We start from the raw sequence: 72,089 nt of genomic DNA on the forward strand, positions 1-72,089 counted from the left end.
CTCAAATAATATGCTTATGGTTGAGAATAAGCAGGAATGATTAGAACTTCAAATCAGAAAACTTCAGAGAGCCAGAAGCTATCAAAATGTGAAGCTTTTATGAACAATTTCTCACTCATTTCTGTATAGCAATCACCACTGATACACTCTCTAGGTTTTTTTCAAAGCATATATAATTGGGCAAATCAGCTAAACCCCCACAAGCAGGCAATTATTCAACTACATTGATGCAGAATCACTAGGTCCAGTACATCATTAGAATATACCATAATCCCTTGTTCTTGTCTTCACCTTCACCGTGAAAAATCTAATTCATCCAAAACTGACACAGTGTCCTGTTGGTTATGCAAATAGTAGCAATGCAGGAGACAGAGTTTCAAGCCACTCTTCTATCTCCAGTCCCACGTGTAGGGCTCTTATCCAAATCTTTAAATAGAGCATATGAGTTCTTATAATTATTCAACTAACACATATAAGCTCCCTTTGTGTACTCCTTTTTGAAAATGTGCTTATCTTTTTCTCTTACAGAAGAAAGAGACATTGACAGCGAGATTGAATGGCACTCCCAACACCAGAGGAATAGCTGGAAAAGAAAGCAGAGGGCACTTGGGTACAGGGAAAATGATAAGAAAAGTATAAAGCTGTCAGGGGGAAGATGTTACCTCCGCCTTTCTCCTCCTGTTTGTTCTTGTAGACTAGTTGTCTTTCTCTTGACCCTGTCTTTGCATTGCATGGGAAGGATACAATTTTGAGTCGTCCCCACCTGGGCTCCGATGTCCTATCTGACATTGACTAGAGGTCCCTAGAGTCTGGGACAATTAGAACAATGCCAGGAATGTAGGTGTAGCCATATAGAACATGTAATTTGAAGAAGGATATGCCTCTACCAAAATGCACTGAACATTTTTGAATGCCTTCTATTTCTAAGAGGCTATGATTTTAGAGCCATGATAAGAAGATGTGATGCAAATTTGATTGTGGCATGGAGCCTGGGATAACAGACTTCTGGAAAAGCATATGTCTTTTATCCTGAGTCATGATTTCAATTGATTTTTCCTAAGATGGAAGCCAGTGATACAAAGTCAAATAAAGTTTTATAACATGAATTAAAAATTGCTCCTTTATCCCTTTACTCCAGTCTTATGTGACCTCGGAGGCAAGATTAGAGGACCATATGACAAACTGTTCCCCTACTTTCTTAATAATAACAATAAGCATAACCATGATTATATACTTTAATCAGTGTATACTTAAGTTAATTGATAAATGTTAAATATTTCATTTACTCCTCACCACACATTTGTGATCTCATTACTATTTTTATACTCACTTTACAAAAAGAGGGATTGAATCTTACAGACATTGAGTAACTTGACCAAGGGTACACAGTTATTAAATGGCTGAGGGAAGAGTCAAACTCAGGTACTCTAAATTTTCCTTAATCAACCTTCAAGCACAGGTACTCTATCAGCTCCTTCTTGCTCTTAGATGGTCAACTCTGATCTTGCCCTTGGTTCTACTGAGAAAACTGGCTGCTATAAGGTAAATCGGTGTCTTCCAGGAAGCAGTGAGAGCTCTTGACTTGCTTGTTGTAGACATTAAAGTTCTACTAGCTGTTTGTAAAACAGTGGATTCTCGACCTGAGCTGCAGAGTAGAAGAACCTAGGGATCTTTAATATTGGTTTCCAAGCCCCACCTCCAGGGTTCTGATTTACTTGGTCTAACCAGGGCATCAAAATTTTTTGAAGCCCTTCCAGTGATTCTATTTGGAAAATATTGCTCTACAGCTTTGGGCCTCACTCACTCTCCTTTCTGACTCAGAAGACAAGTGGAATCCTGCTAGTCCTGGTCCTGAATTGCAGGTATGTGATATTTGAGTAGTATAAAAATTCTGGATTTGGAAAGGAAGAGAAAGTGATGATGATAATGATGATATAACATTTACTGAATTTTGCTCAATGGTAATTATTTACATATATTTATAGATATTATTAATTAAGTTGTATTACCATTTTTATTGATTCAGAATCAAAGACATAGAGAACTGAAGTTATTTGACCTAAACACAAGCCACGTGTATCAGCTATTGTGGCCAATTTAAAACATCTGCTTTTAATTGCAAGAGTAAGGCCATGAAGTAGGAAAGGATAGGTAGGTTTGGAGGCTGATAATGACTGTTACAGGACTTAGGGACAATTTTATGCAGGGGGTTACTATACTTATAATCTAATGAGTTAGTAGGTGACAGCGAAGTAAAGTAGGAAATGTAAATTTTCATTCCAATCAACTCTCCATTGGAGTAAAGCCAGTTATGAAAAAGAAATCTGCTCTTGGGTGCTATAAGCCAAATGTATCAGAGCTGGCAGAATTATTCCCAGGAGAAGAGCCAAGATCTTAGCCACAGGACAGAGATCAGAGTGAGGATGGAGGGCTGATGTGGCAGTGCTGGGCAGGTTAGCGGGTCAGCTTGGACAAAATAGGGCCTGCAGACATTGAAGACTAAGGAGAAGAATTTGTTTTAAGAATAAAAGGGTGGCAAGGAGACCAATGAGCTGTCAAGGAGTGAATAAGCTCAGGCACTGTTTATGAACATCCTCTGAGTATCGTCTCTCTGCACTTGGGTTTGCTCCTATATTAAAATCAGACAAGAACAAAACATTAATATCAGATGAAAGTAGAAGCTTTGAAATTTAAGGGAATGCAGAAATTTATTCATGAATTCCAGGATATGACAATGATATTTGAGGGAAAACACAAATCTAGAGCCAAGGTTTTGGGCTCTAGAATAATAATAGGAAATCATTTCTGGAAAATTAACAGTGGAATTCCAGCTATATGAAAGTACATTAGTGGAATTCCAGAGATACTTATTTCATCATAGGGTCCCAAATGATCATCTCTAGGTGGCTTTTTGTAAAAAGGCAGATGTTAAAGATAAGACATTTGAAATATATTAATAATAGTTATTTTTTCAAAGGTATTTTGTAAATCCACATATTGTCCTTTCATGGTGATTTTCATTTGTATTATTTTATTATAAACTTTCAAAATACCCTGAGGTAGATTGAACAGACACCTATTTTATAGATTTTTAAAAAGCAAGTCAAATAGTAAAGACAAGTGCCAATATACACTAGAGATTGAAATTAGCATTGTTGGCATTTTTTTGAAGAATTGTCTTTGGCCATGTTTCACCTTCAAGCACTGATTTGACCTACACAATCCTTAAGAACCAGGGTTGGCAATCACAGTAGATTAATCCCTCGTAAACTTGGTACTACTGGTGCTTATTCAAAAGATTTTTCCAAGTCTCTGCATCTTTCTCAGTGCCTAAAATTCTTTTTTTTTAAATATTCATAATAAATTTTATTTAAAATAATAAACTGTACCATTAACTACATATGTCAGGGATCTTCACAAATGTTAAATTGTTAAATATCAAACTTGTGCTATATAAATCCGTCTTTAAGCTTACGTTGAAGCTCTGACTGGGGGAGCAGGGGCGGGAAGGGCAACATACATAACCTAAACATTTGTACCTCCATAATATACAGAAATAAAAAAAACGGATTGACATGTGAATGAGCAAGAGGAAAATTTTTAGCCAAAGGGGAGAGAAGGAAGTAAGCTAAAATTCTTTCAGTGTGCAGCCTCTCAGGGTCAGAATGTAAGATATGAAGCAACAATTTAAAGGTTGAATTTTTGGGCTATATATGAGTCCGTGTGTAATGTGTCCATTTAAGAGTTTTTAAAGCCTCATATTTATAAGTAAATCTTGTATAAAAAATATTAGAGGAAAAAATAAGACAAGGTAATAAACATATAATCTGAGCAAAGTGCAAGTAAAATATCAGTCTGGATAGGTTAATCTTGATCCAATCTCATTACTTCTCTTAACGCTTCACGATTTTATTTATGGCATGACCACCTTCTTGGCTTCTACTTAGAGTATAAAGTCCTATGTGTTGGCAGAGGGACAATTATGCATCCACAAATACTATTGCTATAAGTGATTAAGAACCCAGCATTAAGTCTGGTGTGATCAACTTTAAAGCTTAACTGACAATCTCTCTTTCTTTCTTCACTCCCTTCACCAGACTCAGCAGAAGAAATAGTCACCACAATCTGAATTAGTTCAGTCCAAATGGGTTTATATTTTTTTTTTTCAGATTTTTCCCATGGTCTTCATTAAATTCTTGATCTTTGTCACCAAGAAATGGGGCTACAAAATGTCAGTAAAGGTCTCTTTCAGATTTTGCATCATAGATCTTTATAAGCAGAGAATTGACTACTAAATTTATTTATATGCTAAGTAATGGAAATATTGATACAGAGTTAAGATATACAAAATGTGCACTCATCATATATTTTAGATTTTGTGAATAAAGAGGGTTTCATTCTCTTTGAATTCACAAGTTGTGAAAAGTTTTTAATAACCAAAATAAGACATTTTGTTGAAGTACCTGACCAAAGGACACCTTTAAAAGTAAAATGGATGCTACTTCTTACCTGATATGAGGTCATAAAATTTCATAGAATTGTATGTGCTGATAGTGACCTGAAGGAACAATGACTCAGACCCCTTTTTCTGGGTTTACCAACTAGGGACAAGAGAGGTTTAATAACTTGTCCAAGAAAACATAGCTAGTAAGTGACAAATACATACCTACACCACATGTCTCCTGATTCATAGTCACATGTATGGTCAAAATAGAAAACCATCGTCTGCAGGAAAATAGCATTTACTTATGAAACACCTTCTTCCATATTCTAGGCCCCATGCTGGAAACTCTCCATGCATTATGTTACCAGATAATGACTATAACCCTAGGAGTGAAGGACTATTAATATCCACACTTTACAGATAGAATCTAAGCCTCACTGCTCCCTTATGCACCATTGGGGGGCAGGGAGGGTTAAGTACAGTCCTGCCCCAACTGGAGCTGCCTCCTGCCTACACCCATGTGTGTCATCTGGGGGCCTGTGATCAACCCACCCTGCCTACCACTGCCAGTGCATGTGCATGCCTTCCAGGGGCCTGAGAAGACCCACCCAGAATTCCAATAACTGCAAACATCATCTGGGGACCTAGGGGTTGGCCCACCCTACCCACCACTGCTGGTGTCTGCACCCTCCTCCCAGAGACCTAAGGAAGAAAACAACCAGCCTTTTCCACTACCACTGCTGACACCCACCCATACATGCCACCTGGGGATCTGGGGACTATCCCAGCACTGCCACCACCACTGGTGCATGGGGCCTGAGGATTGGCCCGTTGCTGCTAGTACCATCACCAATGCCACAAATGGCTGCAGGGGCCTGGGGACCTACTTGCCACCTAGCTGACTATGGCCAGTGGTGCCACCTGAGCAAGCCACCTGGAGGCCCAACTCATACACTGTTGGTGAGAATGTAAATTAGTACAAGCATTATGAAAAATAGTGTGGCATTTCCTCAAAAGCTAAAATTAGGACTACCATATAACCCAGCAAGGCTACTACTGAATATTTATCCAAAAGAATGGAAATCGGTATATCAAAGGGATACCTGCACCCCGGTGTTTATTGCAGCACTATTCACAAAAGCCAAGATATGGAATCAACCTAAGTGTCCATCAAGGGATAAATGGATAAAGAAAATGTGGCATATATAAACAACTGAATTCTATTCGGCCATGAAAAGAAAAAAATTCTGTCAATTGAAGCAACATGCATAACTAGAGATCATTGTGTTAAGCAAAATAAGCCAGGTACAGAAAGACAAATACTGCATGTTCTCACTCATATGTGGAAGCTAAAATATTTGATCTCATGGAGGTAAAGGGTAGAACAATCAGAGCTGGGTAAGTGTGTACTATGTGGGGGAAATGAGAAGTTGGTTAATGCATACAGACCTCCAGTTAGATAGGAGTAAGTTTTAGTGTTCAATAGCACAGTAGAGTGACTATAGTTAACAACGATGTATTGTATATTTCAAAAATAGTATAGTACAGTGACTACAGTTAACAATAATGTATTGTATATTTCAAAATAACTAGAAGAAAAGATATGAAATATTCCCAATACAAAGAAATGATAAATATTCATACAAAATATTGTTAACTATAGCCTCTGATATTCTCTGAAGAATAGGAAATGAAAAACAATGAAATTCTCTGAAGATTTCCAATAATATCTGAACATAATATAATTCGGAAACATACAAAGAGGTGTGTATAAATACGATTTTACTCTATTTTTTCCCTTCTTGACAGGTTAATTTTTAAGATAAACATTAATTTAAATCTATTCAGCTAGAAATTTCCTCAGTTCTATCATAAACATACTAGCGAGCTACTTCAGTTCTTTGAGCCTCAGTTTCCCCATCAGTAAAATAGGCAATTGGGCTAGGTAAGAAGCTTTCTCATTGTGATGTACGGACATCTGGCATCCCTGGAAGGTGCTCGAGAAGCCAGTGCAAGGGAAGGGGTGGCTCAATAATTTGGGTTCTTCGTTCACCTCTATAGATTTGAACACGCCACTTCCTTTATGTAGTGAAGTTCCATGTAATACATTATTTATAAAAGTTTCGCTATTACAAAAACAGTTCGAAAGCCACATGAATAGATGATTCTAAGCATAAATTCAGCTTGAACATATTATATTTTCCAATATATTAGACACACAATAGAAAGAGTCCCCAGAGTCTGAATTTGTATGGAACAGAAATATAGGTTGGAACTTTAATGTTCTGCTCTGGCAGCCTTTGCTTGGTGACCCAAAGATCTTGAGAACTGAAACCTAAAACATCTGTACTTCTCATGGCATAAGTAAGCCTAGAAGCTGCTTTCCTATTTTTCCTGGATGCTCACTGTATCTATCGTTCTATGTCTGAGCAGGAAAAAGAACCAGAGTGTTGACCTGGTGCTGGTGGTATCTTCCTAAGGAATAGTTGTTATCTTCAATCTCTTTTGAGAATGACCCTGCTCGAAATATTTATGTACAGGCACACACACACACACACACACACACACACACACACACACACGCATATGCATGCTTGTCCAGGTTACTTAAGGTCCTCCATTTTGGTCCTATATGACTTTTCTGTATCATCTTTCAAGCCACACTAAGTACGTTCCGTACCAAATACTTGCAATCCTTTAAACTAGAGATGTATTTCTGATATAATTTGGATATTTGTCCCTCGAAATCTCGTGTTGAAATTTTATCCCCAGTACTGGAGGTTGGCTCTCGTGGGAGGTGCTTGGGTTATGGGAAGGATGTCTCACGAATGACTTGATGCCATCCTTGCAGTAATGAGTGAGTGTTTTCTCTATTACTTACTGCAAGATCTGATTGTTAAAAAGAGCCTGACATCTCCTTTCTCTCTTGCTCCTTCTCTAATCATGTGACACGCCTGCTCCCCCTTTTCCATGATTGGAAGCTTCCTGAAGCCCTCACTGGAAGCAGATGTTGGTACCTTGCTTCTTGTGCAGCCTGTAGAATTATGAGCCAAATAAACTTCTTTTCTTTATAAATTATATGGCCTCAAGTATTCCTTTATAGTAACACAAAAATGGACTAAGGCAGATTTTTGATCAGTGCCTGTGCTCTTAGGGATATACTATTTTTTTATTTCTTTGCAAGAAACTACTTACTTTGTTAGGAAAACACTAACTTTCGTATATATGTTTTAGCACATCCACAATCTGCCTTGGATTATGGAAATTAGTGGAAAAAGTTCTTTCCCATGAGATTAAATCATGTTTTCATCTGGTGTTAGATCATGATTCTATCCTTTACCAGCTGTGAACATCTATGCCAGTCGCCTAATCTCTCAGAGCTATGGTTTCCTTGTTTGTAAGATGGAAAAAGTACAAATGATTGCATATATCATCATAGAAATTAAATTAAATAATATATCTAAAGAACTCTATATAATGTGTGATTCATAGTAGACCAACAAGATTTTTTAATGTTAGCTGTTTTTTTTTTCAAGAGCAAGCCATATCCTAATCATCAAAAAAAAAAAATGTTTGATAGAAAAAGCAAAATATAGGCAATAAAATATTAAAGATTTTTTGTTGGTAGGTACTTCATTCATTAAACTAGAAAAGTAACAGAGGCACACACTATTGGGAAACAATTTTCTATGTGTCTCTTTTGTTTCTCCATATCTTGTGATACAGTCCTTAAATTCCCTTTTGTTCCAGAGTATCTTTATAAGGATATTGTATAGCAAACAACCTTAGAAGATACAAATAGTGTCTCCAGAGCAAAGGGCAGGTTTGTTTACTATCCAGTGTAACAGAGGTAATGTCTCCTTCCTGACCAGTGTTTGGGAAGGCTTCCTTACAGCTTATTATATAATAAAATATTTACATTTCCTGAGCTTGAGGCTCTTTAGCCAGGATGCAAATCCACTCTTTGCATAGCTTAATGTGGGCCCTGCAGTGTTGCCTCATGGGACTTCTAGGACAAGGAGAACTGGTGCAAAAAAGTGATTCTCATGCTGATTTCTGTGCCATGAGCAATTACGTCCTGTATCTCTGTTCCAGAAGTCTCATGTATTCTGCCAGCATTCATAAAACTGTGGTAGGCTAAATTGTTAATTGGTAAATAAGGTGAAATCTCAGACCTTTTACTGTTTTGGGGATACCCCCATCTGTTTATGTTATTAAAAGTGAATTAGAGAAAATAACCTAAATGTCCATCAACTGATAAATGGATAAACCAAATGTGGTATATCCCTACAATGGAATATTATTCAGCTATATAAAGCAATCAATCACTGTTGTATGCTACAAGATGGGTGAACCTTGAAAACATTATGCTAAGTGAAAGAAATCAGAAACATATTGCATAATTCCATTTATATGAAATATCCTAAATAAGCAAATCTATAGAGACTGAAAATTGATTAGTGGTTGTCAGGGTATGGGGAGCGAGGGTAATTGAGACTAACTTATAGTAGGTATTTGGTTTCTTTTGAGGGTGATGGAAATGTTCTATAATTACATAGTGGTGATGGTTTTATAACATAGTAAATATATAAAGAAGAAAGAGTGAGACGGAGAGAGAGAAACTCTTTTGTATTGCAGAAAAAACATAGATTTGTGGCCAGGAAATGTGGGTTTGAATCCCAGTTCTTTTTTTTTTTTTTTTACCATTAATGCCAACTACATCACCTCTCTATGCTTTTGTCTTCATATTGACAAGTGATTAACATAATACCCACTCACATGTCCATTATGTAGATGAAATGTAAAAATGCCTTCATGGCTGTTTCAGAGTTGATGTTTGTTAATTGACAACTATAAAGGTGACAATGAGAACAATTTATTTATGAAATAAATTAATTAAAAAAATAAGAAGAGGAAGCAGCTACATCTCTAAAATGTGCCAGCGCATGTTTACAAATGCATACACAGGGTTATAGTGAGTCTACTATGGTTTTGTAGAAATATTTCTCTTACCAACATTTAAATAAATGCATTTAAAAATAGTATTATTTATGTTTCTCCAAGTAATTGGAAGTATCCTTTTTCATGCACAGTTTCTGTAGTAAGAATAATACACTGTCAACAGAATTTACATGCAAATAACTTTTTAGTGTGCTCTAGTGGGGAGATGTTGGATAATTAAATCATACTGAGAATACATTTCTAATATCTTCTCTGGTTCTGGACTATGCTCATTTTAAGAAGTGGTATATCATTTTGTCATCAAGGTGGCAATGTCAGAAAGTCTTGTTTTATGACAGCAATTTTCATTATGTTTCCCTAAAACAATAAAATTCTTTCATTGATAAGACTGAGATATGCTGATGGAATGTATTTTGTGAAGGTTAAATATTACTGGATGGAAATGACAGCAAATAGGAGAGCAGCTGGGTGTTTGGTGGTGCGGCACTTTAGTAACGAATACCTGAAGACATTAAGATGCTGATACTGCATACACTTTCCTACTTACTTGCCGTTAAGCCAACTTCACGCATCTTCACTCTAAATGAAGCACGTTTTTACATAGCCATGGAAATCCCAAATGGGCTTTAGCCAATCAATACTTTTGAAATATTTAAGTATTATTTGAGAGTCTCAGAAATAGAGCTAGTAGATGAGAGTTCACTCCTCATCTACTAGATAACACTAGAGAGTAGAGCAAGGCAGGGAGAAAGCAACACAGAGATAAGGACCTGTCATGTCTGGCTGGCAGAGGGTGACACAAAGGGCATCCATGTACTTCAAATGGTGCAGAGGCCAAGAGAGATCAGCATGTGAAAGAGAGGTTGTGGGAAAACAATCAACCTTTTTCAAAGGTAGAGAATATATATTTCCCTCTATTCTCATTCAAATTGCATTTTTCAAGATGCCCCTGTCTATTCATCTTCTGTCCTTTACCAATGTGGTGTTTTCTCCTCTCGATGCCACCTGCTGTCCTTGTTTTTCAACATATCATTTTTCACCATCCAGTCTCTTCTTTCTTTTCCGCAGTTATTGCTGCAAGCCAATTTCTCAAATTGGATGGAGGGGCCCAGGTTCTCAACATCTCACTTGGGAGTGTCCAGGCAGGGGCCCAAGCTGGAGGCAGCCAGGAGTGAGGGGCGTGGGCAGGGACTCTATGCCTGCTTCTGCTCAATGCTTTTGGATGCAAGCAGCCCCAGGGGCTGGACGAAGGGTCCTTGGAGAGAGTGTCACGGTGCCAGTTATAAACACTGCCTACGTCCTCATGTTTCAGTCCTTCATACAATGACTGCAGACCCTGACACAGTTCCAAATATGCTGAGTTGAATGAGTGCAATGTCAAAACAAGAAGCATCTGCTTGGGAAAGGCATTGTGGCCTTGATGCATGTCTCAGCTGTGTGGGAACACTTATTTTCTTAGATGATGTTCCAAAGCCCGGTCCATACTGTCTGAAATGTGAGACTATTTTTTTGAAAAGCCTCTCAAGGTATTGTTTCCAATGTTACTAGATTTATATTTATTTTCGATAATTATTTTTTATATTGCAAGTAGAAATAATTTTGTAATTATGGTACTGTATGAGTTTGCTAGGGCTGTCGTAGCAAAGTACCACAGACTGAATGGTTTAAACAACAGAAATTTCTTTTCTCTAAATAAATTTAGAGGCGAGAAGTACAGGATCAAATGTTAACAGAGTTAGTTCCTTCTGAGGTCATGAGGGAAGGATCCAACTCAGGCCTCTCTCCTTTGCTATAAATGTTTTCTTTTTTTTTTTTTTCTCTGTGTCTTTACTCCAACCACCCTTTTGTGTCTGTGTCCAAATTTCTTCTTAGGATCTCAGTAATACTGGATTAGGGGTCACCTTAATGTCCTCATTTTAACTCGATTAGTTCTATAAAGACCCTATCTCCAAATAAGATCACATTCTGAGGAACTGGGTGTTAGGACTTCAACATATGAATTTTTTAAGCAAGACAAAATTCATTCCATAACAGGTAGCAATATAAAGTTCCACTTTAAATGCATGTAAATAAACATTATAGTTAAAAATTATTAAGTAAAGATTAAGTATATATAAAGCAATTTTCTTCTTGTCTGTCACAAAAGCACTAAATAAGGATTAGCTCTTCCCTCTAATATTTCAAAAATCATATCAGGAATACAGCAGAACATAAGTAATGAAAGTTTGGGACATGCTGATCTCATGAAATCTCATATTTAAAATGAAACCAATACCTAAAACAGTGTCTGGCACCCAGTAGGCACTCAATAAATATCTGTTGAATAAATAAAGAGATGTCTTGGGGGTGAGGGGGTGAGAAAAAAACAGTAAGAAGCATAGTGAAATTAGGAAAAAAGTCTTTCTAAAAATTAATATAGAAAAGGTCAACTTCAAAGTTTCTCAACTCAAGTTGTAGAGGAGAAACATCATGTGCTCATTTGCTGTGAATCTCCTTCCTAGGACAGGTGTTAGCAATAAAAATGAGGAAGAAGAAGGAGAAGAAGGAGAAGAAGGAGGAGGAGGGGGAGGGGGAGGAGGAAGAGGAGGAGGAAGAGAAGAAGAAGAAGAAGGAGAAGGAGAAGGAGAAGGAGAAGAAGGATGTTTTTCTTGTCCTTGAAAGCTTTCTAAATTAATGGAGGAGAAATAGGCTCCAATAGAGGTCTACACAGGGCCATTTAGCGGGGACAAGCATGAAGTTCACATATGATCAATGATGAGTGACACCAAGGGCATTTGTTCTCAGGGTCCCAGCTCTCCTTTACCTGCCTTGGTGAACTACACCCTTATCCTACATTGTTTCTTACGCTTTTTCCTTATGTATCTAGATTCTAATGCACATCTGCCTTTTTATCCCTCCCTCTCTAAATTTGAACCCTATAAAAACATATTTCTTATTGCTCCTGTATAATTAATGCTTAGCTAATATGCTTTCTCAGATATATAACACATATGATATTACATACTATATTACATATACATGATTTTGTCATATGAAGTATATATATTATTCACAGGTAAGCTTAAGAGAAGCATTTCTCAGCTTTATGTCAGTATCTATAAATTTATGACCAATTTTTAATCTCTCAATTTAAATTTCCAAATAATCTGAATGATCAGCAATTCAGTGAAAGAGATATTTAATAGTTTAATAATGCAGTGGGTAAATATATTAATATCTAAAGACAATAAAAGCTATGACTCATGGATCTAACTCTATTAGTTGTTTATGTATAAACAATGGAATTTAATAGCTAAAGAGACAAGCGAACTAGGTTTCCAGCATAAAATAAAACTTAAAGGAAACTGTACTGTTACAACAACAAAAGTGATGATGCAAAGTAGATGTACCAGATTTTTCACGTTTCCTGACTTAAATTACACTGCATCCTGTTAAACTATTCATATTTTTCTGTTATGTTGAACAGGAACTCTCATATTTTTCCGGTACAATTGTAGATGAGGATCTCTCTTTTGAATAGCATGCACATAATGTACATTAAAATCATACTAAAATGGCATACTGCTCAGTGATCAGTCAGTCAATAAGGAAAGAAGTACTGATGCACAAATTAACATTAATGATTTTCAAATGCATTATGCTAAGTGAAAGAAGAGGACTCTAAAGACAATCTCAACTGTATGATTCCATTTATGTGACCTTCTTGTAAGGGCAAAACTGTATGGACAACAAACGAATTTGTGTTTGCATGAGTTAGAGATAGAAGGAGGGGTTGATTAAAAAGGGACATATGAGATTTTCTGAAATGATAATAAAACTAATCTATATTTTGATTGTGGTAGTTTTTGAGCAATGTATGAGTCTGTCAAAACTCATTGAACGGTAAACTAAATAGAGTGAATTTTACTGTGTGTAATTACACCTCAAATAATCTGACTTAAAACAATTAAAGAGCAAAAATATCTGGCGTATTAAGTAAAAAAAAGATTAGCAATTCACATGTCAAAGGACATAAACAGGCATTTCACAAAAGAATAAATTAAAAGAGCAAATGACAGTTATTCAACCTCATTAGTAACTGGATAAACTGAAATATTAAAATGATAGTCTGATTTAGCTTACCATAATATCTGGTTTGTGTTCCAGAAAATATACATTTTCATAATTTATAACGAACATGAAATTTGTTAAAACATTTAAATGGGACAATACGGCAATATGAATCATAATTCTAAGTTATGTTTAGACCCAGCAAAGCCACTGGGGAAAAAGACTTTAAATGTTCAAAAATGTGTTAATAAAGACAGTCATTCTAATAGGAACAATAGAAAACACATTGAAATCCCAAAGACAGGAAATGGGCAAAGTTAATTGAAGGCATTTATAAAGTAAAGTATGGACAAATAAGAGTATAGATATAAACTTTTTATTGACATGGAAATATGTTCTTCAGGACATATTATTAGTAAAATTTCAAAGAATAAAATACATAACGATATGATCATTTTCAAGTCTTATATTTTAATTGTATGGAAAGATCTATCTTGATATAAATATGGATATATAATGATTCATTATTTATACCACCATCTATATCTTCCCAGATACTTCCAAAATACATTCCCAAAAAATGGCTCAAATGGCACTCATTGTGTTATTTTCTTAATTTGACTTGCAATGTATTCTTGAGTTGGTGGTGGTGACTAGTGGTGGCAGCAGTAGTGGTCTTTTTACTAATAGCTGTATTGTAGCACTAATTATTACGTGAGGGAGTGGGGAGAAGGGAGAGAAGTCACAAATGCCCTTTTTGAAAAAGGAGGGAAGGAGCTCAGGAAATCATATGTGACCTGGCAAAAGAATAACTCATTAGAGTTTCTAGTTCTGTGGTTGAGAAATGACTAAACTAAGTCTTTTTATTTTATTTTTTACATATTGTATGTGTTAAAAAAAAAAAAAACTGGGCAAGCACTTGTGCAATTGGAAGTATATGCTTGTGGGATGTGAGATTTCTCAATCTAGTCTTAAATACATGGCACTGTGCTTCTATGGCAGGGTGAAGATAGCAGTTTGGTTATTATTAAGAAAAAAAAAATTCAGTAATACCAAGAGGACTTCTTAAATATCTTGCACATACAAAACCAGCCAATTTTGAGGATAAGTCTTCCTCAAGATCTGTGTTAGATTCTACACTTCATTCTACCAAATCAGAATCTACAAATCTGAATATTTTCACGCGCTCCCCAAGTTGTTTTTTAAGCAGCAGAATTTTAAAATCACGGGAAGGGTGGAGATAGACACAAAATGTGTAATTTAATTATTTTAATGTGTGGATTGTGATATGCCAAGGTTTCAGCATGTTTTGAATGGGTGAAGTGTTGTGATAGGGATATGATCAGAGTGGCCCCGGCTTACTTAGGAAAAAAAAATGACTATATGGTCCAGGAATCAAAGAAACTAAAGGAACAGTGAGGAAGAAGAAGAGATGATAGTTGCGTTGACACTGGATGGATGAATAGCAGTTAGTTTGATGGAGAAATGTCAAAGACTTCCAGGGAGATGGAATAACATTTTAGACGTAGAGAAAGTAAGATAATTTGTCATGTTGGTGATGAAGAATTGACCAACTGGAACACAGGTGAGAATTGGGGAACCCTGAAAAATGACTCTAGAGAGAGACAGCAATGAGATCAAACCTCGTAAGTTTGAGGACTCAACCAAAAATGAATTAAGGAATTGTCTTCACTTTTTCAACTCTTAGGTATCAAGTGCTCAGTACTGTTCTAGATCATGGCACAAGGGCAAGATATCACCCCCATCCTCATGGGAAGACACTATTGTTAAAGGAAACAAAACGAATAAGACTCAGATAATTATAATGCTATGAATGAAACAAACAATGCCAATGATAGAAAATATAAAGCACTATATGCCAGACCAAGACTAAACACCAGCCCAAAGGTCTATGGAGTGACGAGGTTTGCTATATTCTAAGTCTTGAATGGAGGACATCAAGCATGGAGCAACTGAGAAAGGGGAGGAGAGGCACACAATACTGCCCAAGAGATGGGAGGAAACAGACAAGGCAGGTCCTTGTTGTTATGGGACATATTCTGGCTAAATCTCTTCATGCAACCCATGAAGAATAAAATAGAATAAAAACAGTTTATTAAATCAGAAGAACATTTGCCTGAGCTAAAGCACCCTTGAGAATCATTTGTTCCCTTTCCACATGGTGTCAGGATTGTTGTAGATGATACTCTTGAGAGATGTCAAATCCTAGTCTTCCATATGGGAAAAAGCTCCATAAAAATAAATTGCTGTTTGTTTTAAGAGACCTCATCCTCATTTTTTTCTCCATATCTCTGAAGGGCAATATGTTACATGTCTTGCAGGGATGGCTATGGTAAATACACATTTTTCAGTGAGTACAAGATTAAACCAATGCTTCTAGCATCAGTAAGTGTTATTAAGGTGGAGGAGTATTGTTTTGTCTTTTTTTATTATTAACTTCGTTCTTACAGAGTCAGATATTACTGACTCCAGACTTCTAATTATTTTTCCCTCTTATCACTTGTGCACATTAATGTTTTGAGTGGGCTCCTTTCTCTCTGTGTTTAACATAAAAAAGTTCTTAAGGTGAGATCTTTGTAACTCAAATTAACAATGTTGAGAGTAATTGGGGCTTGATGGTTAGATGAGATTTCACGGGGGAAAACTTACTAAATCTGGAGAGAAAATTTTTGCTTTGTTTTGTTCTCAGTCATAAGCACCTTCTGCAAAGTATAAGTTGAAATTTTTGAGTACTGTCTGTTCATATTTTGAAGAAAAAAGTCTGGGAAAAGTCCATACAAAACATGTAAGTTCAGATAATTCCCACCTGATTGGGTTATACCCATATTTGGCTATTTAGTTTAAAATGAATAATCTGTGTCTTTCAAGTTAGCTGTTATGTACTGAAAAGGATCTACATTCACAAGGCTGTGTTAGGCACTTTGGTTGATACAAGCACAAGTTGGTTTCCATCCTTTTTTTTTGAAATTTACATCTTCCTCCCTCTCTGTTTTCCTCTCTTTCTTTTTTCCTTCCTTTCTTCCTTCTGCCTTCCTTCCCTCCCTCCCTTCCTCTCTCTCCCTCTCTCGCTCTCTCTGCCCCTCTCTGAACTAGCACTCGTTCTCTCTATTTCCCTCTCTTTTTTCAATAGTGAAAGAAGCATGTGGATTTAGTTAGAAGAATAAAAAGACTAAGAATAAATTTGCTGTTTCATGTGTGTGTGTGTCTTCATAGTTTTTATCTCTTTGGGAATACACACATATACATATAGGCACACACACAAATGGATATACCTGGAAGACATCAGTGAAATAAGCCAGGCACAGAAAGACAAATACCACATAATCTCACCTTTAGATTCATATGTGGAATCTCAAAGAATTGAACTTACAGAAACAGACAATAAAACGAGGGTTACCAGAGATTGGGGTGGGATGGGGAAGGAGGGCACGGGGAGTTGCTGATCAAAGGGTATAAAGTTTCAGACACACAGGAGGAACAAGATTTGAGATCTGAGTTACACAGCAAAGTGACTATGGTCAATAATAATGTATTGTATATTTCAATATAAGAGGAAATTTCAGTGTCTCACCATAAAAAATGATAGGTAAGTAAGGTGATAGTAATGTTAATTATATTGATGATTTAATCATTCCACATTCTATACACGTATGAAAACGTCACATTGTATCCCTTAAATATATAAAATTATGATTTGTCAATTAAAAACAATATTCATAAAAAAGATCTATGAGTTTTGCAAAAGGAGGATCAGGCAATATAATTTGGGGAACTTCATGATCAGGGAAGGTTTTACTAATTATGTCATTTGAGATGATCTTTTAGTAAAAATAAAGACAAGGCTTTCCAGTGAGCAGGCAGCATATGGACAGGGTATAGTGATCAAGTTCACAGGCTTTAGAGTTACAGGCCCCCTAGGAGCTCTAGTTCTGCCACTGTCTTTCAGAATTTATATTATGTGTCTGTGTTTTCTCATTTGAAAATAAAAATAAAGAATTGATACAATATATACTACACAAGTTATGAGAATTCTATTACCCGATTAACAATCATTTAACATGAGCACTCAGCTGAAACATTTATTCAAACAAATCTCTTTCGACTAGGCAAATCTTGGTTGGGGTGTCCTATTTTGTGTTCTCTATAAACATTTCTGCCATGAAATTCTCATGCTACTGGTTATGCATTTATTGTTTCCTCTCCTGATTAAACAGTGAAGAGCTATCAAGGAAGGTTCATATCTGTCTTCATAGAGGATGCTGAACCTAGCATTGTACTTTTGTTGTTAACTGGCTAGTCTCAGAGACCATTTGGTAGGCATGCCACATTGTCAGAAGGGGAGAATAACTCCCTTTCAGGCAATGCTGCCCTGAAGTCCAGGATAAATTAGTTTGAAATATGAATCTATCTGAATTTTTCAGTGGAACAGCAATAAAACATCATCTTATGGAAATTTCTAAGTGACATCAAACAGCTGCAAAAGAAAGTCAAGTCAAGAATTGCACAGGAACTGTGAAAAAAGATCCTCATCAAGCTCCTCAAATAGCCCTTGAGAATTAAAAGTAACAAATCAGTGTGCAACACTATTGGCAGAAAAACTTGTATCCCCATAAAGATAAATACATTACAAATCACACTGTCTATAAACTGGATTCCATTCTACGAAGAACATGCCTAACACACATCGAATTAGTGAGAAAAAAAGAAAGGAGAAGAAGAAATGCAATGTGCATCCTTTTCAGGTGTTCTGTATGATGTATAGCAGGGAGACAGTCATATCTCTCTAAACATATCAGAGACTGGAGCTTGGTGACATTTTTCTGTGGAAGGCAATTAATTACTACCTCCCTGCAATAAGAAATCAAGGTGCAACTGGCATTTCAAATGTTTTAGGGACTTGAGAGATTGATTTATGACGAGATATTGAAGCAATTAAATATATGCTATGAAGAATAACTAACGTATGTAACTGTCTAGTATCTGAAGGTTACTAAGATACCTAAATACTAAGAAATAGGAAATTTTTTGAGATGATTAAAAGTATGTAAAAAAGAATAATGGGATAGAATTGAGAGATTGGAGACACTTTTGCCTGGGAACATATCCCAGCAGCTTTCTTCCTGGATGTATTAGTGTCCTAGGGTTGCTGTATCAAAGTGTTATAAAACAAACTCGTTGGCTTAAAACAACAGAAAATTATTGTCTCACAGTTCTGGAGCTTAGAAGTTCAAAATCAAGGTGTCAGGAGGGCCATGCTCTCTAAGGTAAGGCTCTAGGGGACAATCTGTCCCATGCCTTTCTCTTAGCTTCAGGTGTCACCAGCAATTCTTGACATTCCTTAGCATGTGGCTGCATAACACCAATCTTTGCCTCTGTTCTCATGACATTTTTCTCTGCATGTGTCTTCACATAATCTTCTTATAAGGACAACACTGGTCATGTGTGTTAAAGGCTTATCCTGCTCTAATATGACTTTATTTGAACAATTATATCAGTGACAATCTTGTTTCCAAATAAAGTCATATTCTGAAGTGCTGGGGGTTAAAACTTCAACATATTGAGGGTGGTGGGGCACAATTCAACCTATAGCATAAGTAGAGAAGGGAAGAGGAAGGGAGTTGATATCTACTGAGTACCTTCTAAGAAATAAGTTAACCCATTCCATGAAATCCTTATGAAAAATCCTGCAAGAATATACAAATGAGAAAACTACAGCTTGTAGTAACTAAGCCACTTTAAAAAGTGGAATAACTGGAATTCAAACCCTGACTTGACTCTATTCTTGGCACTTTCTCATTCTCTCGCTGGTAGAGTGGTTCTCTTGAATCCCATGGTATACTACATATGTTTCCAATTAGATTTCTTATTTTATTGATACAAGTTACTGAGAAAATATTTTTATTGGCCTTGTAAAAACATATCAGAAATACTAATGCAAAAACAGGTATTTTTTACTGTTTTATTTGGAATTGGATTACAGGTCTTACTGGAAAGTTGTTTGGGGCTCAGAAAGTCCATAGAACGTGGGTTGTCATCATATCCACAGGGCCCATAGCCAAGTTAAGAACCATTGTATCCACTTACATTCTGTTCTAAATGGGTAAATGGTAAGTCTCTTCTAAGTGTTGCTATCTCAACTGACATTACTTCATCTATTCATTCATAAATTCATTATGTCCATTTTGAGTTATATCTAGGACAATTCTAGGCACTGGTGGTAAAACAAACAAACAAATAAAAAACTCAAAAAAGGTACCAGTGCTTTGGAATACACATTCTAGTTAAGGAGTCAAACAATTAAAAAATAATCAAACAAATAAACATGATGATTCAATGATGCCATGATACTATGAAGAATAAATCAAGGTGATGTATTAAGAAGACATACTACTGTAAAAAGACTGACTCTAAGGAAATAACATTTCAACTGACAACAGAATGATGACAAGGAGTCAGCTATGAAGGGGAAATGCTTTTCAGGAAAATAAAAACCATGTGCAAAAGCTAGGAGCTGTGTATGTGCAGCAAAAAGAGATGAAAGATGAGTCAAAGATGACCCTATTTCTCTTTCTTTAGATTTTTCTGTATTTGTATTTCATACACTTGACCCTAGTGTCAGTGTAAAGGATAGACTCAATGAGACCAATACTAATGAAAACAAAAATTATTTAATTTCTAATGCAAATGTCCTAGGGTGAGATGCAAACCTAGACGAGGACCAGACATTTGTGTTGAGAGAAGTGAACTGCCATAATAAGAAAACGAGACCATGAGAAAAACAGAGTCTAAACAGGAATCATTATTACTGTGATTAATCGGTGGGTGGACCTGAGTTACAGAAAGCTGCCAATACCAGACTAATGTTACTTGTATTTTGAGACACATCCTCTTTAAGTTTATGAGCCAAGACTTATAGGAAATTAACATAGACCATGGGGAAAAGAGGAGTAGAAAAATCTAAAAGAATTTTTTTATTATGGCTTTACCAACCAAGGAAAATTGGGACATGTCATGGTGGATGGCAGAGGTCAAATTTTCTACGTTTCTTCTCCCAGATGATAATTACATGTCATAATAAATATTGTAATGTGGAAGTGCCAAGCCTGATGACCTAACAGATATTTTCAATTTGTAATTTCTTTGCAGCAAAATTAAAGTGTTAATCAAACTAAAAGCCTGTTAGACTGGTTAAAGGTTGACTCTGCATCAAATGGCCAGAAGTAATAGGGCTGCCTTTTTCTCCTATTTATTAGTGCCCTCCACACATTCTTCGAAAAGGGTCTATGACAATGTCAGCTCAGCCAACCCATTTTCCATTCCCCTTCTTGTGGTGGTGATGGGTTTTCACAGGGACATTGCATTGATGTGTAGGATAGTGAGAATCTACATAAAAGGACAGTTGAAGGTAAAAGTTTTTAATCGAAACAAACAGAACCTTAAAGAAACAGAAATAAAATAGCTATCACTTCCCTGGAATCCAAAACTATCAGTCCTAGCATACTTGTGGCTCATTATTAAAGCATTTTGAAATGCAAAGAATAAAAAATCTTGAATCTAAGCAGAATTATTGTGAAATGTCACAGTTAGGTATGCATTGCATACTGTAACATGGTATACTATCACCGTGTACAGAAAAATGAGATGTGTTTTTTTCTTTAGCATTATCAAATAATGTTTTCAAAAGTATGTTATAAATAAATATGTTTCAGCTTATTATATCTAAAATGCATCAGGTGGTTTGTACCCTTCAGCAAGTTGGGACTGATGTGTTAAATCAATTGATTTTCTAAGTCCAGGGATAAATATGCAATAAGGAAATAGAAAGTTCAATAAAAAAAAGAAACATTAATTTATTCATAAAGTTATCAATTCTTAGTTATATATGATTGGAAATTACTAGTAAGGTAAAAAGCTATCTAAATAAGAATATTCTTTAAAATACTCAACACCATTTACAGAACACTTTTAGATTATATTCTAGAAAACATCTCAAGCACTTTATGTAAAGGATCTCATTAAAATCTCATTTTAAAGATGAAGAAACTGAGATTCAGCAGTTAGTAGCATTCCTACTAACGGCAACATGTTTTGTTATTATTTATATATTATTTTTATAGATGTCCTCAAAAGATGGCAGCTATCAATACCTGCCTCTTCCCTATTTATATTTGCTTCTCATACCCAGATATAAACTCAAATTCTCCTCCCTTTGAATATGGACTGGCTTCAATAACTTGCTTCTCCAGTGGAATGCAGCATATAGGATGCTTTGGGAATTCTAAGGCTAGGTTTTTAAAATACATATAAGTACCTTCTGTCAGGGTCAAAATTGTGATTTTCCCTCCTGGAACCCAGATACTATGCAATGAGAAGTCCAAGATACATAGAAAGGCCAGGCATGTGCACTCTGGTTGACAGCATGGGCTGATCTCTGAGCTGATGGCCGCCATAAACTACTCAGCATGCAAGGGAGGAAGTCTCTTAAAGGTGTAGCTTAGTCAAGCTCTGGTATTCCATCCAGAGCTGCCATCCAACTGCAATTGCAAGAGACTCCTAGAAAGCACTCCTGAGTGCAAAGATTCATTAGAACTCTTAGAAATGAAAACAAATTGTCGTATTATGCCAACAAATATGTTGTATATGTATTTGAGATTGTTTACTTTAGGTAGTAGATAACAAAAGAATAAATAGACTTTATTGTGGCACAGAGCTAAAATATTTACATGAATTATATGATTTGATTTTAATAATAGTGCTCTGGTTACATACAGCTATTTTCATTATGTAGACGGAATAACAGAGGGTCACGAAAATTAGTGCTTATCTAAAAGTTACACAGATAGTAAGTCTAGGCAATGGTGTTGGCTGCTATAAAATATCATCTTACTTATAGAGCAGAGATTTCCTTCACTCCCACCTCTGATTGTCACCGAAATTGTCACTCCAAACATGGAGCACGACTTTTCCCCAATTACAAGGAAACTCTCCAATTCCTATTCTTTACTGAGGAGTCCGTGCCTAGCTGCTGGTGAGGCTTTATAGTTATTGGAGTGCTACACAGGTAACCACGTAGCCTGCATTGCTGAAAATCTAGTAGCAAGCAGATCTCAATGGGCCAGATAATGAAGTGAGACTTGTTTTGCTGAAATTAAGAATGTCAGAATAAGATAGAAACAAATGAGTCCAATTATAAACCTGCAAATCTTAAGGACTGAGACGTGAGAACATGAAACTGAAAAGTAGTCAGTCACCTGGAGGTGGATCCTAGTCAACCTTCTAAAATGAGACTTTTTGTTTTGTCCCAAATGTGATGAGAAGCTGCATTTAAATGTCAGGAAAGATAATACTAGTCCTTCCCAAATTTTTAAGAGAGCGTCATGCCCACCTCCTTTAAGACACCCTCCACTTCAATTTAAATAAACTCATTTGACTCTCCATAAGGTCTTTGCTATCTCCTGCCATGCGGTAGCACATGCAACATAAATCAAATCCTTATTTGCAAAAAGATGATCAATTTCCTTGGTGCCAGAAGGAAATTCATGTTTCTGAATTTCTTGTAATCTCAGAGGATAAGCTTAGATAAACTTTTACTTCCTACCAGTATAGTTTTTCATCAAGAACTCACTATGGCCCTATCAGACTATCCTATAAAACAGAATATCCTATAAGCACATCTTCCACCAAGAGGCTTAGCAAGAATCTCCCTCCAAACTCATTATACCATTTACGGGGAGGAAAACATATAATGTAACAAACAAACAAAAACAAAACTGACATAAGTTAATTTGGTAAAAAGCACAAAAAGAAGAGGCAAATTTCTTTCTTACCTTTGCCTGGGAGAATATATGTATCTTTGCATTTCATGCATTAGGTTAGCGGCAAAATAGCTTATTGCTTTGTGCACACAGTCATGAACACGAGCGATGAGCTCTCCACAGCCAGCATTAATCCTTCTATCTCTTCTACATGTATTAGGAAAGCTCTGCACAGTTCCCCACCCCACATCTGACCACACACAAATGCCCATGGATGTTGTCAGCGAGGTTTTTTATAAAAGAAAATTATTTGAAGCCAAATTTAGGAATATATGTCAATTCCCTGTGTGAGAAAGAATTTGCTTCTGTACAGTTTGTCACCTCTTGTGCTAAGAGCACAGTAAGCAGATTTCCCTTAGGGGAATTATAAATTATGCCTATTTATAAGTAAACAAAGAAGGGTACTGGGAAATGGAGAAGTCTCCACAACCCTGAGACTCCTCATAGTTTCCTTGCAGATAATACACCTAACCTTTTGTACCATGTTTTGGAATTTCTAATGTAATTGTCCTCAAAATTGAATTCACGAATTGTGGATTTTATGATTCACAGTTTCTTGCATAAATGTAGTCCCCACCATGATGGCCTATGAAGAATTGGCTTCTTTTATTTATTTTTTCTTATTTTTATTAATGAGTGAAATGTTCATAGCCGGTAATGTCAACTTCGTGCTGATGCAAATTCTTCAATAATAAAGGTCCTGACAAAAAAATGTGTGTTGTTCTCCACTCCGGTGTCCAGCCCATAGTGACCACTGACAAATGTTAACGACTGAGCACTCAGTATGTTCACATTGTGATAGGCAACAATCTTTCTTTGGGTATGTCAAAATGCTATTATTTGCTTTCCATTCTTAAACCACATGCATTCCTTCTTTATAGATTCACAAATGCCTCTGTCTGCCAACACATGTCTACAGCTATCTCTTTTTTCAATCGCTTACTAAAGATCTGCAATTAAGAAAGTTCTGTCTGCTTCACAATTGTACAGAAGCAGATGACCATTTGGTGAATAAGCGGTACCTTTTTTCATAGAAGGAATACTCTCCACTAAGGTTTCTCTTCCATCAATTATTAGAAACCAGACTTAGAGAATTGAATTTATATATCACACTGTTATGTTATGAGACGAGTTGGGGATGAGTTCATCATTTCATGTACAATGTTGTATGTGAAATCACCTGCCATGCAAATCTAGGTTTTCATTTTGCCTAACCTAGGATCCATCTGAAAACAGAGCAGTCATCCACACATGGATGGAAAGAAGGCTTTCTATGGGTGATTGTTGGATGAAATAATACAGACAAATAGAGACACCCCTGCCAACAATCACCCATGACATTGGTATTCAAATATGTTATCATAATGTAAGTCAAATGTTGCTTAAATGATGCCTTTGCAATAACATCTCATTGTATCCAAACATTTGCAGAACCTGTCTCATGGATCACTGGTTCTCAACAACTCATAACGTTTCAAAATTCCTTAATGTCACAATAGCACAATCGACCCTTTCCAGTATAGGCTTATATGTAACTGAACTGAAGCTCAAAAAAATGTTCCGAGATTTAATGTATAGTTTATGCCTTTTTTCATTGTTGTTTTGCCAGAAAAACCCTTAAATATACAGAAACTTTTTTCAAAATTTGAGAATTAAGTAGAGAGGAAAAGCATTAGTGTGACTTTGTGGCAAAAGCCAAGAACTGAATAAGAGAAGAAAAAATGAAATATTTAACTGGTTGTGTGATGAATCATCAGTCTCTCTATATCAAACCAAAATTCAACTGGAAAAGTAATTTGATTGTGATCTTGCATCTGAGATCCCAATTTTTTTCTACCATATATGTTTCCAGTGTGGTTATCCCTAATCTTAGGACCCTGATTCTCTAAAGCACTCTATAAAAATTTACACATCCAAAATATGCTTATGCCAGGAAGAGGACTCATAGTTTTCACCAGATTTTACAAAGTTCTCTTTTGCAAAAAAGGCTAATGATCCTGGCAAGACGACATGTGTCAGGGCTGCTTTTGGTAAGGGCTGTTTAGGGTAGTGAAGTATGTGACCTGTGGTGTCAGACTTCATGGGTCAATATCCCACTTGTGATATTCATAAAATATGATTTTTAGCAAGATGCTTCATTGTTTCTTTACCTCTCACTCCTTATCCAAGGTGAGGATACCAACAGTACTTATCTTTTGTTATTATTTTGAAGAATAAATGTATTAAAGTAGGCAAAGCTTTTAGATCTTTGGCTGGTACATAGTGTCATGTGTATGTTAGCTATCAGTAATAAACACCTTATTTTCATCTAGTTTATCTTTTGGGAACATCAAGTATTCTTTTTTATATTATTGACATTCATTTCCCCTATTTATACGAGATGGGGAAGGTTCAGTTATCACTTTCAAGAATCCGGAGGAAGCTCAAATAACTAAAACAACAATGTTAAGAGAATTATTTAGAAGATTATTTGACAGTTAAAGAAATTAGAAATGTTTCATGGCCTCAGATCTTAGCATATCAAATGAACTGATTTGGATTTTCAGTTTATTTCATATAGCTATGTGGCCTAAACTAGTAATTCACCTGAATAAATTTCCATTTTCTAATCAATAAACTCATCATAGTACTCATCATAGTAACTACACCAAGTCACTGACACTTAGTAGGTTATCAATAAATACTGATCAACTCAACAAATAATCATTGAGCTTCTATTATACACCAGACACTGATGGTGTATAATAGACATCTCTTTCATTTATACTCCACACCTAATGATTAGTGATAATGACAAGCAGAAAAACTTTCCGTTTTATTATTGTTTTTAAATTCTCTACAGACAATGTAACCCTTTGTGCCTTCACCTGAGTGGTCTCCCACCGTCCTCCTCCCCTTGGTATACCATTGGTTATGGAAAAGGCATAATTTTGAGAAATAGCATAATTAAGGTATACCTTTCTACTATAGGTATGGATGGTTCATAATAGGTCATTTTTAAAAACCTCAATTCCTCACAGAGAAATAGTTGGGGTACTTCCTCCATTTTGGAGAATATTCTAGAAAAATCCATCTGTCCCAATGAAGTGGGTTAGCTCATCTCTGAGCTGTTTCCCTACTTTCACTGGCACACAATTTGACTGTCCACTGTTTTTTCTTTTTTTTTTCTTTTACCTGCTGTCATTTTCTCTAAGCATCAGCATTTCTTTGTCTAATATGCCTGCTGGTTCCCTTCTTTGGCTGTGTTTCCTCTAAGGGGATAAGAGTATAAGCACCTTCAGGGCTGGGGGCAGTCATCATTCTTTTGCACCCTCACTGCTGTAATTAGTAACAGACCATTATTAGGTTCCTACCGTGTGGCTGTTATAATGTTAGGCCCTCAATATTTATTGTCTGTTAATATTTTTAGTCATCAGCAAGAGCAGATTTAGTTATCCCAATTTAAGAATTGAAAACTCAAATTCAGAGAGATTAAAAACATTCCCAAAGTCAAATATAACCTTGAATATAACCTTGAACAAGCCCCTCATGGCCACTGTATTAGTTTTCTGTTGCTACTGTAACAAATTATTACAACTCTACTGGCTTAAAACAATACAAAATCTTAATCTTGTGGGTTTGTCCAACAGAAGTCCGACACTGAGTGTCACCAAAGTAAAGTCAAGTTGTTGGCAGGGCTACATTCTTTCTGGAGGCTCCAGGAGAGAGCCTCACTACCTTGTTTCCTTGCCTTTCCTACCTTCTAGAGACCACCACATTTCCTGTCCCCTTTTTGCCCATTTTCAAGCCAGCAACTTTGCATCCCTCAGACCATTCTTTTCTTATGCCTCCCTCTGATCACAGGCTTTAAGAGTTCTTGCGATAATGTTTGGCTCACTCAGATAATCCAAGATGATCACCCAATCTCACGGTCCATACCTTTAATCACATCTTCAATATCCCTTTGGCCATGTGAGGTAATATAATACATTTCACATGCTTCAGACATCAGGGCATGCATATCTTAGGGAGGGGACATTATTCTTCCTCCCACATATCATTGCTCAAGTTTAAAGATTCCTGTATGTGCATTTTGTTCTGAATTTAGGAGGCCAAGAGTGTACTTACTGCTTAGTCGCCGATATGTAAAGCACCTTCATTAAGTCTGCTTGGATGCTTTATAGAGATGTCAGCTCTGCCAGGGCAAGGTGTATTTTCTGTTCCAGTTTCTCTTTAACCCCCACTGTGAAAAAATTATCTCTACTGTTGATGTGTTTAATTACCCACGTTAAAGGGCATTAGGCAATGATACTCTGTAATGCTTGCCCTAAGGAAGGCCATCCTTTATCATTAGCAAACTACTTAGTGGGGGATCTCACAATGGTGCATCTTACCTAGCACATATTAGGAGCCCACTTATCAGTTTTTCTAATGAGATGAATCATGAGGTAGAGATGGATTGGGAGGAGGGAGCTGGGTTAATGTTCCAAGGGGACTAATTAGAATCAGGTGAGAGCTGAAGAAAGCAACCAAGGTGATTTTAGTCAGAACCCACAAGAAAAGCTCTAATTAACAGGAGTGATGGACTTTGCTTTAAGACCTCTGGAAAAACACATGATGCTCAATTTAACTTTCTTGACCTGGTGGCCAGATAATGTCAAGTCGCAATGTATTATTTTTTAAGTAAAGGTAGAAAAATGTTGTTTTTTGGGGTGGTGCATTAACCATAAGGCTGTGTAAAAACCAAAGAAACTTTAAAAAGATACGTGAAGCATAGAAGTGGAAAGTAGACTAGTAGTTGCCACTGGTGGGGGTGAGGGGATGGGGAGATGTCAGTCAAAGGGTACAAATTTTCAGTTATAAGACAAATAAATTCTGGGGATCTAATGTACAGTATGGTGACTATAATTAATAATATTGTATTCCTTACTTGAAATCTGATAAGAGAGTAGATCTTAAGTATCCTCACCCCCTCACCCCCCAAAACACACATAAACACATGATAACTATGGGTATTGATGCATATGCTGATTAATTTGACTATGGTAATCAGTAGATGATGTATACATATATAGCAAATCATCATGTTGTATGGCTTGAACATATACAATTATTATTTGTCAATTCTATGTATTTTTAAAAATAGGAGCAGAAAACATATTTTATAAGGAAAAAAATTTGAGGGAACTTTGATTTTTATATTTGCTACAATTGCACATAAATGATGAGAGGTGTAATTAATGAAGATAATTAAGCCATAAAGAACATATGCTATGTGGAATGAGAAGTCAATGACAAGAAGATAGTTCTACTCAAAGTATTAATTTCATTGGAATAGACAGCACCCAGTGAGGCTCACTAACAAGCTCTTAAGGCAGGAGGACTCTGGGAGACAGAGGAGCAGAGGACCTGGCTTATCCATTCTAACATCCGTGTCTCTCAATACACAACCCAATTCAGGAATAATTTAGCCGAGGTGCCATCCTAAAACTACATAAGCTTTAAATTTATCACTTCGGCAAAGTTATTATTCCTTCAAAAAAAAGGTATACAAGGTATTTTAGCTGCAGGGTGCATAACTAGAGAAAGTGTTTCCTGCAGCGATTTTCTGCCTTTCTACTAAATTAACTGCACAAGAACCGACCATGTTACCATATGACATTTAGTTTTTCTAATCTGTTTAATGCCATGGTTTGCACATGATGTATTCTGATGTGCTTTTATGTTTCAGATACTAAAAAAGCACATTAGAAGTGCAGTAGGGATTCTTTTACAGACAATATAACTTGTTACAAATTGCATTTTCAGAAAAATTATACTGAAAAAATCCAATCTTATCTTATGATTTTTCCCTCAAAATTACATTTTACCTCCTGCATGTCTTCTGCCTCTTGTGTCTAAGCATCTTCACTTTGAGATCCTCCTGATTCATTTTCCTTTCCTCTGTGCCCTGTAGTAAATGAATTCAAATCTATTTTTAAGGTAAAAATCGACAGCACTTGGAGATGTAGTAAGCATTTATGTGATGCTATGACTTTCACCAATGCTGTGGGGGAACTTTTGAACACATTTTTGACTCGAGTATAGATTTCAACTCTGTAATCTTTTTTTGTTCCTAGCAAAAGTAGACTCTGACTTTTAGCTCTGTGCACTCAGCATTTGTTTATAAAATGTCAAATTCGAACCAAAAGAGTCCAGGTTCATTCTTTCATATATTCAACATGCTTATTTATGAAATTATGATAAAATAAAATTAAATCTCCCTGAAAAGTTTTGTCATCTAAGTTGCATGCCCTGATCTTTGTATGTGTGTGTCTATATGTTCTCTGTGTGTACATGGTTTACATTTTACTGTATATAAACATAGAAAAATTTAGAGCATTATACTTATTTTTATTCACCATGTTTTCCCTCTCCAGAAAATCATATCTAGATAAAGGACCTCATATTTTAAGAGATGCATTTATTTTTTGATTTTCATAATAGATGTGTCCCTTTAATTCTGAATTTTTAAATTCTGGAATTTAAATCTGTAGGATTCTCTTGTGGTTTATTTCCTTTTTTCTTACTTTTTTTGTTTTCTCACATTGTTCCTAGTCTCTTCTCCTACTTCTAAGAGATAAGTAATGTTCCGCTATCACTTTCAACAATTTGGAGGATATACAAATAAATAATACAAATTAAAGACATATAAGTGATGTTTGGCAGTTTAAAATTCAAGAACAGTAGTACATGATATGAGTTTCTCTGTGTCTTTTTTTTAAATAAAAGACTGTACATCACTGAAGTGGAAATTCTTTGATCAGTTAGAAATCAAAGTTCTGCTGGAATGCTATTAGGGTATGATTGAATTAGACTCTCCCCATCTGCACCTTAGGAAACCATAAAGCTATATCCACATCTAGGTCTAGAGAGCTCAGAGTCCTGCCATTAGCTTTATAAAACTAGGTGAGTTCATTTTTTAAAATAATGAATTGAATAGATCACTGCAATTGCCCATGCTCAATAGACTCTTGACTTGAAAGAAGTTATCCACCACATTAATTCCCAGGGGGAGCACAGGATGGTATACATTGGGTGGGCCGGGAGTTCAGCCTCCCTTGAAGATTAACAGAAATCAGGATTATCCTTCAATTTCTGCTGATGTTTTAAAGTTTTTAAATTCATGTCTATGAATTCAAGAGTATTGTGGAGGCGGAAAGTTGCAATGCCATTCCTCACACATTGTAAGGGTCATAGCCGAGACTCCTATAACAAAAGACAAGTTAACAAGAGAAAAGCATAACAAAGTTATGTAATCAAAGCCTTATGTGACACAGGCTTCAGAAATAAAGATCCAAAGACGCAGGGGAAACTGTCTATTTTTATGCTTAGGTTTGATGAAAAATACACAGGGATGTAGAAATGTGACTGGACAAAAGAGTATGATCTAGTGGTAGGAGACTGGGGTGGGGGGTGAAATTCAGTAAGACCTGTCTGTTCAAGATTTTCTCAGCCTCTCTGTGTAGCATCCTTTCCTCCAGAGTATGAGGCAGGAAACCCTGGAACGAGGGTCTTAAAGGGAGAAGGGAGAATGGAGAGAGTGACCTTTTAGATTTTATGGCTTCCTTGGGAGAGAGTAGTTCTAGTTTCAATGACCTGTGCTGGGGAAGAGGAATTCAGATTTCGCTGACTCCCTTCCAGGGAGAATATGGGGTGGGAGACAGGAGGGTAGGAGAAGATCAGGGAGACCTTGCCTCTGAGGCTGCTTCCCAGGCTTTTCCAATGCCTTCAGTTCAAAGTACTCACCACACCAAAGGCTATACTTTGGGATATCATGTTCTAGGCCACAATGGTATACATTTTTGAAATGTAAATAATAATACACAAATGAAATAACAATAGTTATCTGAGATCAATGGAAACTTTAAAAATTTTAATGCCATATGTGACAAACTCACAGCCAACATCATAATAAATGGTGAAAAGTTGACAGCATTCCAACTAAGAATTGGAAGAAGACGAGGATGCCCAGTGTCACCATATCTATTCAACATCCTGCTAGCCAGAGTCCTAGCCAGAGCAATCAGGCAAGAGAAAGAAATAAAGGATATCCAAATAGGGAAACAGAAGGTCAAACCATTGCTTTTTGTTTATGGTATGATCTTATATTCCAAAGATCTTATATCCAAGAGACTCCTGGAATTGATAAATAAATTCAGAAAAGTCTCTACACAAATCAGTAGCATTCCTGTACACCAATAACAGTGAAGCTGAGGGTCAAATCAAAGACTCAATATCATTCACAATAGCCACAAAGAAAATAAAATACCTAGGAATATACTTAACCAAGGAGGTGAAAGATCTCTACAAAGAGAACTATGAAACACTGAGGAAAGAAATCTCAGATGACACAAAGAAATGAAAAAACATACCACGCTTACAAATCAGTAGAATCAACATTGTTAAGATGTCCATACTACCCAAAGTGATTTATGGATTCAATGCAACCCCCCTCAAAATACCAATGTCATATTTCACAGATCCATAAAAAATAATTCTATGCTTTGTTTGAAACCAGAAAAGAGCATGAATAGCCATAACAATCGTAAGCAAAAAGAACAAATCTGGAGGTACCACATTACCAGACTTCAAACTATACTACAAAGCTATAATAATGAAAACAGCATGATATTAGCACAAAAATAGAGACATAGACCAATAAAACAGAACAGAGACCCCAGATATAAAACCACCCACCTACAGCCAACTGATTTTTGACAAAGCAGACAACAATATACACAGGGGAAAAGAAGCCCTGTGCAATCAGTGATGCTGGGAAAATTGGATAGCTACATGCAGAGGACTGAAACAGGATCCATATCTCTCACTACTCACAAAAATTAATTCAAGATAGATAAAATACTTGAATGTAAGGCATGAAGCCGTAAGAATCCTTGAAGAAAATGTTGGAAAAACTCTTTTAGATATGGGCCTAGGCAAAGAATTTATGAAGAAGACCCCAATAACAATATAGGAACAACAAACATCAATAAATGGGATTTTATTAAATTAAAAATCTTCTGCACAGAGAAGGAAATAATTAATGGAGGAAATAGACAATCTACAGAATGGGAGAAAATATTCACAAACTATATATCCTATAAAGGGCTATAACCAGAATCTACAAAGAACTCAAACAAATCAGCAAGAAAAAAATCACACAATCCCATCAAAAATTGGGCAAAAGACATGAACAGAAACTTTTCAAAAGAAGATAGACAAATGGCCAATAAACATATGAAAAAATGCTCAACATCACTAATCATCAAGGAAATGCAAATTAAAACCACAAGAATATATCACCTTACCCCTCTTAGAATGGTTTTTGTTTAAAAGTTCAAAAACAATAGCTGCTGGCATGGATGAAGAGGGAAAGGAATGCCTATTCACTCTTGGTGGCACTGCAAATTAGTACAACCTCTGGAAAACAGTATGGATATTCCTCAACGAACTAAAGGTAGACCTACCATTTGATCCAGCAATCCCACTACCGGGTATTTACCCAAAGGAAAATAAATCATTTTATCAAAAAGACATCTGCACTCAAATGTTTATTGCAGCACAATTCACAATTGCAAAGATGTGGAATCACCCCAAGTGCCCATCAATTCATGAGTGGATTAACAAAAGGTGGTATATGTATACTATGGAATACTACTTGACCATGAAGAAAGATGAATTAAGGCCTTTGGAACAATTTGGATGGAACTGGAGATCATTATCCTAAGTGAAGTATCTAAAGAATGGAAAAAGCAACACCAGATGTACTCGCTATTAAATCGTAACTAACCAATGAGTACATGTGTGCACAGAGGGATGTAAAACTCATTGGAAATCAAGCAGAGTGGAGGGCGGTGGAGGGGTGGGGCAAAAACCTTCCTAATGGGTACAATGAACGCTCTCTGGGTGATGGGCACACTTATAACCCTAATTCAAGCATAACAAATTCGATCCATGTAACCAAAAACATTTTTGCCCCCATAATATTTTGAAACAATGATAATAATAATAAATAAATAAATAAAAATAAAGACAAAAAGGGGATAAGGGGTGGACTGATACAAAGTTGTTTGACAAGAATTCCCACTGGTTTACAGAAGTAAAGTTGGTTCGTGATTGGCTATACATTGTTGAACTATAGGATACGAGTTATGGTGTCTAGCATATGGCATCGTTAGGTTAATTTTATGGCTGCTTGATGTCAATTGAGAGTCCACATAGCAAGTGGCTTCCAGTGATGATTACTTAGCTCAAGTGGGGAGTGAGACATGACGGCTGTCACATTTCAATACCTCTCTGGACCTGATAATTTAACAGGACTCACATTCCTAGTTAAAATGTTTTTCTTTCTCACAGGCTTATATGCATTCTGGAGAAGGGAATACGTACGTACAAAACTCAGCTTCTACAAAGTGAAATTTCTCTGCTAGATGTTAGAGATGATGGGCATACTTATAATCATCACCATGAAAAGGGTTGTGTAGGTGACAAATTAATTTCAAATGTGATATTCAACTAGCCAGGTGGCAAGAGTGCATCAATTTCACCACCAATGCCTGTTGCCTCATGGTCTAACATTTTCATTAAGGTTAAGATGCAATAAATAAGAGGAATATAATTTTTAATTCAATATCTGCATACAAGTCCAGGGGATGTAAATGCCAGAGGTATTGTATCAGCTGTACTCAAGCTTTAGAGGCTAGGGAGATACTAAAGCTTCAGAATAAAAACATTTCCTTCCTCTATATTGCAAGTAGAAATCTTGCAATGTTATTTTTCTTCATGGTATTTCTTTGAATTGCAAGAAAGCACAGCTTGGTGATCAGGTTCTGTGGTTTCCAGGTGTTGGGGTCAAGGAAGAGAGTCCCCTGCTTGGATAAATTATTTCCCCCTGGTAGAAACATTTTAAAGGAAAATGCCTCATTTGCAACTTGTCATTTGGGGACAAAGCACTAATTACATGAGAGGTTTCTTTCAAAGAGAACGTAAATGCAGTAGAAAGTTCTTTAGGGGAGGCGTTGAAATTGTTAAGGTAATTGGAAACTATGAGGGATTAAACTTCCTGCTAGCATAAACATTTTAGCAACCTTCCATGAAGGATTAGGCTTAGGTTTTCATAATATGAATTTCAGAGAGGAGTAGTTGTTTCTTAACAACAACTTAAAGTGCAGTGATTCAGAATAATCAGAATTAGTGAGAAAAAATTTCTTCCTGGGTCAGTATATTTCTCTGACATGTAATAGTTATGTCACTTGAGAAAGCCAAGTTGCTTCCTATTAGCTTTAATGGAGATGATTATGCATACCACATGGTAATATTGATCATACATACTTAATAGGATAATTATGAATGTTAAATGAAAGAATAATTCCAAAGCCCCTTTTCTGAGAGGCATTGTGTTATAATATGTAATTGCACAGGCTCCAGTGGGTTTGAATATGGTTTGTCCCCAGTGATTCATTGTGTGACTTGGGCAAATTTATGATCGTCTACATTCTTTGGTTTTACCTTACGTAAAATGGGTATGATGTCCAAAATGGGTATTGATATCTAAAAGATATCAATATTGAAACAGTTCTGTATTAATATGGACAGGAAAAACAAAACAGGACTCAGTAAGTATCAATAAAGTTTAGCTCATTTTACCATCTCATGCATTGTTTGTTCTCAACAAATTTCCATTACCATCTCTTTTGCTCACATTTAAACCCTCTAACTCTAAATAAATATTATGCACTCGGTGTCAGAAATGCAGCTTTGCTATTTTACTTGCAGACTTGCCCAAGGCATTTTAATTTATAATTTTAAGTGGTGTATTTGTCACATATTTTCTCATTTAAGGAGAGGTGATTTTTGCCTCTAGCTTCCCAACAGGCATTTTTCTAGCCACTGTGCAGATCTCTTTTGAAATGGCTAGTGTTAAAAAGATGGGTAAGCAGAGGAGACAGCTAGTAGCTTTGTTTTGACAGTGAAGCTTTCTGCCTACCGTGTCCATGAAGACAAAAAGCTTGGCAAGTGCACAATTAATTGAATAGAAAGTGATTATGTCTGAACAGAATTAACAGAATAAATAAATAACCATCAAATTTTGTTTATTTTTTTCTCCAACTATTTCAATCAGATCGGCTCTTGGAAACTTTAAAGTACCTTAAAGTACTTGAAGAACAACTGGCATTTTATATTTCCATTTATCACAGTGGCTGACAAATAATTATGAACATAAAATAAAATTTCAGGACCTTCCAAAGTTTTTAGCACCCCTGTTTTTGCCCCTATAAACGATCCCCGTCTTTCCCCAATCCGGGAACACTGATTAACATTCTTTGTTGTCAGTGTTTCCCAGATGGCTGCCTTCACACTTTGGGTTGAAAAAACTTTTTAAAACTGGATCCTGAGTCTTTTGATTATTTTAGATTGACATCATATTTTCTTTAGATATAGTATTTGATGGGTAGGAAATAATCAGTGTAGCACATTTCAAAAAATTGACTCAGCATACCAGAGATTTGGTAACGCCAAGGTCTGTGTGATGCCAAGACAATTCCATTTTGTCATTGCCTTCTTCTGATTTTCTGATTGGAATATGCAATTTAAGGCAATGATCTTTTTTAACATCCTGAATGTGCTACTTTGAGGTACTATGTCCTCACTGCTCTCAATTTCCTCTTTTGTAAGATGGGGGAAATGATGGTCCTTACCTCACAGAATTTTGGTGAGGATTGAGGTAACACATGGTGACAGAAAGATGACGGAAATTCATCTGCCTTCATTAATAGAGGAAACTAAGACATGCTGAATTCCAAGATATTACTCAAAGCACACAAAAAAATGGAGCAGCATGTTTGAAACTTTAAACCAGAATTACTGATATCTACCCCCAGTGGTTACCATCTCATCTTTCTGCTTTCCTTCCTAGAGTCACAGTCAAGATTACATTCTTAAGAAGGAAGGAAGCAAGAAAGGGAGAGGGAAAGGGAAGAGGAGAGGGAATAAAAAATTGCAAATACATTTATGTAACCCTGATAATGTTCAGGCTCCTCATCTTTCAGGTTGTTAACGAATTCATTTCAAAAGAAATCACTAATGGAACTTCACAGGTACTGAAGATTCAATCAATATCAATTTGAATTATAGTTGTGGGTTGTTTTGTTTTGTTTTTTTTTCTTAAAACCAGGTACCCAAGAGGTCTATGCATATAACTTTCAGAAAGATCTTTCAGCATCTTCATTAGTCATTGTTTCCATTCTCCAGAATTGTCACACCAACACAGTAGCTGGTGAAAATTGCTCCCACATTTTTCATTAACCCATTTCTCTCACTGCTATCATATGCTTCCTGTTCTCCTCCTCTTGCACCCCTGAGAGCCATATCTCAACTAAATGGCAGTCCTCTATGATTGGGAGAAGTCCACGACATTTCAAATTACCTAGAGGGCATGTGCAGAGTCTACTGCGAAGCATAAGTCTTTTATTGGTTTGTTTTTCTAGCCAGAATGTGATTTTTTAAATGACTGTTCTACTTCACTTCTTGTTCTTACTTCCAAGAGGAGCAGGAGTAGGGATGATAACCATGACCATTGTGCACATCAAGCCTTTAGGCCAAAGTGTGATGGTGGTTTGACAATGTCCCCTCCCCTTGCCCACACACTGGAATCCATTTTACATCAGGCCAAATCAGATTGTTGTCTCTTCCCGTTTGCCCTCCATGCACATTCGCTTCTGTGCTCTGCTTTTCGTTTTCCCTCAACTATTTCCTCTTGACAGCCCACAGAAAGCCCCATTTACAGAGTCTTTATTAAATCCACAATATAAACTCTTTGAATCCACCGATGTGGAACAATGTCTTACATGAGGAAGGGAGAAAGGGACGGAAGAAAGAAAAAGAGAGGGAGGAACGAAGGACCACAGAAGGAAGAAATTATTTGTAACATATTCTGGGATTAGAGTCTTTGAAATGGAGAACAAATCAAGAGTGTCAGTTTTTAAATCTCAGTTCTGCCACTTACTTACTATGTGACCTTGAGTAAGTTTTGTATTACCCTGGACATAAGTCTCTGCATCTGTAGAAATTAAAAATACCAGAATAAGAATGTGCTATCATATAAACCTCTTACCATAATGGTGGTCATAGGTTTGGTAATCAATAAATTGTAGTTATTTTTACTATTGCCATTAATAATAAATAAGGGCAAAAATACCTTTTGCAGTGCTTAGAATTCTCTCTGTATGCTATGCTTTATTTTTCAGCACAGAAATACTCCTTAGCTTATGTGAAAATTTTTTTAAAAAAAGAAGAAACAAGGCTAAATCATGTAATTAGAGAATCAGGGAAAACATAAGTGCTTACACACATGCACTTTTAAAATATTCAGTAATTACTCTAGCTTCAGTAGGTGCTTCAGTTTTACTTCTGGGAATAAAATGTTGTGCACCTAAGTCTCTAACTGAATACTTAACATGCACGTGGTGCAAATTTCAACCAATGAATATAAAATGAATAAACCGATAATGACTTAACAATGATTGTGTTATTTTTTATGATTATATTAGTACCGCGTAAGTGTTAAAGCACTGTAGAAGAGGGTGATGATCATTCTTACCATATGTCTTTTTAAAATTCCTTACCTTTATTCAGAATTAAAGAGAATGAGCTGGGCACGGTGGTTCGTGCCGGTAATCCTAGCACTTTAGGAGGTGGAGATGGGAGGATCCCTTGAGGCCAGGAGTTCTAGACCAGCCTGAGCAAGAGCAAGACTCTATCTCTACTAAAAATAGAAAAAATTAGCCAGACCTGGTGGCGCATGCCTGTAATCTCAGCTGCACTGAAGGCTGACGCAGGAGGATCGCTTGAGCCCAGGACTTTGAGGTTGCTGCGAGCTAGGCTGACCCCCAAGGCACTCTAAGCTGGGGCGACAGAGCAAGACTCTATCTCAAAAAAAAATGGGAATGGGAGGGACTCTTTATATGAGTGTGTGTGGGTGTGTGTGAATGTACATACATGTATTCTGTCAATAATATTGGTGTTTAGAGGTGGTGGATAAATTAAAAAAAAATGGTAAGTCATAGTTCCTGCCTTAACAAACTCACAATGAAGAAAAGAAACATTACACAAATGGCAATTTTTAAAATATGCGCTTACGAAAACAAATTATGAAATAGTACAAATAGAAACTAATAAACATTTTTGGACCATCATTTGTGATGGTAATTATAACAATTATGATAATGATACATACCATTCATTGAGTAGTTACCATGTGCCAGATACACATAAGTATTGTGGTAATTATTGTATCTTTTTATTGAACTATGTTAGATATGGGTAAATGTGCATATACCTTCAGTTTTCAGTTTGATGAAGTTTTACAAATTGGACATATCCTTGTAATCAGCATGTAGACCAAGAATGAGATCATTAACTCATCTCATAAATTTCCCATTCTTGGCTAGTGTGAATAGTGTTACTTTAAATATTTTAGCATATGTCTTATGGTGACTATATTTTTTATATATCTACTTCAATTCATAATTATATTCTCCTATATTTTCCTCTAGAAACTTTATTGTTTTATCTTTCATATTTAGATATGAAACCTATCAGTCATTGATTTTTGAGTATGGCAAGAGGGCAGGGGTGTTTTTTTCTTATATGGATACCTAATTGGTTCAATACCATTTATTGAAAATATCAAATAAGTTTTCTTTACAAATTTTAAAACTTTAAATTTTAAATGACACATGCTCTTTTCTATATCATTTCTCTCACTCCATGTAATGTTTTTGAGATGTACCTGATGTTACGTGTGTTAGTAGTTCCTTCTTTCCTTCCTTTCTTCCTTCCTTCCTTCCTTCCATTTTTTCCCCTGAGAGAACATATTGAAGGCTGTTTGTCCATTCAACTCGGATGACATTGGCGTTGTCTAGGGTTTTTAGTTGTTAAATATAAAGCTGCTGTTATCAACATGTACAAGATTTTATGTGTACTTTTTTCTTTTTGAGACAATCTCGCTGTGTTGCCCCAGCTAGAGTGCAGTGGCATCAGCATAGCCCTCAGCAACCTCAAACTCCTGACCTCAAGATGATCCTCCTGCCTTGGCCTCCCAGAGTGCTAGGATTATAGGTGTGAGTCACTATGCCCAGCCATGTGTACACATACATTTTTATTTCTTGTTAGTAACTACTATGTGTTAGACTGTGAGTGTGTGCTTAACATTTTTAAGAAACTGCCAAACAGTTGTCAAAAGCTATTGTACCATTTTATATTTCTACTGGCATTTATGAGAGCTCTTTCCAATATTCTTGCTAACACTTGGTACCATCAGTCCTTTTTATTTTAGCCCTTCTAATAGGTATGTAGGGACATATCATTGTGATTTTAATTTGTATTTTCTTCATGCCTAATGATGTTGAATATCTTTTTATGTCCTTTCTGGCCATCCTTTATCTTTACTTGTACAGTGTCTATTTAAATCATCTGTCTATTTTGAAAATTGGGTTTTTGGTTTATTCTGGATACAATTCATTTTTCAGAAATATTTTCCAAATATGTTATCTCATTTTAGGGCTTGCCTTTTAATTATTTTAATGGTGTTTTGAGAAAAACAACATTGAGAAATAGATTTAAAAACATTTTTTATTTTGATTAATTCTAAATTGCACTTTTCAAAAATGTGTACTGTCCAAAAACATTTCCTATTCCACATTCATGAAGATTTTCTCCAATATTTTCTTCTAGAAGCTTTATAATTTTAACTTTTATATTTGGCCCATAATCCATTTTTAGTTAGTTTTTATGTATGGTGTGAAGTAAGAATTAGACGACTATTTTTTTTTTTTATTTCAGCATATTATGGGGGTACAGATGTTTAGGTTACGTATGTTGCCCTTGCCCCCCCCCCAAGTCCGAGTTTCAAATATGCCCATCCTTCGGGTGGTGCGCATTGCACTCTTTGTGTATGCAAATATTCTACATGGATATTCAATTCTTTCACCAGTTTGTTGAATAAACTTTCTTTCCCTAACAAATTATTTAACAACTTTGTTAGAAACCAGTTGTACACATGAATACACATACACCTTCTCTTAAACAGATCTATGTGGTTAGCCTTTTGCTATCTTATTTATTGTAGCTTTATACAAGTTAGCAAGTCTTGAGTTCAGGGATTGTAATTCCTCCAAATTTATTCTTTCCTTTTTAACTTTCTTTGGTAAGTCTAGATTATTTATATTCCTTTACCAATTTAAAATGTGATAGTTTATTCAAAATAAAAAGCCTATTAGAATTATGATCAAGATTCTGTTGACTCTATACATCAATTTGAAGAGAATGGATATCTAAATAATATTGACTCTTATAATGCATTATTCTTACATCTTTTGAAGTAGCTAAATTTACTTAATTCTAGTAGTTGTTTTGTAGAGTCTTTAGGATTTTCTACGTAAACAGCCATGTTATCTACAAGTAAAAGTAATTTCCTTTTAATCTTTGTGTACCTTAATGGAAAGTCTGAGGAGTACAAGAAATTATTGAATAAAATTTATGAAAGTAGACATCTTTGTCTTGTTTCTTTTATTACTGAAAGATATTAACTATTAAGCTATTAACTCTGATGTTATAAGTGATCATTTGTGACCATGACTCTTTAGCCAATAGAATAAGTTTCTTCTATTCCTAATTTGTTGAAAGTGTTTATGTGCAATGTGATTTCAATGTTTTGTTTTCAATATTTTAAGTGTTGATAGGTATCAAATGCTTTTTCTGTATCTATTGACATGATTCTCTGGTTACTCTTCTGTTTAGATCGTGAATTATTTTGATTGATTTTCAAATGTTACACCGAGTTTGCTTTTCTGGGACAAATGCTATTTGATCATATTATTTTATCTTAATATAGTGTTATACTTAGTTGGCTAGCCTTTGCTTAAAGATTTTTATACATACGTTTTTGATACACATTATCTGTAATTTTATAAAAATGCTTTTGTCAAGTGTTGGATATTGGTGCTATGCTGTCTTCATAAAATGAAATTGGAAGTCCCTTCTCTATATGCTGAATGCTTATGGGAAAGATAGGGGTTATTTATTCTTTGAATGTTTGACGAAATTAACCAGTAAAAGCATCTGTCTGGTATTTTTCTTTCTCAGTAACATTTTTTTCATAGCATATTCAATGTATTTAATACACCTAGATCTACTCAAATTTTCTGTTTCATCTTGTATCAATTTTATAAGTCAAATTTTTAAAGAACTTTGTCCCTACTATCTAAGTTGTCAAACTCAACATCAATTTGTTCAAAATACTGTCTTATTATCATTTTAATCTTTGAGGAAACTGTAGGAATAATTTTTAACTTTCTTGATCGAGCTAGGAGTATTTTAATTTGGTTGATTTTTTCAAAGTATCGACATATGGTTCAGGAGTCAGTCGGGGAGTGGGGCTGAGTTTACACATGATTTATAGTTCACTTGGGCAGGATTTACATACAGAACCTGGAAGTCCTACCTCTTTATCCCTCTCCTTTATAGGATTCTGTCCTCTGTCCAAAAGATAATGCATTTAAACAGAGATTTAGCTGTCTGTACCACACTAGGATTGTGACCCATCCTTTATCCAAACCTACAAAGATAGGGTACTCTCCTGTGTTGGATTCTTCCTTCAAGTTTTTGCTTCAAAATCTGCATAACTTTATTCACTCTGCAGAGCCTTGAAGTAGTTTATTTGTGTGTGTGTGTGTTTGTGCAGAGTTATAGTTGTTATCTGTATAGGCTTTGTTCTTCTGCCAATCATGAGGGAAATGCAAATCAAAATCACAATGCGATTCACCTGAGTTCAGGTAGAATGACCAGTATCAAAAAGACAGAAGATAACAAGTGCTTATAAAAAATGTGGAGAAATAGGAACCCTTATACACTGCTGGTGTATAAGGTGGAATGTATAAGGTGGAATGTAACTTAGTACAGCCATGATGGATGACAGTATGGAGATTCCTCAATAAATTTAAAACAGAACCACCATTTAATCCAGTAATTCCACTACTGGTTATATATCCAAAGGAATTAAAATCAGTACATCAAAAAGACATTTTCAGTCCCATGTTTATTACAGCATAGTCACAATAGCCAAGATATGGAATTAATCCAAGTGTCCATTAATTGATGAATGGATAAAGAAAATGTGTCATATATATATACACCATGGAATACTATTTAGCTATTAAAGGAATGAAATTCTGTCATTTGTGGCAACGTGTATGTACCTGAAGGACATTATGTTAGGTGAAATAAGCCAGGCATAGAAAGATAAATATCACATAATCTCACTCACATATGGAATCTAAGATAGTTGATCACATACAGGTACAGAAAAGAATGGTGGCTACCAGAGGCTGTGGTAGTTGGAGGGAGAAGAAGAGAAGGGGCAATATTGGTAAAAGTATACATAAATAGAGTTAGATTGTAGGAAAAAATTTCAAGAGCTCTATTGTCCAGCAAGGTGACTACAGTTAATGATAATATATTGTAATCTCAAAACATACAAAAGGAGTCGATGCTCTACACTCTTTCCACAAAAATGATAACTATGTGAGGTAATGCATTTGTTAATTACATTTAACCCTTCAACAATGTATATAGACTTCAAAATATCATGTTGTGCATGACAAAAACACACAATGTTTTATGTCAATTTAAAAAAAATCATTCAAAAATTATTTATTTGGCATCCACTTTGCATCATGTACTATCATAATTTCTGGGATTATAAAGCAAAGAAAATAGTCATAGTCATTATCTTTGCAAACTTTACTGTTTAGTTAGTAGGTCAGACTTAAAAAAAAATAAGCAAACTATAAAAAACACAAATGGAGTTGCAAAATACATGGCATTCCCTAAAGGATTATACAGTGTCCTGAGATTACCTAAAGGTGGATAATCTGGTTTAGAAAGAGGAGTCATAAAAACATATTTTGCATCTCCGACATGTTGACTCCACCAAGAAATTCAATGATGGCCTCTTACCCTCTCTGTTTGCCTGCATTTCCTATTTAGGGTAAATATCTGTCAACCTCTATGATAAACGCATGACTGAACTCATACTGTTTGCCGATACCAGAAGCGTTCAGATTTACAGAATTTTGCTTTCTGCCATCCTCTTCAAGAAGTAATGTTGACAGACGTAGGGCATCCAGGGTCAGGTAGGAGCCTGGGAGACTTAAAAAACTGTATGTGCTAAATACAAAAAGCAGGCCCACCCAGTTCATCAAAAGGTGGAATAGCAATGATGTGAGCATTTAAAAGAAAAGCAGCATGGAAATCACAGAATATATTGGTATATGTACTTTTTTCTTCCTTCTTTATTAACAGGCCATAATATGCATGTGTATATTCAGAGAACATCTTGGTCGTTGTCATCATCCTTATGATTGTTAATGTCAATCTGTCTGATGGTAACTCCATTTGCTTCTACAACACACAACAAATATTTGGAAGTGTGTGATTGATTGATAACTTTTTATTGCAGAATTCATCTGGATAAATGTTTTCAAAGAGAGCTGAATCTTAAGATTGTTGCTCTGTGGTAGGTGTGTAAGTAGCTTACAAATGCATGTATATATATATACTTCTGATGAATTAAACCAAGTTTATTTCTATTGTAAATATTCATTATTCTGCCATGGTGGTAGAAACTTAATCTCAGTCTATTTGGGGATTTTTTTTTTTATTCTTTTTGGCAGGAATGCTGGATGTCTGAGTTTCAGCTCTGGAGAGCTATGCATAGCTTAGTTCAGGGTTGGGAACACAGATGGCTCTTATTCCACAGTTTGTGCACATAGAATCTCATTCAGATATGCCAGAATCTTCCTCACCTTTCAGTTCTGAATGCTTTCTTCAGTACACGAGTTTCCCACTGGGAGGCACTAGAATACTGCATTGCTTCTGTGGCCTAATGGGACACAAGTTTTTCCATCTGGGTAACTGGGTTCCAATCTACCTAGCATGGCCAAGCATGCTTTCCCTTTCTGAAGACTTACTGTCACCTCAAGATTCTATCCTGAGAGCAGGACAGAGGCCTTTTTTGCTTCTACATGCAGGACTTACTGATGACTCCGCTCTGATCTTTTTCTCCACACTCCCTTAACAGAAAAAATACTGTTTTTCACAATCCAGGAAAGGGAGTAAGGAGAGGTGGGAGAAGTCTTACTCATTATCTATTTGTCTATTTATTTATTTTCTTGCAATTGTTTTGTCTGTGCCCCAGTGTTCATAGCTTTCCCGAGAACTGTGGCATTCAAAGTACAAAATCTAGAAATTTATTTATTTTCTTTTTGTCCATCTTTCCTACTTTATTCCTCTTTTAAAAATTTTTAAACAAAATTTAGACTCTATTTCTGATAAACAGGTAGGATTAGTAACATGTTATATCTCATCTTCAGAGAGAGAGAAGGAGGAAGATATAGGTATTTTGTGAGATTTACCACTTTCATATAGCTCATTGGTAGTTATTCTTTTTCCTACTTTAGTCCCTTTTCATATTTTAACATAAGACAGTAGGGTAAACACAAAGAAGTGTGTGAAGGAGGGAACAAGCAGAAAAGGAAAATTCTTATATCAGCAGCCAACAAAAAGGATATAGGTTAATTTAGAATTATCATTGTCTTAATGTATTTGAGAGATGTCTGAATTATATATTGGACCAGGAACAGGGACATTCAGCTACAATTCTTAAGAGAGTAAATTATAATTACTGGTCTCTTCCACTACATTTTAAGTGTACATTTTGGTTGCAACCATTGGAAGAAAATCATGGAGGTAAACCACTACGACAATGCTAACACATGGATGAAACACAATAAATCAAAAACATTGAACAGGATGTTACTTACTTGTGTGAACATAGGAGATGCAAAATTTCTCGTTCATTTCATCCATATTCTGGACCTTCCTTGTCATTAACTAAGGCATGTGACCTTGGATAACTAATTTTGTCTCCCTTTTGCTCCTATTTTATACACATAAAATGATGGCTTGGTAAAATGGTGTTTCATAAAACTGCACCAACTCTACATTTTATGAAAACTTCCAAGGTCCTTACCAATAATTTGCTCAGCTCTACAATTTATATCATATTGCCTTTGATATTTTCTCAATACCACTGTTTGTTAGTTTACAGAAGGGAGAGATACCATCAAGTGAACTTCATATGTAGCACATTAAAACACAATATTATATATGGGAGCACTGAAAGAATATTGTTGGATGTGAATTTTGGACACTGATATTTTTAATTTTGATCTCCAGAACCAATTCCTCCTTTTGTACCTCCAGCACCTAAGAACAGTAAACCTGACCTATAGGTATTGGTTATAGGGTGAATAAGAGAATGATAGATGGTAACTGAAATGTTCCCTCCTTTGCTTAAACCAGACTTCTTTCTGCCACCCATTCAATTATTTTATGAACCTTCCCTTCTATTTGTATCCTCTGGTCGGAGCTTTTGGCCACAATTATTAACGAGTGGAATTATTGCATCTCAAATGGGAAAAAACCCAGACTCCTCTTCCATTCTTTAAGGGACTTCCTTCTTTTCTCATCCATCTAGTAAGCAATCATCTTAGGTCTTGAACCAACAGAGCACATTGGCCAGTTCTCTTTTCCAGAGTGTAAATGACACTTTCCAGAGTGTATTTGAGCTCAGGCTTATTCTAGGGTGAGCTTTTCTCTCTCCTCCTCTGCTCCTCTTGCTTCTTACTCTCCTCCATCTAGACCTAAGCATATTACTCTCAATTATTCAGACCGATGAGTGAAAAAGATTCTAATTAGGCTATGTTTCTGATCAGTGTTTCTATGCGGCCTTTTTAATCAGGGTCTGAATTGGGATATCAGCCACTTAGACATCTGTGAATAAAGTAGACCTTTTATTTTCATTATTCGCTTATTTTCTGTTCTTGTTTGTTGCACATCCTACGTTTTATGGGAAAGAGAATTCAATTGCACAATAGATTCAGGTGTTCTAATTCTTGCAATGATAATATCATGATAACAGAAACGACTCATGAACCATGACATGGGGAAGTATATAGTTTGTAAAGTCACGCAGATATAGTTTCAGTTCTTTCTTCTGACATTGTGTGTGTACATATATGCACAAATACACATATGTTATGTTTTTATGACCTACTAAGAGACAATCACTGTTACTCTGGTGGTGCAGAGTAAGCTGCAAAAATCTGACTTTATTGAGCTTACATTTTATTGGGAGATAAATATCTATAAAAAAATTAATTTCTTGGTAGCAATACATTGCATTAAGAAAATAAAGCACTTATTACCTGCATTAATTGAAACAAGTTATTTCACTTCTTTGAGCCTCAATTTCCTCATTTTTAAAAAAAATAACAATCGGGAATGGCATTTTGCTTACCTTTTTATAAGATAATGTTGGGATAAAATTAGTCCATAAACATAAAAAGTTATGTGATAACTATTAATATAATATGATGTTCTATTGGGAAAAGAAAAAAAATACCTTCTTCTCTCTTTCAGTCACATGAACATCGTAAATTGTCTGGGAATGTTAGATTGCTTGTTTTTAACCATCTGTTTCATTTCCCTCAATATGGGCTCCCCTTTGTGTCCTCTTTGAATAGGTAGTTTGTAAAAAATCCCAACAAATGTTCACACAGATTTTTAATAATTTTAGCAATTCATTTGGAAATCCTTTGTGTTACAAGCCCAGACCTTGGCAAGTCTGGAACAACGGAAAGGAAGAGCTGAAAATAGGCACATGATGGGCATGTTGGTTAGAGCGGAGCCCCGGACGCAAGCCCTTGGACCATGTTTGAACAAGTGAGAGATTCTGGCAGATGCTTATGGACTTTCATATTCAACAAGCTTTGAGCCTTTTGATACTCTATAAAGTAAGATGTTTGGAAATCTCAAAGTCGATGCTACCGTAAGTTGAGCTTGCATTTCCTAAATGTAAAATCTTCTAAAAGTTCTTGCATATTAGAAATTTGAAATTATCCTAAAACAAATTTCCTCACAAACATGACTATGAAAAATAACTAGTCTTGCTTTTCTAAGAGAAAACCTGATCTTAAGCCTCTAAATGGGGCTCCCCAAGTTTTCTGATGATAATATCAATGCATACCCCATACCTGGAAACACCTTTTGAGAAATTTCTTTCTCAGATTATCAGAATCCATGAAACTGTGGAATCCTGCTGAAGTCATCCGGTTTTTATTGTTTTCATTAATAATAGCTACAGATATTAAATGCCTCCTCCATATCAGCAATTAAACTTATTGCTATATGCATATAATTGGTGAGCCCCAAGATACATCTTCCAGGCAACTTTTGTAACTTACAAATTAAGAAATATTGAGCTAAGCAAGATATGAATTCATTTTTCTCTCACATAACTAAAAGCACAGAGGTAGGCTGTCTAAACCTGATGTGGTAGGTCCTCAGTTTCACTGGGAACAGTCTTTAAATCTGCTGTCCCTAAGATTTGACCCTTAACCTTATGCTGAAATGTGGTTGCTGGAGCAGCAATCATCAAATTAATGTTTGTGGAATGAAGAAGGAAGAAAAAGGAAGGACAAAAGAGGCCTTCCAATTGAGTTCCCATTTAAAGAGATTTTGTATAACTTCTACTTAATGACGTCCTATTACCCCTCACTGGCTATGCCAATTAGCTAGCAAGGCTCAAAATTGATACAGGATTGTCCGGGCACGTTATTATCCATAGAAAAATAGGTGGTTTTTTTAGTATTCAAAGAAGAAAGGATATTATCAGTCTCTGCCATGGCATATTATCCCCATTTCTTCCAAAAAGAAATTGGTGTATCCTGTGTTAATTTAATTATATTTCTCACCATGAACATAGCTTATATTTTCATATGGCTAGAAATCTGATCATGCCATTTCTTCATACATTCCCAGAGAAACTAATTTCTCATGCTCCCTGTTGATGGCAGTTATTCCTTAAGATGTCCTCAAATATTCGTTCCATTAAGTGTGCACAAATTCCCTATGGTAAATAAGTTACTCACATCTTCAGTTACTATAAAATCATCTGAAACTATATGCTGGTGCTTATTCTATATTGTATAATTACTAAGTAGATAGTTTTTTCTCCTTCATTACAGTGAAGTTCCTTAAAGTTCAAGTCATACCTTATTTATCATTATTATTATTATTATTATATCTCTGCATGAGCCTAGTACCCTTCATTGATTATTATTTTTTATTGTTATCAAATACCAAACAAGCTTATAAGCCATGTAAGCAAATCTAGTTTGCTAGAAAGTAATGTATGATGCCAAGAACATAAAATAATCCTCCCAGTAAGTCAATCTTCATAATTCTAATTATAAATTATTTTAGTCATTTCCAACAATTTATTTATTTCTAAGAAGTAAATATTTGACTGCAGCCAGTATAATTCCTAGGTAGTATGCACAAGAGTCATGCCTTACTTGTCTTTGTTTCAGAACATTACGTATTGCACATCTCTTTTATCTAAGAGTTCTGCTAGATTCTAAGAAAACAGAGTTTATAATTTTATATTCCTAGCTTAGCTCTCCAGAGTCAGGCTTGCCAATCTTGATGGCCAGCTTAGTTGCTTTTTTTTCCAAAATGATTTTATTGGTCTTGGAGGAAATGGTCCATGATATTTTCCCTAGTAAAAAATGTTTCACATTAGCCACATTTCTTGTTATTTATTCTTGGTACCAGCAACTGCTAGCAGCTGCTGGACACATGTCTTTTTCCTCATTGTGTCGCCTTCATCATCAACACTGGACTTTAAAATCTGGCCCTTAATTTTTCCTCTTCCATGCTTTTAGCAATGCCTGATTCTGACATATTGATCTGACTGATGTCACATGTACTTTCTGTCCTTTATATGACCTTAGATTTAAAAAGTGATGTCAATCTAGGTATGATTTCAGATAAGAGATAGCCACCCCCGCCAAGGGTAGTACAAAGGAAGAGAAATAAATTGTTATGAATGACTTAATTTATACTCTATTTATTTATGATTGTGTGATGAGAGTTCTTAATATTATTTCCAAAAATTACTTTGCATAAGAGTCTATTGATATAAATTTAGGATGCTTTCAAAGAGACAACTCCAAAGATAATGACATATTTTCAAATATTTGTTAAGCATTTAGTTTCATTACCTTGAAGTCATTCCCCATAGATACATGGATAGTCACATTTGGGGGGAATTAGCGTTTTCTTTCTTATAGCTGGATTTAGCTATGTGTACAATTCAAAGATATTTATGACATAATGTCAATAAACAAATATGTATGGATGCTCATCCCTTGCTAGATACATATGAGAATCAATAAGCATGAAAACAGCATGACTTCTAATAGCATCTTGATAATATGCCCAAGGCAACTTTGCTAAAACTATTACACTTCTTAAAAAAGTTGCTGTGCATACATTATGTAAGTATAGTCAGCAAGACTCCAGTCTCCTTGTAGTATTTAAGCTCTAAAGAGTCCCAGTAGTTAACATAAACAAGAAAACCCAAGCAAGGGAAACTGCATGTAATTTTTGATTATAATATGTCCTGGGAGAAGGTATCTACTGAGATCTGTCAAACTCGGATCTATTTACCACCGGTGCTATATGAAACTTTTTGCTTTATCTTCAGTTTAGAAACTTGATTCTAAACTTTAACTTCTCTTGAATATTTGAATAACTAATTCTCCTCTGCCAGATGACTTCATTATCTTGCTCAACTACAAAAAAATTAAATTAAAAAATCCCCATAATTTCCCTCTTTGATGTCTCTTCTATTTTCAAACTAAGTCTATGAGTATGGTTACCTGTTCTTGATTTTTATTTCCTCACTCAAAAGCTGTTTTATCACTAATTAAACAAACTCAGATTGATTTCCTATTCTACCTGTTATAAAGTTTTGGGATTTGCTCCTGTATAGTAGGAAAAAAACAAATAGTTTTCTCCTACTTGATTCTCAACACAACACAAAACACTTCTGTAGCCAAATGTGTAGATTTTTCCCCTACCAAGCAATTCTCTGACACCAGTTGAGTGTCCTCCAATTCAATTCAATTCAGACACTAGCTACCTAGAGATAGCATAAGATCTCAAAGGTTAAGGGCTTGATCAGGCAAGACTGTCCCCTACTACAAAGGTCAAGTGGAAGTAGTAGGTCCCCAGATCCCTCACAACTTCTTTCCAACTTGGCTACAAACAGAAGCATCATTGCTAGGATGCCCCCTCACAGAACTCAAGAGAAACAGATTACTTACTAGATGTCTGGTTTATTACAAAAGATATAACTCAGGAACAACCAGATGGAAGAGAGGCATAGGTCAAGATCTGGGGAAGTGGTACAGAGCTTCCTTGCCCTCTCCAGGAGTATAACCCTCCAGGAACCTCCCCATGTTCAGCAATACAGAAGCTCTCCAAAAGCTACTTCCTTAGGTTTTTATGAAGGAGTCATTATGGAGGCACAATTGATTAAGTCATTGGCCATGGTGACCAACTCCACCTCCAGCCCCTCTCCTTTTCCTGGAAGTCAAGGAGCAAGCCCCCATCATGACATATCCAGAAGCTCCCAACCACCAGTCATCTCAGCATACAAAAAGTCACCATTTCAGAGATTTCAAGGGTTTTAGAAAATGAGGCCAAATACATTTCTTACAATAGTGCAATATCATAGTTCTAGACTCCCAACTGGGAATCTTCCTCATCTATTGTCCTAATTTCTGAAATATTTCTCTTTGCACCATTTATCTTTAGATTTTTTTAAACTATAGACAGAGTTAATGATTCTGTATTTACTATGAGATATTTATAGATGCTTAGAGCCATGTTGGTCACATGGTCAGATCTCCATTAATATTAGTTTCTATCATTTTGTGTATTGGTATAAATTAATGTGTCTCTGGATGTATGAGTATAAATGGTTTGTGTGTTTATGACTAGGAATTAACAAAGAAAGCTAAATAACAAAACGGTTTTAGAGAAAACATGGCTTCACTTGGATAGCTCTGTATTTAGTTACATGATTTCATTCTCCTTTTTAATAATTAACCACATTATCTATAAGAGAATGAAGAAGATCTTATTTTTTTTTAACGTTAGTTAACAAATAATACAATGTGATACAAATTAACTGTAATCAGGAAAAAATGGAAAGGAATGCTTTGCTTTGGCCATTACTTTCTTGGGGGAAGCTGAAGCAAGTTTTAGGTGGAAACAGGCTTAGTCATATAGGTCTTTGACATGTGTTTCAAAGTTCTTTCAATATTTTATCAAATTCATTTTTCTTAAGTACTTCCTATATAAATTTTAATGAGAAATTTTTTCTTACCATTTATTCTTATCAAACAATCACCCTATGGTTATTGATTCATATTTAATGTTTGTTTTTGAAGGGCTATTTTAGTTGAGTTTTAATACTAAAAACATACGTTAAATGATAATAATAAAACAAATTCTAATTCCAGTTAGGTCACTAACTGGCCATGTACACCTGGCAATGACTTGTACAGTCAAACTGCATTATGTTCTACAATGTGGCAATGGAGAAGCCTCAAAATATCAGAGTTTTTTAAATCATACCCAATGATATTTTGTCACTCTCTTTAAAATCCCATCTTCCTTGCCATCTGTGGGGTGATACAAACCTCTGCTACTTGCCTACATTATCCTTATGCCTGCAATGCTCCTTCCCCTTCCTTTTTCCTGGTTACTTCCTATATTTTCTTCCAATTTCAGCTCAAATCTTACTTCCTAAGCAGGCCTCCTGGCTCTTGCTGACATTTTTGACCACATAAATCTCTTCTAAAGCACATATGCAGTTGACATTTTATATTTTCTTTGTATATTTTCATTAGATTTTTTTCTCCAATAGAATATGAGCTACATGAAGTCACACAACTTGTCTGTTTTGCTAGCCATTGGATCTCCAGTTATATATATGTATTTATATATATTTATATAAATATCAATTTAATATATTAAATATATATTTACATATATATATAAATTTGAATAGTTGGGTGCTTTCTTGAATCTTTTAGTTTCATGGTATTTTTAAAGGAAACCAACCTGTTATTTCAATAAACACTTTGTGCTGTTATTTTAAAAATGATAAGAAGGAGCATATATACTTAGGCAACAAAGACCAATCACTAGAAAAAGCCATCACACAAACACTGCTGTGGATTTGGGTGTAGATTCTGAAAGGGTGACCTAAAAAGCCAGCAAAGATAAAAAATTTAATAACTTGAAAGTAGTATGGAGAGCCAGTCCATAGTGACTCCTGAAAGCCAATTGTTAAATTTTCAAGTATTTTGTGAACTGATTGTTAAACCGATGGTAGCTTGGAATTGGCCACGTCAGAAGTAGTACATCACAGGCACTGGCAACTGCTTCACAAGACAAGTTCCCCTCCTTTCTCCCCTCTAAGGAGCAGGCGTTTAACATTCACTAGCATACCACTTCCTATCACACAACATAGGAAGCAGCCACCTGAGCAAAGATGGGAGAGTCATGGAATTTGGAGAAATCCAGAAGGACAACTGGGATAAGAAAGAAAATTTTAAAAAGATGTATTATTTTCCAGAAGATACTAACAGACATGGCAGATCGATGTTAATTGCTTACTATTTTGTTTTTATCAAGAGTGATGCATCCTACTTTCCAAGAGAATGATTCGTAATAGCCTCTGATGTCATCATTATTGTCATCAGCATCATCATTGCTAATCATGATAACAAACTACTATATTTCAGGAAAATTATTACCCTCATTCTAGAGATCATTAATCTGAAACACAGAGGAATGAAAGCATTTTGCCAGGGTCAGGAAGCCAGGAGATGGCACAGCTTGGATTGCACCTAAGAATTCTGCCTCCAACAACAACCACATTGTCAAGGTTAGATAGGCTTCCATTGGTCCAATTGTCCCACCCTCAACTTTGCGGCTTGCCTTCCATAGCTGGAGTTAGCTTTTCTTTTTCCCCTATATTTGTTATATATTTCCCGAAGAGATTTGACTAGATTTTCTCCCCACCAGCCCATCCATGCCTGAACGCACATTTTACTTTAGGCCATTTGGATTAAACTGGCGCAAATATGAAGTAAGCTCTTTCTTGATATGAATAAGCTACATTGTATCTTCTGGAAATTTTCGTATTCATAAACAATAAAGCAGGAGTACTACTAGGTATCTATCCCAATAAGGACTACTTAATATCTTAGTTGTCTGAAAACATTTTCCCCCTATTTGGAAAAATGTTTTTAAAAAAGTATGCTTCAATAAAGCCTTTAAGTAAATAAAAGTGAAATAATGATAACATTCATCAAGAAGTATCCCGAAAACAAGTTTTCATTATTTTTCCTGTCACTCCTCATGCCAGAGGTTTCTTAAAATTTGGATTACAGTTCTAAGGAAATATGACAAATGTCATCATCACAAATCAAATAAATGGAAAGATCAATTCATTTACTTCAGAAAATTGTATAAACAAGTAATCTTAATAACATTTTTCCTTCCAACCACTATAAGCATATCATGAGCTGAAATGAAAATGGATTATAGAATTTCCAAAATTAAAAATGGATCTGTATACATATTTCCCAAGACAGTCTCCTGTCATGGAGTATCTAATCATTCCTCACCCATCTTTTATTGCTATTGATGCAGAACATTATCTCAAAGCAACTGATCAATATTATCATAATCTCCTAAAATTTTATCTCTGACTATTGGCATTTGAAAACACATCTTTAGTCACCAGGTTTCGTGATTGCTTTTTTTTTTTCCTTTTCCAGTTTATTCATCCCTTAGAAGATTTATGATGCATTTCAGGAAAATATTCCATAACTATGGCAGTTCCCTGAAAACCAGCACCATTTCATGTTAATATACAGAATTGGCAAGGAAATTGAAATATCCTAGTATCTATTTCATGCATCTCCATATTTACTTGAATTCAGATAATCAATGCCATCAGTAACGTTTGTTTTAATATAATTAAAACATGTGTGCTGGCAAATATATTTACAGTCATGTAATTACTGCCAGTTGCCCACTATGTGTCTAGAAGTTTTTGATGCAGAGTTTTAAACCTAATCCATTCATCTAATAGATACACATTTATATCAACTATGACAGGGAAAGTATTATTCAAAATCAATTTAGAGATCGACAAAGGATAATTACTGCTATAAATGCAATATTTTATGCAAAGAGAGTAATTGTCCATATCTGTATCATTTCAGAAATACCTTTTCAAAGCCCATAGATTAGAATTTCTTTAATCGCCATCCTTTCTATTAAATTGCTCTCATTAAAAGTACAGAAATATAACTCTGATATCCCATATGTTATAAACAGTACCTCTGTTTATAAATTACAAAGTATGTATGTATAGAGAGAGAGAGAGAGAGAAGAAGAAAAAGGAAGAGGAGGAGGAGAAAAGTCAATCTAAGTCTTATTTCTAATGCTATTAACATGCATATATTACACACCTCTTCTGTGTCAGGCACAGTGTTAATCACTGTCATCTTCAATGACACTTAAAATTTTATTACTTTTATTACTTTCTTTTTATTATTTATTATTACTGATAGCTTCTTTTAGTTGATAAAATTTCAGAAACAATGTATTTGTCATGTACTATATTATTTACTTTCCATTTTTCATCACTGACCAGCTTTCACATTTGAGCAAGAAAATTTGGGAACATATCCTAAAGTGTCTTTCTGTGATTAATGTTTAAGCCACTTAATTTGTGAATTTTTTTCCCTCAAAATGTTTCTTTACTGTATATTAATTGCTTTCAGTTCGCACTTGATTATTGTTATTTTAAATGCCGAAGAGATTATTTTTAACAAAATGAAATATTGCGTAGTTTGTTTACCTTGAATTATGTAATATTTTAATCACATATTTATATCTTACTGGCAGCAGTCATGATTTGGATATATTTTCTTTTAATTTGTTTTGTTTTAAATTTCCCAGCCCACAACATGCATCCCACTGGTTAGGGTCCCACATCACATCTAGTGAAAGCTTAATCTGTGATAGCGACTGAAAGGATGGTCTTGCCAGTGAAAAAACAACAACGAAAAATCAATAACAGAAAAATTATCTAACTCATAGTTTCTCAGTAAGGGCTAAGATCAACCACATCATGCATCCCACTGGTCAGTCTCCCATATCACAGCTTAATCTGTGATAGCGACTGATCCAATAGGCACTTGATTAAACTGGCACTCTTTCTGCCAATCCCAACCAGTGGTGTGACGAATCACACAATCACAATTAGTCTCTATGACTAGTAGTTAGATAGGAAGGAGGGGTTGAGAGAGATTAAGTTTTTCTGGTTGTATGATGAGGGGGTTTCTGAGATGGCTAACCATGGCACTGCCCTACAGAACACAATTTGTTCATTACTTATCTGCTGTTAATAGAATTAAAGGCAAACTTTTTCTCTTAGTGTTTTTCATTTTCTTTGGTGGACTGGAAACTTATGGACAAATCAGGGAAAAAATAATTGTTGCAATCCTATAGTTCAAATGTTTAATAGGATTCAGAATTGTTTGAATTGGTTTTCTTCAAAGTGTGGACCTCAACAAGAAGCTGAGGTCAACAATTGGAAACTTGTTAGAAATGTAAATTTTCACCCCACTCCAGAACTAATGTATCAAAATATTTGCAGGTAGGGTCTGGAATCTTTGTTTTAACAAAATCTCCAGATGAATTTTTTTCTTAGCTGGTAGCATAAGCCTAACCTGATGTTGAAAATTGAATTTGTTACATATGCCAATTTCCAGACTTCACCCCAGACAGGACAAATCAGAAACTCTGGGGTGGGACCAGAAATCTGCATTTTAACCAGCCCAGACATTCAGGTAATTCTAGTGCCTGGTAAAGTTTGAGAACCACTGGTGTAGAGGAATATTTTACCTTCTTTAGAGTACAGCAGATGCACCACAGAAGCTAGTTAAAATTGCAAATATTGAGGCCCTTTCCAGAGATTCTGAGTCATCACCTTTAAGGGTGTGGCTAGGGAATCTGCATTTTTAATTAGCTTTCAGAAGATTCTGATATAGGTTGTCCTTGAACCACAATCTAACACTTGCTGATGTATATCCGTAGATCAGACTGAGCATACATTATCAACCTTAAAGAACAGCTTAAACTTCCTCTAGGAGAAAAGAAAAAAGTTTACTTAGGTAGTGTTTATTTTATGAAAGTTTTCAGGTGTCTGAATTAGATTAATTATGCCACATTCTTCTCATTTTCCCAAATTCAATCCTTGCAGACACAGAAGAGATAACCCCCTGCTGGTACATTAGTATTCTGGGTGCTGGGAATAATGCTATAGATATAGTTTTTAACCTCATTCATGACACCAGGAATACAATCATAGCGTTATGAGTATACCAGTTTCAGTGCCTCCGGGAGAAAATACAATTTCTGCCTCATCAAGTTTTATTGATAAAACACAGATGTAGTTATATTATTCATATGACTTTCTGAATTTGTTTTTTGTCTTTTCCAACTTTTTTTTAACATAATCTTTATGTTCTTATGGGATAAGTAATCATTTGAGATACATTTAAATGAGCAAAGATTGGATTTTTTAAATTTATTTTCAGCATGTGATGGAAAAATAGAAAATAACAACAACCATAAAAAACACTCTGTAGTTCTCTCTGACAGTTACTTGAAGAAGACTCATTTACCTTTTTCCACAGTGGTAGAAAGAACATCAGCCATAGTGTATCATCCCATGTTACTCATATAGGCAGGGCTTTAAAAATTCAATCCCTGCAAGATGACTTCTATAACAACCTTAACAGCTCTATTCATACCAACAGAACAGGAGTGTCTGCCAATAATTAAAGAATTCTGAGCCACTAAAAATCAGATAAAAACAATATAACACAAGTTGATTTTTATGCATATTGGAAATATGATTTTAATGCAAATATATTCTTTCTTTTCTTTATTGAGCAATTCAATATCAAAACTGTCCAAGTTTTCTTGAAGAGGGTCTACTTTTAAACAAAAATATGAAAGATACATTTAATATGCACACTGATATATATCATATCAATTAACTGCATATTCACCAACTATATGATGTTTTCAAGTTCATGGATGCATTTTATGCATTGGCTTTCAAACTTTGATCAGAGTTATTGAGAAGGAAAACTACATGTCAGAAATACTAGAGCTAAGGCTCTTATACTGAGTGGTTAGACTGAATTAATTGAGTTATTTGTAACTAGTAACTGAATGGCTATTTGTGGCGGGCATCTTGATTGTTCATGGCAACACAACATTCCAGAATTTCTGTCCATAATGAGTTCATAGTTGAACTTGATTATTCACTTTTAAGATCTTCTTCAACTGTTTTTTTTAATTTGATCCAAAGTCAGCAACCTGTATAAACCTTGCATACTTATACCATCTTCATGAGACCAAATATTTTGACTGCATCTAAATTCACTTTCCAAGGAAATTTTTAAAGTCATATGCTCTTTGGACCCGGTGGAATCTTTAGAGAAAATCTAATTAATGTCCATCATTTGATATAAATGATCTCTTTACAGATTTCCAGAGATATCAAGTCATTCAGCCAAATATCAGATAATTTTTCAAAGTAGGACAAATCAGGTATATTTATTTGCAAACCAATGGATTTTCTACTTTACAGAACGTTTTTTTAAATAAAACCTTTATGTATACCTTTTCTCAAATGACATTACCGTGAGTCATGAGTAACCATATTTTTCTTGTTCCTAAGTATTTACTAAACTTACTTTGCTATCAATTACCTATACAATTCATCTTTGCAAGGAGTTATTGTTAATATCAGCTACATTTGAATATTTCAAGAGTCAGGTGTCCATATATGTGAGGCTCTGAGCTTGTATTTTCTAATTTTTTACGTATCTATTTCTCTTTGTACCTGCATTATAGTGACCTAATTATTGTATTACCATAAATATTCTGAATACCACCATGCCTTTTTCACTGTTTTTAATATCCAGTTAAGTTCTCCTAATTTGTTTCTATGTTGGTCTTTGCATTTTTCTATATATTATAGAATTACTGATCCAAAAAATCTTTTTTAGACTTAATTGAGATTTGATGGCAATTGCAATTTTTAGATTACTGGATTTTTACAAGACAGATTCATAAAGAGGGACATGTTCTCTCTAATTATATAATACAATTTTTCAAATTGTAGTAAATTATGCATAATATAAAATTTACCATTTTACTCATGTACAGTTTACATGTACAGTTCCATGACAGTAAGCACATCCACATTGTTGTGCAACCGTCACTACCATCCACATATTTATTTAGTTTTTAAAAATATTTTTCTCAGTACTGTTATTTTTTTCTACTTAGAGGTCTTGCTTGCTTTTAGATATAGTCTGAGGTAGCTGATATTTTTCATGCTATTGTAAATTCTATTTTTAAATTTCATTTTCCAATTGTTTGTTGTTGGTTGACCTTTTTATCTACCAACCTTGTTAAATTCACTTATTAATTCTAATAATTTAATTATGAGTTCTTTTGAATATTTTTATGTACATGATCATCTTCTTATCCAAAAAGAATAAAAGTTTTATGTTATTTTCACATTTTAATTCCTCTAATTTTACCAACTTTCAAATATATACAAATAAATAACAAAAACAATACCAAGTGTTGGCAAGAATGTGTAGCAACTGGAATACTCATACAATGGTAGTTAGAATTTAAATGGAGATATTAATATTGGAAGACTGGAAGTTTTTAATAAAGTTGGACATAAGTATATGCCCATATAACCAAGCAAGTACACATCTAGCTATATCCTCAACAGAAATGCATCTATATGATCCCTAAAAGGAGTATATAAGAATTTTGGGCCGGGTGCGGTGGCTCATGCCTGTAATCCTAGCACTCTGGGAGGCCGAGGCGGGAGGATCGTTTGAGCTCAGGAGTTCGAGACCAGCCTGAACAAAAGCGAGACTCCCTCTCTACTAAAAAAATAGAAAGAAATGATCTGGACAACTAAAAAAAAAAAAATATATATATATATAGGAAAAATTAATCGGGCATGGTGGCACATGCCTGTAGTCCCAGCTACTTGGGAGGCTGAGGCAGGAGGATGGCTTGAGCCCAGGAGTTGGAGGTTGCTGTGAGCTAGGCTGATGCCATGGCACTCTAGCCCAGGCAACAGAGCCAGACTCCGTCTCAAAAAAAAAATAATAATAATAATTTTGTATGTAAGAAGAAGGCAAATATAAGCAAGATTCATTAATGCCCAGGATTGGCAGTTGTCTCCCTATTTACATCAGCAGGGGAATAGATAAATCAATTAAGGTATATTCAAACAATATAATGAGAATAAATGAACTTCAACTGCACATAAAAACAAGGATGCGTTTCACAGTTGTCATATTAAGAAAATAAGCCACACACATGAACACATACACACTGACATGTTATGTGTTTTCATTTATATTAAGTTAAAAAAAAAAACGCAGGCAGAAATAATCTATATGTTTTGTTGCAATAGTAGTTACCCTTTGGAGATGAGTGACAATGATGGACATTTGAGTGGGGGCCTCTATATTCTAGCAATGTCCCCTTTCTTAATTGGATTGGTGATACGAATGTATACATCTTGTGAAAATATTTGGAGGGGTATACCTTTTATTTGTGCCTTTGTATGTATGTTTGATATATTTCAGTAATATATCAGAAAAAAAGAGATAATGGTTACCAAATAATTTAATTTTGTATTACACTTATATTACGAACAACTAGGCCCAAGTTTATAAGCTAACCTTGGCTGTACTAGTAAGGACCAGAAGCACAATTTAAATCACAAGAAGCAAGACTGCTTGTCTTTTAGGACAAGTTACACAGAGAACCAGGCACAGGAAATGCCCTTTTTCCCAGTCACAGAATCCAGGGTGTTTGCTGTCAGACACTATGCCAATAAGTAAAGTAGGTAGATAGAAGGTTCTGGAATTTCTCAAAATAACATGACGCGAGTCATCAAGAGAAGAATTAAAAGACTTGCAAGGCACAAAAGCTCAGATTAACCATTTTATAATGAACAAAACCTATTTTTTCTTGTGGGCTTAACTCCTGGCTGCTGAAGTACTTTCCAAGAAGCTTCCGCATCCTGGCTTCATGAAGGACAACACTAGAATGCATTGGTCCTACTCTGATGAGGTTTGCTTCCTTGGCATTCATTTTTTTCTTCATGATGGAGTCTTATATGCTGTGTGACTGAGTAGCTTGGGCAATTTCATTACCACCTGTATTAAATCTCTGAGAACTTCTCCATGTACCTTCCTCTGTGTTCTTGGTCACCTTCCCTTTTGTAATAACATAAATGTAAATACACTAAATCTTCAGCCTGTTTTTCTTCTTATTTCATGTCTCTCTTTCCCTTAAATTTCTAACTTATAGAATTTCTCCTGTTCTTTCTTTCCCCACTAATTTAACTCCATTCTCCCACTATTTAACTATGATGCCTTTTCTTCCCTGTATAGTAAGTGGCTTTTCTGAAATGCAACAGATTCCTTTAAATGAAGCATAAAGCATTTGCTTACTGTATTTTTTTTAAAAGAGGCCAGCAATATAGCATTCTGAAGTGGGAGACTTTGGGAGAAAAATGAACATTTAAAACAAATATGTGGTTCCAAATAGTGAGCCAAATCAGAATGATGATCTGGGATTAAACCCCTTACAGAGCAAGAGACACTAAACAAGTAATTATAAACTAGATGTGTCTTTCACTCGGCACCAATTCATACCTACTGAAACACCGTTATTTTTTGTTTCTCTTTTATCTTTCCCCTTTGGGGTTTAATTTACAATAATTCTTGTGATTAGGAGTTGATATATTTGTTTGGGCATACAGCAAGGAAGGTCATTAGCAATCATCTTTTTTATACCCTTATTAAAATGTTGTGGGAAATGATGTGAAAATTAGTGAAGTGAATGATCTAAGTTAGACAGCTCAAAGTAGCAATGCCAAAGTCAGATTTTACTTTCCTGGGAGTCAGCAATCTTCCTGTAACATTATACTACCTTCCGTCTCCCGAGGAGGAAAAATTTATCTAAAGCCGTATCTGGCACTTAAAAAGCATTAATGGTTCTAAGTTATCATCATCACCGTCATCATCTCATCATCATTGCTATCGTTTTCCCTATAAAGAGTCTATTTTAAATGTTTTACTTCTGTTGTCTCACGGACTATTTAAACATCTGCGAGGGAGTCATTAAGATCCCTATTTTACAGATAAGGAAGCAGAGTCAGACGCAGGTAATAGAACTTAAGAAAATTAATATAGTCATTCGACTAGCAAGCAGCCAAGTTGGAATTTGAACTCAAGCAGTAGAGCAATAATAAGTCAAATAAATTCCAATTTTATGTATAACGTAATTTCAAGAATATAAAGTTGCATAAAGAAATCGAGAATAAATAACTTCAAAATATTAATAATTGAATTTGCATTGTGAGACTATGAGTGTGTACGTTTTACTTATTCCTAGTTTTCTTTATATTGCCAATTGTGTTTAATAAGCCTGTGCTAATTCTATTATAATAAAGAAACACATATTTATTTTTAAATGATGCATATGCAAAATGAAAATCTCATCTTCAATACAACCTAGGAAATGGAGTCCTAGTTATAGCCATCCTGCGGCTGTTTACTGTAGAAAACATGTTAATATATAAGCCTGCCACATGCACATTATTGAAGAGAAAGCTGGTTTTCAGGGGGAAAGAAAGAATTTTATGGCAAGAAGAAAAAAGGGAAAAAAATGTCAGACTCATTTGAACATTTGTCTTGATCATAAGGGGAAAAGAGAGAAGCAAAGAAACAGGTAATAATGTTTTATAAAACTTAGAATCAAGAACTTCCTCTCTATACCAAATGGTGTCCTTCATCCCCAAATAAATTATAGACCTCGAATACCCCCGGCTAGAAATATCCATGATAATTCAGCACTGAAACTTTCAAAGGAGAACTAAATCGAAAACTTAAATTGAGTAAAATCTGCTAAGGACATCTGGTTCCTAAAAGCCGGAATTTTATAATCAGAATATTCATGGGCAATGTCAGAGTCCAATGCAGGTGCTTCTGCCAAGGAGGATGTCGCTGTGTACAGGAAGTGCACAGAGATCTGCATACACACAGACACACTTTTAGACATTTCATTTGCATGACTGCTTTTTCTTATTTTTTTTTAGTATTCAGAATTAGATTTTGCCTTATCAAATTTGAGTCCCTTACTTTTTCTAAGAGTAAACCTCCTGGGGTCAGTCTCCCTTTTTCTTTGCCTATTAAGCTGATTTCATTCATTGGCCATTTACTCAATAAGAACTTACTGAGAATTTGCTGTGTATGAAGTGGCTAAAAAGAGCAAACAGTTGTGAAGCGTGAAAAACACTGTGCCACACACAGATAATGAAAAATAATTATAGCTAGGGTAGGCCCCTAAGGGAGAGGAGCACAGGGACTGATAAGAACGCAGAGCTGACCACACGACCTGGCCTTTGCAGAGGTCTAGGAATATTACTGAGGAGGTGGCCAGGCAGTTACCTTGAGCAGATGTCACCTGAAGTGAGCTTGTTGGAGGGGTAAAAGTCAGCCAGCTTAAAGGGGGTAGGAGCACACAGGGCAAGGCTTAGCAGAGAGAGGGAGCAACATGTTTACTTATAAACAACAGAGTTCCAAAGTAGAAGGGACAGTATTCCTGATGTTTGCTAACGTGTTATTGGAACACGCTATTTTCCATCGCGGGGAAAAGAAAGCATTGGGGCAAGATTTACAATTGGAGCTGTCAGTTTATCAGGCTGGAGCAGGTGTCAGGAGCAGCAAGAAATCAAGTCCAGAAGGAATAAAATCAGAAATAGAGAGATGAGTAGAAGTGGAAAGTAACGGCCATGGCAAAAGGCCAGTTGAGATTGAACAACAAAACTCCAGCATGAAAATGAAATCCAGACCTTGTGTGAGAGGAAGGGTTGTAAAAAACTCAAGAGCAATTAAAGATCTCTGCGGGTTAGGCACTGCTTCAATATCGACATAAAAATAGCAATTGACTTCCACAAACAGAAATGATCTCCAGTACTGTTAAGTATAACATCTACACATCCTAGTAAATAATCTTTAATATAGTAATAACAATCAATACAAAATATGGTTTATCTAATACATGAGCATGGCAAGGCTAGACAATCAAAAACTTTCTGGAAGCCTCGTTGGGGAAAATAATCATGGAATTTTGGTCTAAATTGTATTCCATCTAGATGTAGTTTGAATTTCCATTGTTTGAACATTCATCAGTCTCTAGTAGAGAAGTTTCTCTCTACTTTTAGCACTCTATATTTTCTAAAATGCCTTTATGGAAAAAAAGAAAATTTATTTCAATATGTTCCTTAGCAATTTAACCAGTTAGTGTCATTAAAAATGTTTTTTATTATAAAAGTAACACATGTCCATTGCAGAAAATAAAAAATGCATATAAAAAATTAATAGCAGCCATATCCTATCCACTAACCAATTACAATCACCGCTGACATTATAGACTATGTCCACGTAGTATTTTTCCTATACAGTCAAAATGGCATATACAGTACAATTGAAACTATATAAAATTTCTATCTAGGTTTTTTTCATGATAATAGCTTATAAAGCCTTTTGCAAGTCATAAAAACAATATTTACAAGTATAAAGTTAAATGTTTGCATCGTGATTAACTTGTAATCTCACCATAAATTATTCAACAATTCTCCAAATGTTATGTATATATTGTAGTGGGAGAAAACACAGCCAAAATGCATTTACAAAGGAAATTTTCAAATAAAAATCTGTGTATGTATCCGTGATATTTTTCTTAGAATTAATTCTTAGATATGGAATTATTGGGTTAAAAATATAAATATTTGAAGTGGGAAAAAAGTCAGTATTTGCCTAAACCAAATGACCTACTAGATTTTTATTATTATACAAGCAGAGAGGTAAAATTTTCAAAAAACTTTGAAAGATAAAAGGAATGGACTAAATAACCTTAACTAAATTAATTACTTGTACTTGGAAGGAGATCTAAGGAATTAATAAGTTCCAAATTTTTTATCCTAAAATTTTAAAGGAGCCATGAAGAAAAAGGTCATTTAAAATACCTTGCACATTTGTTCACGTGTATTTTGAGTTATGTTTTAAATTTCAGAATTCTTTAAATGGAAGTAGAATTTAACAGGGTTAACCTTCCCACATCCACTAATTTTAGATTTTGTGAACTTCTGCAGGAATGAAGGGCCCTATCAGTGGCCAAGCCATTTGATGCAGAGTTTTTACAGGCTTATGGGGAAGGCATATTTTAAGAATTTGTGATCCTGAGACCTCTAAAATGTATCCTCATCATTAATGTTGGGTATTTTAGAGCCATACACATTGGTCAATGAATTTATTTTGTAAGTGACATGCTTTAACGTTTAAGTAAGAAGGTTAAATGGTTAAAGTGCACTTATAAATTTAATGAATTTGGTATATTGACTTAAAAATTAAAGCTAAAAGAAAGCAGCCATTAAGTGAGGTCCAGACACTGTATTTCGAATTGTACATTGCGGTTTGTTTTTATGTAATCCTCACAACACTACTACAGGACTTTTTTCTTATTCATTTATAAATGAATAAACTGAGGTTTAATGTATTATTATTAACAAAAGATTTGTGAATAGGTTGTTTATGTTCAGTCAAACTGACATTCGTGGAATAACCACAATGTACCAGACATTATGTTAAATGCTGTGGGTGAATAATGTGTCTGTACAAGGCACAAAGTCTTGTTCTGGAGCTAGAAATACAAAGACTTATTTTCAAGTGCAGACACAAATGGCTCCACAGGAAGCCAAGAAATGCTTTCTGTGGACTATGATGGAAGATTTAAATCTTTATACATTAGTAGAATTTAGCCAGATGAAACTAACTTGACTGGAGGAAAGTTTTTGCATATATGAATCATCATATGACTCAGAGAAAGTTGTTTCTTCCTCTTTTCTTTTTTTTTAATTTAAAATATTTAATGGACAAATATTGTATATATTCAAAGTGTACCACATGATGATTTGATACACATACACAATGTGTAATAAAGAGTGTGTTTAGAGCCCAGTCCATATTGAACATTGTGTTAGATGTTGCACATGCCATAGTATATTTGTATCTCACAATGTCCCTTGATGGTAGGAAATATTTGCCCCATTTTACAGGTGCAAAAATGATGCCTCAAGGAGTTTCAATAATTTACCCAACTTCATGTAGCTCTGCCTTGGATTTAGACTAGATCTGTGGAACTCTAAGACCCATGCACTTAATGTTACAGGAAGCTCCCTGAATCACATAAAATATATGACAATTGTATAGTTACTAGAAATATTAGTAGGCTGTTCGAAGTTTCTGTGTATGGCACAAGCTGAGGGCTATTTAGCCTCCAGTTAGCACAGTGACTGACCTATTGCTTATGTCCACCACATGGTCACTGCAAGAATGAAAATCACAAGAGGCTGTGGCAGGAAATACATGTGGGTAGTGGGGTAGGTTGCAAAACGGGGCATCAGGGCTATGCCAGGGGAAGATTCCTTACAAGTCTGCCACTTCATTAAATAGAATGGGGTGGGGCAGAACTGCCAATCAGAATCTATAAGGGACATACCCTTTGCTATCCTGTAGTTTTCTTAAACTTTCGTTTCTCTTTTTTCAACATAATAATGTTCCCAGGTTAAAGTACCTTCTCACCTCAATTAGCTGGAAGCCACTTTTTTCTTTCTTCTCACATTAAAAAAGAACAGGATGCCCGAGTGGATGTCAGGGAACCAGTAAGCACTGGGAGGAAAGATGTATGCTAAGGATATAGAGGAAAATAGAAGGACCCTAGCTCTTGTTGACATCATTGCATCACCATCCCTGCTCTAGACTTTATATTTTAGGATTTATTGTTGCATGCAATAAATAAATCCTTTATTTGTTTAAGGAATTGCAGCAGGGTTTTGTGTTCTTAGTTGCTGCCAAACGGAATCCCAACAGAGGCAGATCCTCAAATCAATGAAAGCTGAGAGGTTGTATTTGGGCAGATGTTCAACTTGTCTAGAGAACCCAGAGTCAGTATTGATGGCTAGAGGGGTGAATGGGCTAAATTAGGTATTGAGTAAATTATGAATGTGCCCCCAAAGGCCGTTTCAGTAATGGACTTTGTCAGATAGTGGTATACCATATCAGAACAGAGGCAAGTAACAGAACCATAATTCAGGGGAACAAATATCAGCTTCAAGCTGAGAAATAGATGAAGAGACAAAACAAATCTTATGGAGCAGGCCAATGAAATAGGCCAGTAATGAAGCAATGTAGAATACAGGCAGCAGAAATAGCTTCAAAACTCAGGTAGCAGGACTTTATGGTCCAAGCCTCTGCAGCCACTGAAATGAATAAGACCTTCAAACTTCAACTGCCCCCTATGTTTCTCACTCGAGATTCAAAGTCCTAAAAGACCTCATCCAAAGTGCTGATCATGGACATGTGCCCCCACCCTGGATGCACATAAATACTTTTAGGGAGAGCACGATATCTTGGAATTTTTAAGTAGAACACTGAAAATACCTCCCACCAAAATTAGATTCAGGATAGCAGCTCCCCAAAGGGAGACCAGGGTAGTATTAGAAAGAGAAAATTATATTCTGAAAGGATAAAGAAGTAACAAATGTCCACACAATCCCCTGGTCCTACCTCTGTAGGTTTGAACCCTTACTTGCTCATAAAGCCCTATTGTTTTAGATGAAAAACTCTGAATTCTTGTCTCAGTTCCTCCGATGATACTGTGAGTGCCGTAGGTCTGATAGAGGATGAAAAAGAAAGAATTAGTATTCTAGACTTATGGCTGAGGAACTTGGCTCCCAGACTTAAATTCTGTTACAAATAATCCCCATGCATCCATGCATGCTGACAGATATGGCATAACACTTTAATCGCCATTGGCTATGGGCCTAATAAAAGGGGGGTAATAAAGTCAAATTCTGCTGGGCTCCATTTTTACAGGCAATATCAAGCCCTGTGAACTTTAATGCCCACTGTCTATTTAGATAGTCATGGCTCAGAGCTGGTATTAAAAGTAGCTAGAAATACTTGTTCTGAAGTGTTGAAATATATTGCAAATTACGCTGGAGCATGGGCTTAGTCCAAACTAATCCTATATTGCACTGACCTTTGCAAAATCAGTTCTGTTTTTCTTGGCAGCTTCATTTCCACCCCTTCTCTTTGTCTTATTCCCCTGAAGTTCCACCTTTATATTATTTTGGTGTCAGGAATCCGTATGAAATAGTTGCTAGGTTTTAGGTGCGTTTGTGTGAATGTGTGATAGGTTTTGCTTCTGGGTGACCAAAAACAAACGTATTTCTCATTCCATTTCCTTTGCAGCCTCATTTTCATTCCAGCACTCTGTATTCCTCAGACACTACCAAATACTTTTCTTTGGTAAAACAATGAATGTATTATTCTAGGCTGTGCTTTTTCTAGGGCTGAAAAGAGAGTTTGAGGTTTTCTTGTTTCTCTACACATTAAAAAGAAAATACTATGTCCTAGACACCCAAACTTTTGTGTCAAGTAACATAAAAAGCAACAGCAAAATTAATCAAGGAGAAGGATAAAAGCTACATCCAGCATTGTTCACAGGGGCGTTGTTTCCAAATTCTTAAGTGGGAAGGACGATTTCTGAGTGACATGATGATGTGAAACAAAGGCATCATCCAAAAGTAGATGGAGAATTTCCGAAGAAAATTGCATTCATTTAAACAGGGAAGTGTTTTTTGACCTTTAGAATTTAACCAAAAGCTCGAATAACCTCACTTCTGTGTCTTTGTGTGCACAAAAAGCACTAATCTCAGCTACACTTTAATAAAATTTTATCAAATATTTTGTGTAGAGTTTTACTGAGGCATCACTCAGACTGCAGACACCCAGCTGTGGCCTGTGGCATGGTCAAATATCAATTTGGTTTCCGATTTTTATGTCCAAGTTCAAAAGAGAATATATTTTACCGACCACTATAGAATTATATGTTCACTCCATCTCAAACCAAACGCAATATTAATGGATGATAAAGTACAGCATTTGGCCCAAGTTTCCACTGTGGCTAGCAGGTCTTGCTACAATTTTGACTTCCAAACATGACATTCCATTTATAGTTGTGGTTCTTATACTTTCATGTGGTTAATAATTACCCTAGGACCTTGAAAAATTTATATTCCCGGAGGATATTCCACACCTTCTGAAGCAGAGTATTTTGTGGTAACACTGGGAATCTGTGTTTTTTATAGAGCATTCTGAATGATTCTGAAGTAGATTGACCTTGAACTACACTTTGATAAACACTAATTGGAAAATGCTACTATTTCATGGCTTCTAATTTGTATGTATTCCAGTGACTTCACAATCTATAGAGGTTTCCAAACTTTACTTCTTTGAATGATCTTTTTAACTGTCCAATTGCTCCATTTCTTCTTAGTCTTATGTTTTATTTTTTTTTTTTAACTTTAATCATCAAATACAATGATTTGTCTTGTGTACTGAGGGCTTTGATGGAGAAGGGTTCTTTTATTCATGGCTGTCACCGTAAATATGGCCTGAACACTCAGGGGTTAATCCTACTGATCGACACGCTGGGTAGCCAGCATGCAATCCCGCAGTGCCCCTGCTCCTTTTTTTAAAATGCAATCTCAGTGTGTCTGGGAATAATTGGTTGTCCTGTCTCATCAGCATCAGAGGAGTAAGGAAGGAGGCAAAGCACCCATGCTGTGAATTTTTTTCTCTCCTTTCTTTGTTCTCCTCTTAATATTTGAGGAGGGAGAAATCAGGAGAGATGTTTAAAGAATATGACTAGAAGAGAATGTTTTCTTGTAGCCATGGCCATTGTATATGGAGAAATCAGATAGATTTTATTTCAAATCCCAATCTCAGTGACCTTGGGCAAGTGTCTTTATTTCCCTGATATTAAATACTGCTATTATTAAAATATTTATTGATATTTTATCAATATCTATTATTGACATATCTATTGAGCAAGTGTTTTAAAGGAAATGAATATATTGGAAAACATCCAAGCAAGTTTCTCAATAATAACTATTCACTCTCCCCTTTCTAGCAAGACTGTGTTCACCAGAATGACTTTAAGATATTTTCGCATCTACCAATTAACATTGGGAATCACTTTGGTCAACAATTTTTTTCATAAGTGTTAATGATTTTAACTTTGCTAGTGTGATTTTCAAATGGCAACCCAAACTCATGTGTTGAATACTCGCAAGCAATATATAGTTCCAATTATAGGACAAAGGAAGTTTGGTAATTAGACCTCTTCTTTGAGTTTCAACTTAATTAGGTGGGCCCAAAATAGCGTGGAGAAATATTTAGGAGGAACTCCCTTGCTACAACCTGGCTCAGTTTGTCTGCTTCTTTGGCTCCTGTCAATGATTTTAATTAACAGTTCTATATTGAATGATATGCTGGGTATACATAAGATAAATGAGAACCGCTGCCCTTTTCCATCGCACTAGCTCTCACATAAATTCATCTTTGGCCATACACATGCATTTAGTTAGAGTCAACATTCTAAAGAATAACCTTTAGCACCTTTCATTCTGTGCTGTGTTGTCAATTCCTAAGAAATACATAACCCTGATTAAGGGAGAAAGGGCCACTCAATCACTGCCAGGAGTCATAGCATTGTGAAGCTTCAAACGCTGTCTACTTTAGACCCAGGTCAAGTGTCATATCCTTTGGAACGCTTCTCTGATATTCCTTCCTATTCTTTACCCAAGCCAAGCCATCAGATAGAATCAATGGCTTCTATTTTTAAGTGGAAATCATCCCAAACATCTGTTAGATCATTTATCATTGCAGTTAGGCAGTAGGTACTATATGAGATGTTCTAGGCCCAAAGGTGATTAAGAAAAGGCCATCATCTCCATAAGCTCATCAAAGTAGAGGAAATTGATGATGAATGGTATTGCATGTAATAAAGGTTCAGTGAGAATGAATGAAGAAATAAATGAAGTAACTTGGAGAAAGTTCCAGAATTAAATAATTTCCACTGTATTTCTTAGTAATGAAAAGCTAATGTGTATTTTGTGCTTTCCTAGTTATCAAGCAGAGTACTCAACTCTTTATAAGATATTATCTCACTTAGTCCTTTCAACAACTGTAAAATGAGAAAAATAATAGTTCATACTTCAAACTCTGAGAAAACCAAGACTCAGAGATGTAACACAGCTTTTACATTGCCACACAGAGGGATATAGACACAGATTTTCCTCATAATGGAGCCTGAGCTCTTAAACAAGGCATGAATTCAAATGCAATGTAACATAAGGTCTATTTGGGTTTGTACAATGGCAGTTTTTGTAAAGATGCATAAAATGATCATAGAATGTATTAGTTGGAGGTATGGAAATAAGCTATGCCATCCACTAAGGAGTTTATTCCCTTCAGATTAACCTCACTGCACCCTCTTTTAAAGAAAACAAAATGGGATAGATTAAATAGGAAGTGTGGTCAATTTTAGAGAAGATATACCTGTCAATGTACATTTTTGCTATCTATTCATTGGTACTATAAAATGGCACATCAACATATCAACAAATCTACTTTAAAAATAGAATGAAGACGCCTGAGCAACATGGCTAGTTGCCATCTCTCCAAAACTAGAAAAATTAGCCAGGCATGGTGGCATGTGCCTGTAGTCTCAGCTACTCAGGAGGATGAGGCAGGAGGATTGCTTGAGCCAGGAGTTTGAGGTTGCAGTGAGCTATGATGATGCCACTGCACTCTAGCCCAGGCAACAGAGTGAGACCCTGTCTCAGAAAAATAAAATAAAATAAAAAAATTTTAAAAATAAAGAAAGAAGAAAGATAAACCCAAGAGGGTTTTTTCTTTGTAGATTATAACATATTCTACACCTTAAAAAGATGAATGGAAAACTTTGTAATATAACCAAGAATTTGTTTAAAAGTAGGAGTTATCAAATCATGTATTAAAATATTACAAGCCTCTTTAATAACATTTTTTCCTACAGTTTCTAGAGCTGAACAAATCAACATCATCCTTTGATGTGCACTCTTTCTTGCAGTGGAAATCATATAAGATCACGAAAATGGTTTACTTTTTGTTCTTCATGAAGTCTTCTTTGCAAATCAACATCATCTTGGTCCTGGCCACTTCATTTTCACAGTAGCATATCAAGGTGCTATTATATTTTGAAATTACACAGGGTTTAGGGGAAAAAAAAGTTTGGTATTTCGAAGAGTGTGAGAACCAACCATTCCTTTTCTACATAGTAAAGAAAAAAATGAGGAATACAATTAAGTAAGAAAGTAAGAAAAAAATGGAGAGAGAAAAAAAATAATGTTGGATTATTTTAAATATGATCAAAAGCCAAAATTTGGGTTAGGAATTGTATGAGTTATCTATTGTTGCATAAGAAATTACCCTAAAACTCAGTAGATTAAAACAACAAATATTTATTCTCTTTTTTAGTTTCCAGAGCTCTGAAATATGGAAGAGATTTTTCTGAGTGGTTATTGCTAAGGGTCTGTCATGAGATTTTAGTTAAAATATAAGCCAGGGCTATAGCAGTAACTTAAATTGACAATGTCCACTGTCAGTTTATCTGGGTTCAAATAACAGCATAGTATT

Source organism: Propithecus coquereli, unplaced genomic scaffold (genome assembly GCF_000956105.1).
Source record: "Propithecus coquereli isolate 6110/MARCELLA unplaced genomic scaffold, Pcoq_1.0 Scaffold67, whole genome shotgun sequence".
Lineage (NCBI taxonomy): Eukaryota > Metazoa > Chordata > Mammalia > Primates > Indriidae > Propithecus > Propithecus coquereli.